Source organism: Engraulis encrasicolus, chromosome 14, assembly GCF_034702125.1.
Source record: "Engraulis encrasicolus isolate BLACKSEA-1 chromosome 14, IST_EnEncr_1.0, whole genome shotgun sequence".
Taxonomy (NCBI): Eukaryota; Metazoa; Chordata; class Actinopteri; order Clupeiformes; family Engraulidae; genus Engraulis; species Engraulis encrasicolus.
Window position 1 is genome coordinate 25568294 of NC_085870.1, and position 63306 is coordinate 25631599.

Genomic DNA, 63306 nt, shown 5'->3' on the forward strand with positions numbered 1-63306 from the left:
AAAATCCAATCCAAGTCAGAAGCCATATTCAATTCCCATTCGCCCAGCTCTTAGTTCCCAGTGCTATGCATTATATATGTAAAACAAGTACAGAGTGATGTTTTAATAGCATGAAATAATCATAAGAGCTCGGAAATCAAGAGATCCCGTGCAGCCCTGTTGCGTGCCTCGCGGGCAATTTTCGACAACGGCCTTGCGGGTTCTCTGCCCAGTGCATGTAAACTTTGTGAGCAGAACTAGTTGGCTGAATGATTGCATGGTCTGTTTTTTGTTTTTGTTTTTTTTTAAACGAAGCTCTGATTTGAGTGCCGTCCAAAATTAAAAAGTAAAAGGAGAGGAAGAGACAATAGCCTTGGCAAAGAAGAGCCAGGTGCATTAGCAAGTGATTGCCAAGATCTTGCATGGCTGATTTCACAGTGCGTGCCTCTGACCTTACTTAATGATGTTGCTTACAGCTGCAGGTGGTGTTGGCTCAATTACACCCAAATGAACCCTCAAAGGACTGAAGCACATACTGTATACCTCAATGAGCTGATGCTGTCAGCAGTTCAAGATGATGGTTTCAGTTGGTAGTTTTCAGGGCTGGAGAAATAGGCGCAGGGCACTTTTGGCTTAAAGGGGCCCCTCATAATTAGCGGTGCAGAACTGATTGCCGATGGGCTCCGCACCTTTTTTTTTACATTTCTTAAAATAGGGACCCAAGAGGGTGCAGGGTCCACCAGGAAATGCCCGCTATGCCAGATGGTCAGTCCAGCCCTGGTAGTTTTTACCCCCCCCAGTGGTGATATCGCTGTCTTTGGGTCAATTGCAGTTTTATTGAGTTAGCTCATGCCAACTGAAGATATCTGCACTTTTGTTATCGCTGTATTTTGTACAGTCTGTGTGATAACAGTTGTAAACTCATGAGGCAACAGCATAGGAATGTTGAAATGTGTTCAGAAGCAAAAAAAAAAAAAAAAGAAATATAAGGAACAGGGTGGGATAAAATCAAAGTTCTGGACCATATTTCTCTGGAAAGTGTTCTCAAAACAAATTATTCCCATGCCTTCCCCAGCAACCTTATATCACCCGTGCGGAAGAAGATAGAGTTTGAACGTCTTTCCTTCTCTGGAGGAGAAAAGGGGGTGGGGGGAGGGGGGGGGGGGGGGGGATTAATTATTTTGTTGAATTTCCCAGCGCTCAAGACCTCCGCCTGCTGTGGAGCCCTCTGCATTCCGCCTGCCTTTTGTGAGTAGCCATTGGAGCATTGCAAAGCAGCGTTTTACCATAAGCCGTTGGAGGATCCTCTCTAGTCTTCTTCTCTCCGCCGGAGCCTCTATAGATTGTGCACAGCCACTTGAACTTGCTTTTGTGTGTTCATCCGCCTCATACATTTCTTTCTTCACAAAAAGAAAAAGTTGGAGAAGAAGCAGAAGAAGAAAAACGATTCCCAAGCGTCAGATGCAGAGAGGACATGTGTCCCTGTGCAGAGAAACTCAGTGAAATGAAGACATGCTGACGCCTTTGACACAATGTGAGAATCTTCTATTAGAGTCAGGGAGATTACAACAACCTCCCCAAAAATCTCTTATTTTTTAATCGACTAAGCTTTTCTGAAGTGCTGAAATCTGACAAGGGTACTTGTCTTAGTGTCTGTGCGTGTGCGCGCATAAATGGTTTGTTCTTGAGATCTCACAGCTCCTACACTCATTAGAGAGGGAGAGCTGGTGCAGCAGACACGTGTATGGGCCGCTTCCCTAGCCTATTTAGTCAGTGTTGTCTCGTCTCACTTCACTCGTCCCTGCAGCAGTGCTCTCCGCCATTCATGTTTAGCACTTTCTCTTGTGATTTTTTTTTCACTGTGACTGGCTGTCTGCACCATTGTTACAACAACCACTTCCACTGTGTGTAGTACCATTGTAACGGCGACCGTTTCCACTGTGGTTACAGTTGCTACTACAACCCTTCTTCATTGACAGACTGTTGAAATGGTTCCTGTTTCTTTGTTCGCTTTTTAGTGTTGCGACACTTCTGACCTGACTGTCAGGCACTCACCCGTTCATTCACCCTGTCTGTCTGTGGCCCTTGGTCAGCCGCACAGCAGACGAGTGCCCCACCGTTTGGCCATGGCAGGGCCAATCTTCACTTTCATCGTCAGGGCTGTAGTGGAGGGTAAACGCACGTAAACGCCGTTTACGCACCTCTGGAATTTAGGAAATAGCGTTTACCCACCTCTAAATAGCGTTTACCCACCTCTAAATAGCGTTTACGCAGCTCTTAATGGCAATTACGCATGTCAAAGTTCCCTGCGCCTTGTGATCTGCCGTTGGAATAATCCAAAATAAATTTGGTGTCATTTAAAAAATATTGTTGAACATACACGCTTTAGTAGGAATCATTTTCATCTGCTCTGTATTCGTGTATGTGACCTTCCAATCAGTGTCTTTCGGCTGCGGCGGAGAGAACCAATCAGGATTCAGGGGATATGTAAACACATTCACGTTGTGTAGTTGCATGCCTGCCTACCTGTTCAAAGTTAATCATCATGGATATTAGTATTATAGGAGATATTTGAAGAGACCATCCAGTGCTTCCACTTCCGCAGATGCCAGCAAAAGGCCTCAAGTACAAAGTAAGACTGACAGAGATCAATTTACATGAGTCGTTAAATGTGCTTTATAAATAAGTTTGACTTGACGAATTATGGCAATGACAGAACGAGCTTTCACATTAGCTAATGCGTAGTCATGCTATCCTTGTATTGTACTCGTCACCCACCGCAACAGTAGGCTAGCAAGTTGCTGGTACTGTATTGGTTATATAATTAGTCACAGGGTAACACAGAATGAGGGGAAAGTATTAGGCAGTGACTGTGGGGGTATTGCCGTTGGTTCATGTGTGCAAACATGTAACATCGGGTGAGTAACAGAACATGTGCGTAACGATGCGTTATGACGCGGCGAGATGCGAGGATCTTCGTCCAAATCGCTAATCGCATGCATCATCGCTAACTGCGTTTACATCGCGTGCGGGGTGTAAGGGAAATGTTAGTAGTTGACATATGGAATTCACTTCAATTTGTGCTGTTTCTTGCTCCAGTTGTGGAAAAAACGATTGGCCAAACTCACAATAGAAAGCCTTTGCTGTGCTACACTGTCCCAGAGAGCTGGAAAAAAAAAACCTCACTCTAAACAGGGGTGTTAACCAATCCAATGAGCTCTCTCTCTCTCTCTCTCTCTCTCTCTCTCTCTCTCTCTCTCTCTCTCTCTCTCTCTCTCAGTAGATTGAACTTAACTAACCTATTTACTATTTACCCATAACAAATGGTGAATTTCTGAGCCCTTTTTAATTTGTACCAGTGAAGGCATTTGATAATGCTTCATCATATTTTAGAAATAGGACCTATGTGCCTACATATTCCTTTTATATACCAAATGTTGTTGATCATTTTGAAATTGTTTCAGTTGTTTGGGAAGTGTGTAGGACTGAAATTATGTCTGCATACTATCAGTGCTGCAAACATAGGCTATTCAACACACTTTAAAAACACACTGAAAAGATACGGCCATAGTAGCCTACTAAAAACATTTTGTTCATAATAATGCTGATTAATAAATGGTGATCTTAAATTTTCATACTGACATCCTTAGATTTGACTTGGTAGATCACGGCTGACCATCAACTTCAAAAGTAGATCTCGGTTAAAAAAAAGGTTGGGCACCCCTGAAATAGGAGATGAAGAAACAGGTAGTGCGAGAGGAGACACCATATCTACTGTAGATAGTTCTTACTCTACACATACTTTTCTTTACTGTTGAAACACTACTAACTACAAACACATTTGTTGACTGTCATTGATTTAATATGACTTTAACTGATAACGTCATGGAATATGGCCAGGACAGCAATACAGATTCGCGACACTGTGCGTTGCTTTGTGCTGCGTCGCGTCGCGTCGCGTCGCGTCGCGGTCTGTCTGATCAAAATATTCATAGTTTACCCACCTCTAATTTGACCACTACAGCCCTGATCGTCTCCTATACTTCTGTTTGTGCCCCGGTCTTTGTGGCGCCTACCCTTTCTCTCCTAACCGCTTCTGCTTTCTTGCAGTCTTCTTGCGCCTCATCTTTTCCCCTTTCTCTCCCTTAATCCCCTCCATGCCCATGTTTCACTCATGGCGCCCACCTGATGTCACGTTAATGTAACAGGACGAAAGTCTCTCTCTCTCTCTCTCTCTCTCTCTCTCTCTCTCTCTCTCTCTCTCTCTCTCTCTCTCTCTCTCTCTCTCTCTCTAACGCCTTAATAATGGAGCCTAAGGGGTGTCTGCAATGGGGCGTGAAGAAAGCTGCATCGTCAAGGTCCTTCCTCTCCTCTCCTCCCCTCTGCAGCTCTTTAGTGGTGATGAGTGCCCAGGCCCATCACCCAGCTCAGCCATCCCTGTCAGATGAGGCATATCACATAACCTCCCGTGTGTGTGTGTGTGTGGGTGGATGGGTGTTAGCCTCAGTCTATTTATCTCTGTGATCCACTGTCTATTTATCTCTCCCAGTGTGTGTGTGTGTGTGTGTGTGTGTGTGTGTGTGTGTGTGTGTGTGTGTGTGTGTGTGTGTGTGTGTGTGTGTGTGTGTGAGAGACAGACACAGAGAGAGAGAGAGAGAGAAAGGGAGAGAGTGAGAGAGAGAGAGAGAGAGAGAGAGAGAGAGAGAGAGAGAGAGAGAGAGAGAGAGAGAGAGAGAGAGAGAGAGAGAGAGAGAGACTGCTTCCGTACTTTGTGACTATGTGGCTGGGGAAGCATCTTTCAGGCAGCCTGCTGAGTCACTGAGGAAAGACCATCCACCTAACGGGAGAGGAGAGGAGAGGAGGGGAGGGGAGGGGAGAGGAGAGGAGAGGAGGGGGATTGCAGTGGATGAGAGGAGAGGAGAGGAGAGGAGAGGAGAGGAGAGGAGAGCAGAGCAGAGCAGAGCAGAGCTGAGAGGAGAGGAGAGGAGAGGAGAGGAGAGGAGAGCAGAGGAGGGGATAGGAAAGGAGAGGAGAGGAGAGGAGAGGAGAGGAGAGGAGAGGAGAGGAGAGGAGAGGAGAGGAGAGGAGAGGAGAGGAGGGGGAGTGCAGTGGAGGAGAGGAGAGGAGAGCTGAGCAGAGCACAGGAGAGGAGAGGAGAGAAGAGGAGAGGAGAGGAGAGGAGAGGAGAGAAGAGGAGAAGAGAGGAGGGGGAGTGCAGTGGAGGAGGAGAGGGCAGGAGAGCTAAGCTGCTGGGGGTTGGGCAGCAGAGGTAGCAGAGCAAAATAGTCTCCGAGGGATGAGATAAATATGCTGCTACCAGCAGGAATGCACATACACACACACACACACACACACACACACACACACACACACACACACACACACACACACACAAATACACATACACACACACTAGTCCAAACTGGCCCATCAGGGTGATTTTCACGGCTCTAGCCTCTATAAACATTTGTTTTGATCAGTGGACTTGTTATGCCCACTTCATTATTGATGGCCTAATCTGCAAAATTGACTGGAGCTGGGCAGCTTTTTTGTGTGCACTGCTCTGAAACAGCTGTGGCCTGTCTAAAGCCATCATAAACATTATCCATACTTGGCTGAAAGCTCCCTGTGGAAAAAGAGAGAGCAGAAAAAAAACGAGGCCTGATTTATGATGCAGTGGATTGTCCGTATACGCACGGGGAGGAATTACTATATAAGAGCATTGCAACGCTACGAAAGGCCCCCCGAGCCACTGCCAAGCCCATGCGCTTCAGTCAGCGAATGCACGAAGAATGGGTAAAGTGTAGAATGATGAAGCCTGGCTAGTACTACTACTACTACTGCTTCTCTCTCTCTCTCTCTCTCTCTCTCTCTCTCTCTATCTCTATCTCGCTCTCTCTCTCGCTCTCCCCTCTCTCAGCAGAAAGAACAGGATGACCGGTAATGCAGATTGTAGTGTAGCCAATGTGGTTTCGGGCCTGGTTAAGTCTAGGATTCGCATTGATTTCTTTTTTTTCAGCACATGTCTGATATTGACACTTTTGTTGATAAATGGTGTTATGGAGAAGCACTTTGCTCGGTCAGGGGTGGGGAGTTGACCTCTTCAGGGTTTTTTTAGCCTAAGATTTAGTTTTATTTTTTCTTTGATTTGATTGTGTAGTATGGTTTTGTAAAGGGTTTTTTTCTGATTGTTAAAATAAAGCGCTTAAAAAAAAACTCTCTCTCTCTCTTTCCCTCTCTCTCTCTCTCTCTCTCTCTCTATCTCGCTCTCTCTCTCTCTCTCTCTCTCTCTCACTCTCACTCTCTCTTGCGCTCTCATTCATTATGAACGATTTGTTTTCACTGCAGCTGTGGGTGCCCACTGCTGTTGGGTTTTGAAGTATTTGTCTTCGTTATATACTCGAACACAGGCCCTTATAGGCCTACCATGGGGTTTGTGAGGTGAACAGGTTATTCTGGGGTTTTGAATGCACAAGCTGAAGTCTGCCTGCAGTCTGACTGGTAGGTAGTGAGGTAGCCTGCATATGGGGGAACACACCACTGGATCTGTGTCCTTAAGTAGGGGACGCTATTGAATTGCACGGCTTTGTCTGGGGACCTTTTGTAGCGTCTGTGCTGAATTCACTAAAGCAGCCTACTGCAGAGTCTCTCTCTTGATCTCCTCCCCCCCCCCCTCTCTCTCTCTCTCTCTCTCCTTCCCTCTCCCCCTTCATCTCTCTTTTTCACCACTCTCAGACCATCCTTAAATCGGTCCCTCTCTCAGCTTCTGTCTCTTCCTCTCTATTTTTCACTGTCAGACTGTCCTTAAATCTCTCTCTGTCCTTAAATTGTCTGTCTCTCTCTCTCTCTCTCTCTCTCTCTCTCTCTCTCTCTCTCTCTCTCTCTCTCTCTCTCTCTCTCCCCTCTCTTTCTTTCTTTCTTTCTTTCTCTCTTTCTCTCTTCTCTCTCTTTCATCCCCATCTCCCTCTCTGCCGTCTGCTGTCTGACTTTCTTTACCCCGCTGCCATTTCATAGATTCTGAAATAACGCCAGCAGTTTTTTTTGTGGGATAATCTACCGTCCTGAAGATTTGGCCGAGCCTCCCTCTGCTCCTCCTTATCGGCGCGCCTCCATCAGAGCGTAAGCAGCACTTGGCTCCCCGCCATGCAGCCCAGCCCAGCCCAGCCCAGCTCAGTCCGGTCCAGCCTAGTGTGCTGTTTTGCTCTACTCTGCTATGCTCTGCTCTGCACTGGACCGCAGGCTCCAGGCTTCTACAGGACTGGACTGGGGAGGAAGTAGGGCCCGGGCACTTTTGGATGAAAGGGCCCCCCCCAACCCATAATTAGCACCGCAAAACTGACTCACCGGTGGGCCCTGCACCCTTGTGGGCCATTTTACATTTATGAAAATAGGGGCCCATAAGGGTACATGGCCCACTGGGAATGCCCGCTATGCCAGATGGCCAATCCAGTCCAGACAGCTTCCCTACTCGGGCTGCCTCTCCAAACAGGAACGAGAGCGGAGACATGCAGACATTCCTCAGCTCGGCTGGAAGAGGAAACTGTGTCCTTTCTCTTCCTCCTCCCCTCTCCATTCCATCCCTCCCATCCCATCCCCCATCTTCCCTTTCTTGTTACTTGCTGGACGGGGACACAAACACACACACACACGCACGCACGCACACAGACACACACACGCATGCACACACACACACGCACGCACGCACACACACACATACACAAACAAGCAGGAACACACACACACACACACACACACACACACACACACACACACACACACACACACACACACACACACACACACACAAGCTTATATACACAAACACATGCGTGCACTCTCACAACATTCAACTCCTCGGGGTCCTGACCACATCACAATCCCTCCACACCCATGTTCCCAAGCCATTCAAAAGACCAAGCGCAGAGTGCAGCGCAGGCTTCAGAGATGCAAATAGAAAAAAGGAGACTGCGTGCGACTTTGAGGAAAGGGGAACAGAATGGGAAGGACAGCGAAAGAGTGTGTGTGTGTGTATGTGTGTGTGTGTGTGTGTGTGTGTGTGTGTGTGTGTGTGTGTGTGTGTATGTGCGTGTGCGTGTGTGCCCGTGTGCGTGTGCGTATGTTTGATCAGCGGGCAGCCATTCAACAGCGGTTCAGTTTGTTGTGGTGACAGCTCAGGGCCCTCCTTTAGTGGAGCTCGATTTGTATCCACATCAATCAATGCAGCTCTCAAAACAGACACACAGACACACAGACACACACACACACACACACGCACGCACACACAATCTCCAACTACCAAAAAACCCCACCATCGCCCCTCAAAAGCTCCGGTTGCTGGGCTGGTGAGAGGACCTGCCAAGTGTCTAAGTAAGCAGGGCAATGCACTCTGTTTACTGATCAATGAAAACATCTGTTTAAGTCAAACCTTTACACAAGCCAGTGGCTGCCAACAGGAGAGAGGGCGAAAAACCCTTGCAGGCAGACAGGCAGGCAGACAGGCAGGCAGGCAGGCTGGTAGGCAGGTAGGCAGACAGGCAGGTAGGGAGGGAGAGAGGCAGACAGACAGGCAGGCAGACAGGCAGGCAAGCAGGCAGGCAGACAGACAGACAGACAGGCAGTGAAGCGGCCGACAGAAGCCTTATCTGTTTGAGGAGAGAGGTCAAGATGAACACATCACACAGCCCTTACAAGATGCAAAAAGCACTCATAACACAAGGATCAGAAGGTACAAGAAATATGAAGTGGTTTCATTCCCATCAAAGTCGAGGTGAAGGGATCACACAGGGAGAGCGAATGCTTTGGACCGTGAGGATCAAGATGAATCTGCTACTACTTCAAGGACACAGCTGCGTGGATGAGTTGGATTGCACCTGAAGAGCTATACTAATGGGATTTAAAAAAAAGAATGAAACATCCTTGTATTAAATTATTGACCTACTAATCTTTGCTTGTCTTTGTGTCTTTAGCAGGCTTAGAGTGAGTAAAAGAAGGGCTTTAGTCTTCATTGGTGGGCTGCCAGTCAATATTCTCATTTTGCTGCCTTGACAAGCTTTCACGCAGAGACTTATAACAAGCTGTCAAAGCCTCATCCAGCCTGCGGACTTAAAGGCAATTATTAAGCAAGTGTTTGCACAAGAAATTAGAGTGATATTAAATCTGGGCAAACAATTCACTACATGTTTTAACACGTACCACGTGGGACACAGTTCTTTTAAAAAAAAAAAGTAATACTATATTTTGGCATACTACTGCGTGATCACCAGGGAAGCTCTTGTGTTTAAAGCATTAGAGGAGATTTGTTTTAAAATGAATAAATAACAACTTCAAGCTGTGGTGTTATGTGATCAAGGCGAGAGTGCGCGTTTCAACCTCCGAGGGGGATTTGTGATGGCATACTGTATCTTATCCCATAAGTCTTCCCTTAAATGCGATATCATATGATATCATATGAAAATACTTATCGGAATTCATTGGAGATTAAATATTTATCCCGAGTCCCATTCAATATCAATTTATATCTTAACAGATCTATCATCTTGAAGTGGGTGTAACAATTCAATTGGAGTCTGACAGCTTGGCAAGATGCCATGCTGTGGAGCGGCCCTATTTTCCTCAGTTGCTCTCAAATCCAGGAAGGTAATTATAAATATTTGCTTCAGACGGACAGGATGGATGATAATGTTGTCTGTTCAAAGCTTGACTTTGTCTGTTCCAGCACCTTTATGTTTCTTGTTATAGATGTGTAATAGATAGGTTGGCTTGTGCAGAATTTCATATTACTCAAGGCAAAACAATTAATCAAACGGCATCACCTGTCTGGCCTTCATTTTGCATCATAACCAACCAACCACAGGTGTGCGTGTGTGTGCGTGTGTGCATACGTGTGTGCATGCGTGTGTGCGTGTGTTCGATCGTAAATGTATGTAAATGTGTGATATAATAATGCAATAATGTGTGTTATGTCTTGTGCGACCCAGAAGCCGCCGGACCCTCGCTACCCCCAGGCAAATCACCCGAGAGCAGCCTGCCCATTCAGAACCCCGGCGACCATCAACAGTCCTCATAGGATCTTCGATGGTTCGCCACGTAACCCTACGAAACGCCCAGACGTGGTGCCTACCTGGAGCTCTCGTAGCCGATGTCCAGTCGAATGTGCCGGACGCGCTGTCACAGTATCCTACTGCCACAACTCTCATCGTCCACGCAGGCTCCAATGACATCCGGCTGCAGCAGTCTAAAAAACTTGAGTCCGATTTCCTCTCCCTTATTAACACCCTTAGCAGCACTGGAAAAAAATACGCTATCTCAGGCCCCATCCCCTCTGTTTGTTTCTCTGCCTTCCAGTTCTCCCGAATCCGCCAAACTGCACGTCTGGCTGATGAGACACTGCCGCCAAGAAGCCATTCCCTACGTTGACAACTTCTCCGCTTTCTGGAACCGCCGTAACCTCTTCGCACGAGATGGAAGGCCACTTAAACTGATCTGGCGCTCGTCTCCTCGCGACCAAACCTAGAGCTGACCCTCGAAGCCCACCGGTCCTTGGATTGACTAAACAGGTGTTTCAAAATCCAAAGCACCACACCAATTTAGACACTGCGTGCCCAACAGAGGAGTTCCCCTCTAGCTATCCACGCCTGTCACTACCCGTAGGAAAGCTCGCAGATATAGACCCTCTGGTTGTGTACACAACAACCTAATTACGATTGCACCTGAACGCATAAACAATAGCTCTACTACTTTGAATGTTAATGCTGCATTACTTAACGTGCAGTCCTTGACCAACAAAAAGCTTCATAGTAAACCAGCTGGTCTCGGACAAAAAACATAAGCTTTATGTTCCTTACCGAAACATGGCTTAAAGACGACGGGTCTGCTACTTTTATTGAGGGCTTGCCCTTCCGATTACAAATTCCTTCACGCCCCGAGACCAAAGAAACGAGGCGGAGGCGTAGCCATACTTTTCTCCAACAAATTTAATTGTACTAAGATGAATCTGGGCTCTTTCTCTTCATTTGAATACTTGGCAATGAGGGTCCAAGCAAACCCCCAAACTGATCATTATTGTTCTGTACCGTCCACCGAAATTCTCTTCGTCATTTCTATCTGATTTCTCCACCTTCATGTCGGACGTACTTACTAACTATGACAAAGCAATAATTGCTGGCGACTTTAATATCCACGTAAATAAATCAGATGACGCAATAGCAAAGTCTTTCTTAGACACATTAAATGGATTCGGTGTCGTCCAGAATGTTACAGAACAGCCTACCCATCGAAAAGGCAACACACTTGACCTTGTTATTTCACATGCACTTGACATCAAACAATATATCGGTCACGGGACGTCGGCCTCCCGACCACCACTGTGTGTTTTTTGATTTTGACATTTCAACAACAAATTAGCACACCCAACAATGTCATTCACAGACGACGCATTAATGCCTCTGCTGAGCTTAAGATTCAGAACCTCATCAAATCAGGTGACCTACACTAAATGGTCACTGCACACCTGATGAAATGGTTGATAGCTTCAACAACAACTTAAGAGGAATTCTAGATAACATAGCTCCAATTAGAACGACGACAAGAACCAGAGCTAGGTATTCACCTTGGATGAATGACTCACTTAGAGCCTTAAAAAGAAAATTGCAGAGTAACCGAGCGTCTTTTGGAGGAAAACTAAATTAGAAGTCCACAGACAATCCCTTAGGGATGAGGATCTCCTCCTACAATAATGCGGTACGTCAGAGAGAAAAGCACATATTTTTCCAAAATCATAACAGACAACAGCATAATGCGAAAGTTCTTTTTTCCACTATTGACCACCTGCTTAATCCAACACATAGCAATAACAACCTAAATGCAGCATCCACATGCCAAGTGCGAGAATTTGCTAGATTTTTTAATAAAAAGATTGCCGACATTAGAGAAGGCATCCAGGTTGGAAACCGCAGCAACCTCTGTCGCCCACTCAGGCGATACACCGAGGGGAGGGTTAAACCCCCCTAGGAGACCTGAGAGCTTCCAAAAGTTTTGTCCAATTACAGAGGACGACCTCTGTAAAATAGTCAGGGAAAGTAAGCAGTCTACCTGCAGCCTTGACGCGATCCCCACATATCTGCTAAAAAAACGTACTTGGTTGCTTAGCAGCACCTTTACTGCAAATTGTTAACACCTCTATGCTTACAGGCATTTTTTCCAAGCTCATTCAAAAACAGCCATGGTAAAGCCACTCCTAAAAAAGACAAATTTAGATCAGAATTCTTTAAACAACTACCGACCTATATCAAACCTCACCTTTATAAGCAAGGTACTAGAAAAAGTTGTATTTAAACAGCTTAATCAACATCTGGCTGGGAATGATATCTTGAAAAAAAAATCCAATCAGGCTTTAGAGCCAACCATAGCACCGAAACAGCACTAACCAAAATAATAAGTGATCTTAGGCTCAGCACTGCCGCAAACACAAGTTTCAGCACTTATCCTCCTCGACCTCAGTGCCGCCTTTGACACGATAGACCACAACATACTAATTGACCGCCTTGAATCTTGGGTAGGCTTGTCCGGTCACGTCTTAGAGTGGTTCAAAACATATATTACAGGAAGACAGTTTTTTGTCACCATCGGAGAATACGTCTCCAACAAGTATGATGTGCCTTTTGGAGTTGCTCAGGGTAGTTGCTTGGGCCCTCTCCTCTTCTCTCTCTATATGTTGCCCCTGGGCTCCATCATCAGAGAGCACAATGTTGATTTTCATAGCTATGCCGATGACACTCAACTATATATCTCTGTCGAGCCTAGCCAAACCACTGCCATTCATGCCTTGACTAAATGCATGTCTGCCATTACAGATTGGATGAACAGTAACTTCCTAAAATTAAATGAAGATAAAACTGAAGTGTTTGCTCATTGGGCCTAAGAAGAAAAAACGTGCAAAACTCCACTCAAGCCTAGGTGACCTAAGCATACACATTAAAGAAAAGGTTACTAGCCTAGGTGTGGTCATAGACTCGGATTTGAGCTTTGAGCCTCACATCAACAAGATAACAAAATCTGCTTTTTTCCATCTTAGAAATGTCAACAAAGTGCGCGGCTTGGCCCCCCGACAAGACGCTGAGAAACGTATTCATGCCTTTGTCACCAGTAGGATAGACTACTGCAATGCTCTCTTCTCTGGTCTCCCAAAAAAATTAATTGACAAATTGCAACTCATTCAAAATTCTGCGGCAAGAATTCTAACAAGAACCAGAATGAGAGAGCACATCTCTCCTGTCTTGGCAGACCTGCACTGGTTACCTGTCTCATACAGAATCGACTTTAAGATTCTGCTCACAGTATTTAAAGCATTAAATGGACTTGCCCCTAGCTATATCTCAGACATGCTCTCTTTTTATGCCCCTGCTCGAGCTCTCAGGTCCACTGATGCCAAGCTGCTAAGGACCCCCACCCCCCCGCAGAAGAAGATCGGCGACGCCGCGTTTGCCTGCTATGCGCCCAAGAGATGGAACACCCTCCCCATCGAGATCCGATCAGCCACCTCCGTCGACTCCTTTAAGAAGCGCTGAAGACCCACCTCTTTCATCCTTGCCAACTCCTAGCTGCCAAGGACGTCATAGTGTCCCAGCCGCCGCAGCGCCCTTACTACTCGCAAATCCAGCCCTGGCAGGGGCTCCCCTAGGTGGCCGCTGGTCTCTGCCTGAGGTTTCTTCCTGACTACAGGGGGTCTTTTTTCTCATACCTCACTGAGCTTTTTTTTTTCCCCCCTACAAACTATGAATCAAGCGAAAGGGAGTTTTTCCTCACCCCTGATGCCACCAGGGGCCGCACCTGAGCGCCCAATCTCTGTGTGACTATCTATGACTTATGATAGGCCCAGCCACTATGGACCTTACACATCTAAGAATCCTGGCCTAACCTACGTTGACCTTATGACTCTACATTCTCTGTCTATCTCTTCTTCCTCTGCCTTCCTGCTTTTTCTGCCTCTCCTCTATACCTCTCCTTTTAAATCTATCTCTCCTCTCCTTTTAATTCTATCTCTAACAATGTTTTTTCCCATTTGTTAAGCACTTTGAGTTACATGCCTTGTATGACACAGTGCTATACAAATACAATTATTATTATTATTATTGTGTATTTATGTACGCTACTCGACACCTTCATTTACTCCGTGATTAATAAATGCCACCCTACTCTTCTCTGCTTCATGGCCAGTTGCATGAATGACAAACATTCAGTGCCTTACATTCTTATGCACAGCTCCATGACATTGACATAGCCCACACTTGTAAAGCAGAGGAGGCATGGGGCTGCTGCACAGGGGGGACTCTGATGAGATGTGTCACAATGACAGAAGGCACAATCCCATCAGGCCGATAAACCATAAAGGAGGTAATCACTCGGACAAGAAGAGAGGTGAAGAAGAGTCTGTGTGTGTGTGTGTGTGTGTGTGTGTGTGTGTGTGTGTGTGTGTGTGTGTGTGTGTGTGTGTGTGTGCGCGCGCGTGCGCGCGCGTGTGTTTGACAGGTCGGCTGGCTGCATGGGCAGACAAGACCACTGCCGACAAGTGAGTGAAAGAAGGACCATGGGCCGGCCGGCGCACAATGGGGCCCAGGAGCCGTGGAGAGGGACTAATGAGCCTCCATGATTCACGCTCCATCTCTCCCACTGAGCTAGTCTTGTCTCCAGCAGAGCTGGGGGCACCAGGGGGTTCAGCCTTTGGCCCCCGACACTCCACAGCAAATAAGAGCCGCTGATTGAGGCCTGATCGACTCGCACACGCTGAATAAAAATGCAAGAAAATGTGTGTGTGTGATGGGGGGGCAAGCAGTAGTCAAAAACTTCACAAATGGCCCAGAATCTAATGAGTCAGTGGCCCGTTTTCACAACAAAATTAACACCCAAATAATGTTTGAGTTTTGGTAGGCTATTTTTAATCTCTTTTCAATTTGAACAACTGCTGGATTAAACATAGGTTTAGGCCTACAGCTGAATTACAATCTCTGAAATGCACTACCACGCCACCAACAACAACAGCGACAACATTGATGTAGCCTCTGCCTAATTGTAGGCCTAGAGTAAACTTGATGGGAGAAACTAATTAAGCAGGTGAAATGTTAAGTGCTTTGTTATTAAACAGGGAGGAAAGTGGATGTGTGATTACCCCTTTGCTTAACAGCCTATTTTGACAGCCCTTATCTGAAACTCATTACTGCAAGGCTGTGTGCTTATTACAACTGGCAGTCATGCCTATTTCAGCTGACATTCTCAAGTGTCTTCTAAAAAAGCCTGCAACAATGACAGGGCGATTAATTAGCCTACAAGAGAATAGCAACCAAACAAAAGTATCTTCCGTCTCACTCACTGACTGGAAACCAGATGTTTTCTGCTCCAAATAAGTAGGCCTAAGCTAAACACAGACTGCCAAATGGCACGCTTTGGTTAGACCATTGACTGTCAATGGGTTAGAGTCTAGACCCTTTTCTCAGCTTTCATCAAAATCTATCAAATGAAGGGAGGATAAGCCACCTCGAGCTGACGAATATTGAGAAGACACATTGTAAAACGGTGAACATTTTCAGCTAATTGAATTCAAAGCTTGCGCGAGATGCTATATGCCATGTGTGAAGCGAACTTGTTGGCACTGTCAAAAGGAGCTGTGTCCCAGGATGAACTTGTTTGATCTTCGCGGAGCCTCCCCAAACCCTGCGCGTGAACACAGATGAATTCGTCTCATCCGTAGTGTCAATGCTGGGTTTTCACTGACGTCACTTCTAAGTTGCCGTTCCATTTATGATAAATGTTTGAAGACACGTTAATTGCTGTCTCAGACACGGTACACACTACCTATTTCTAATATTTCTAGCGAGACTTTTAAACCCAGACCAGCGGTGATTGGGCGGTCTTGAGTCACGGGGTGCTCAGTCGTTTTGCCCTGCCTCAGTCGGTCGCTGAATGTGAGCTTGCCTGCCAGCGTTAGCAGCGCGTCTATCTGGATCTTCTACACTCAACCCACAACAATTACTGTTAATTGCTGAAACCTTTTCTCTCTTTTGGAAAACATATTCTCAACATGGGCGACAAGAAAAGCCCGTCGAGGTAAGAGTATGAAATTGTGATGTTGATGTTTGTCGAGTCTGCTGTGCCTTTGTACATTTCGATGCCGTTCGGGCTTGATATTCGGATGCTTTCTCAAGGAGTGTTTCTCCCTTTTCAGTTTGTGTGCCAGTGCTAGAATAGTGCAGCTATGGCGGCTTCGCTCTCCCTACTCTGACTCTACCAGCTAGTCACTTTCAGACAAAGGGGGATTTACAGCGGACACGCCTGTTCTCGATTAAATTTATTTAACTGACACAGTTCATTCGAAGTTAAGTGTCGAAAGACCACATTTGACATTTGGATCTGGTTAGGTTAGCGCTTTGCTAATACGTTTAGCTTGTTGGCTAGCCAGTAAAGGTCTGTACAATCGGACGATGTGTCTGTGGGTCGCTGGCTAAGCCGAGGGTTACTGTGAAAACCTGGCTAGTAAGCTAGCCAAAGCCCGTTTAGACAACATCAGAGAGATTCTAGAATGAGAGGGGACATATGGCGGCCATCTTGGTGACGCCTCCGGGGTGCTATTTCGCGATTAAGTAGACCAGATCTGAGAGTCAATGGGAAAAATGAATGGGGAAACTGAGTATAGGACGGAGGGGAACCCAGCGGTTGTGAAAACCATATGGTTGAAACGACCGTGAAAAACTGATCAATCTAGACTACTTGGTTGTGTCATACGAGTCAAAATAAAGCTTTTTGAGCCACTTTTCTCACGGTTTTTTTGACAGAGCGCAGGCGCAGTAGTTCCATAACGGCACGAGAGCAACGGCTTTTCAAAACTGAGCATGTGCATAATTTCGCGTGCGCCGATGCAGCCAGATGATTGGATCACTGGCAACGCAGCTCAGCAGGCACATTGGCTCTTGTTACCAGAAAGGCGGGAGATGTGCGGGTAGACGCCATATTTGCGTTACGAATCTTCACCGTTAATTTCTATGTACCTGTTCTATCTCCTCTTACTAGAATATTTCTGACAACATCTATGGTGAGGTTACTTTTAGTCAAATTTAGTGCTTGCGTATTACCATGAGTCCTTTAAACGCAGCGACTAGGTAAGAGGTATTTAACAGGGGGCATTATGTAGGTTGTCAAAATGTTTCCTGACGGACTAGAACTTGACCGCAATTTATTTTTTTGTTTAATTTCTCAAGGCCAAAAAGACAAGCCAAGCCGACGGCAGACGACGGCTTTTGGGATTGTAGCGTCTGCACCTTCAAGAACAGCGCTGAAGCTTTCAAATGCAGCATCTGCGACGTGAGGAAGGGCACATCGACAAGGTATGGCTCTATAGATTTCGAGGTTGCGAACGGCTTTCTGCGAGCTGCCTATCCTACCCCCATGTCGCCTGTCTCTCTCCTGCAGCAAACCTCCCTGGCTGCAAACGCTATTGGAAATTCAGCCGACCAGCCTCCAATGAAACGCTGAGCGGATTGAGAGATTTTACTTGTTGATTTAGCCACGGCATTAGAAGGACCCCCCTTAACCAACTCTGAATATATGGTTACCAAGTTCAGCGGCTGTGTGCACTGCATCGGGTGATATAGAACGGTTTCGTCGGTTTTAATGCTTGCGCGAGGTAACTCAAATGGTCGAGGTGCCACTCGAGGGAAAGGAAGAGGGAGAGACAGCCTCGACAGTGCAGGAAAGCTGATCTGCGCTTGCGAGAGTATGTCTGTCCCGAGTTTCTTTGTGTTGTGCTGTAGCAGCATTGTTATATGCACCAACTGCCCTGCTTGTTCGCTGGATAAGGTGGAATGTGCTAGAAGAGCTGGCGCTGGAGCGCTGTCGCAGGCACAGACATTTGGTTTGGGTGCTCGCTTGTCATGATTAGAAGGCTGCCGAGTCTAGCTGTCATGATTCCCAAAGCCACGCTGAACTGAATGGCTGTCACGTAAGGTTTTCGCGATGCATTAATAAACAACAACATTTTTTTTCAAGGATGTTTTTAATCTATTGGAGTAATCTTTTGGCGTCATCTTTGTTGGATGACCCTTAAGCAGATGTTGCAGCTATACCTAAAATATCTGGGAGCATGTCTGCATTCCATTGCTCCCAGCCCCCTCCAAGAAGGGAAGGGAAGGGGTGGGGGTGTTGTGGTGTAGGATGTAGGAATAGAATGCTTAAACGTGTGGATGAGGCTCCACTTGAAACTGCTTCCATCCACCCTGTTGCTTTATCACATTTGACATTGAACCAGTTTAGTTTTTAATCGTGATGATGGTTGGTATTTGGAGTCATCATTCAGCCCAGGGCAGTGTAGATGTCTTTAGACATGCCTTGACTTTGACGTTATGCAAATGCAGTTTCACCAGGAACTTGTCATGAAATATGTGAATGGCATCAACTGTATGCTGGTGTGTTTTTGCATGTCCATGGCGGCATCTGTGATGAATTGATAAACTATTCGTAGTCGGTCAGTCATACATAGAAAGTTCATAATGAGGATGTTTGATGCATCTTATGTGAAATGGGGGGGGGAAGAGTAGTATCCCGTAATATCCCGTAATATGCTGACCACGCGGCAGCTTCTGTTCGGTTTGTCAGTCAGTACACTCATCCGTGACATCACTGTGGGGAACCTCACTCCCAATTCATGAAAGCCTTGGCTGCTTTCGATTTCATGTTAACCATTTCACCCCCCCCCCCTCCCCCTTGCTATAATCATCTCCCCTCCTCCCTCCTTTCGCTGTCTCATTCCTGTTTTGTGCTCGCTGCTCGGGAGTCGAGTCGGCACGGCTGTGCAAAGTAAGCGCCGGTGTGAACTGTGAAGTAAACATGCCGATGCTTCTCAGCAGCCTGCCGACTCATGCTGGCCGTCTTGCCTCCAGAGATGACTCAACGGCATGCCATAACCCCGGCACAGGAATCCCCACGACTTCGGAGCAGATGGTTGTCCGAGATCAGTGTTTATACGCACTGTACGTATACGTACGTGTAGGTGTATGTTTGAGACGTATGATGACGATGAACATCCTCTCTTCTGAGATGGGAAGAAGGGGAAACACAGTGACTGGTTGGTGACACAGGGTACAGAAATGGACTAATATCAGTATCCTGTCTGACGCTGACGTGACGGGAGGTGTAAACAAAAGGGGTAGCAGCAGCAGCAGACTGCAGGCAAGCGGCTCGAGCAGACAGAGGAAGTTTTTTTTTTTTGAAGCTGTACAGTGACAGGAAATGATGGCAAGTATATTGGGAGCCCCTAACCGCCGGGCTTTGGCAGCCTCCCAACTTTGAGTCGGTTTTCTTTTTCTCTTTTCTTTTTTTTCTTTAAAAGTGAAGTCGCATGATGTCTGTCGGTGGAGCGGTTCACTTAGCTAACCCCCTCCACTCTGCACCCCCCCCCCCCCCAACATTCTGTACCCCCCATTCTGGTCTCCATGTTTGATCTTTGATCGGCGTTTTTGTCTGCTGATGTAAGAATCACTGCTGTTGTTGTAATAATGAATGCTAATTAGTCAGCGTGTCTCTCGTTGTTTGATGTGTGGCGCTGTTGGGGTGTGTGGGTGGTGGGGGCCGGGTGCTGTGCTGTGCCCCCGAGCCAAATAAGTGTTGCATTCTCTAAGCATGTGGATCGGTGTGCAAATGTGTGTGTGTGTGTGTGTGTGTGTGTGTGTGTGTGTGTGTGTGTGTGTGTGTGTGTGTGTGTGTGTGTGTGTGTGTGTGTGTGTGTTTGTGTTTCTGTATTCCTGGCCAGCTCTGTGGTTCACATTGAATGGGCTTTATGCTGCGAGTAACACATTCTTGATTCGTTAATGACTTTATCTAGGTGAATTTGGTGAACTTGAAAGAACCCAGCCTTGCCACGCGGATGCAGCTTCTGAAGTCAGAGCTCCCTGTTTGGAAATGTTAAACAAATAAACCGTTGCAAAGTGGCTGAGGTGGGCTTTTGATGTTAAAAGGGCGAGTGTCAGGTGGTGGGACTTGTTGCATCTTTTTTAATCTGTCTCTCTGTAGAGGAAGATCCAAAGAGCATGATCAAATACTTGTGTACTAGTAGGCTGCTGTTTTTATTATTTGTCATCCGGACCATTCCATTGTTTACTTTGCTCCATGTTGTGGTCTATTTTATCATAACAACCTCAGAGTCTCTTTCCGATAACGACCAAACGGTTCTGGAGAAGTAACAGGTTCCTGTGTGGAACTGTATTGTAGGGGATCTTTCCATTTGCGACACCCATCTGTTTTTCTAATCACAAGGTTGCGGAGCCTCATGAAATGGTTAGTTTTTCATATGAACTGTTTCGTAGGTGTGAGAGAGAATCAGTGACACGAAGTGACTCGTTCGTTGTGTATCCTTTTTTTGGTGTTTCGTTTCCTGTGCGTGTAGGTTGTTGCGTTGAATCCGATAACGAAAGTTTGTCGTCACAGGGGAACCTCAGTGAGTAATGGTTTCCCAGACACCTCACATGGTGAGCTCAGACGTGTCAGTCAGTCAGTCAGTCTGTCAGCTTGCCTGTGTGTTGTTGTGAGCATGTTGCGTTTTTACGCATGAGGAAGTGAAAGGGCTTTTAAACCAAACGGTCTTTGCTCTCCTGTGTTGGTCCGCTAATATAAGTGACCGTGTGAGTGATGGGTCTCGCAGGGCCAGTAATCCCTGTCACAGGTGCTGTCCTTCGGGCAGGAGCCTTTCCCTTGGGGGGCTGTTGCTCCTTATTCTACCACCTGTTGACTTCTTTTTCTCTTTTCTTTTTTTTGCTTTAAACATTTTTATGTACTATACATGGATTCACTGTGTTTATAAACAAGAGCCATTTGCAACATGAGCAATTTTTTTGACCGACAGCGATTCAGCGAATCAGAGGTTGAGTTGTGCACAGCCAGTGTGAAACAAAAATTCAGAACCCATGTATGGCGTGCAGCCTAAATTGCTGATGTTGTTTGTTGTTGGATCATGCAGTGTCAGTTAATTGAAGTGTCAACAGAGACAAAAAGCTTTCCCCCCCCATGCATAAATGAACCAAGAAGCAAAGGCCCTTATTCACCAAGAGGCCTACTGTTCACTAAGAAATCCTTATCTCTGTGTATTCAAATAGCTTGAGTCCACAATCTCGCGGTTGTGCAAATGCACACAGCACAGCGAATGTAAATGTACACCACCACCACCACCGCCACTGCTTTCTCTTGTCATCGTTGTAGCATCAGCGGCAGCAGCAATAGCAGCAGCAGCAATAGCAGCAGCAGCAATAGCAGCAGCAGCAGCAGCAGCAGCAGCAGCAGCAGCAGCGCTTTCCGGTAAATACTGGCGGAGTGGAGTGGAGTGGCGTGGCATAGAGAGGCGAAACCCCAGAGGTGGAGCAGCGTCAGGAGGAAAGTTGAGCTTGTCTGGACTAAAGTCTTGGAAGCACGACCCTGCAATTCTGCCGTACTCACTCTCATTGGCGGTGGTGTGAAGACGCAGGCGAGAGAGAGAAAGCTGCTCCTGCTGCTCCTGCTCCTGCTCCTGCCGCCTCCAACTCCACCGCCGCCGCTGCTGGTGAGAGCCGAGATGATGAGAGCTGCTGTGACATTTCCAGGCACAACTGGGTATCGGCGTCTCCAAACACATGCCATGCCTAATTAACGGCACAGTCAACATTCCCCAGACTTCATCCGCATCCCGTTTATTATCACACCCTTCCTGCCTCTCCGTAATGTTTACTAAACACTACCGGCGATTTTGGCCCTGGAATGGGTGGTTTTGGTGGTGGTGGTGGTCCCTGCTGCAAGAGTTGATTGAGCAGCAGTGTTTTTTTTTCATTACTTCGAAATCATACTGGAAGAGCTTACCACAGCTCTTAGGCTCCTGCTCATGGGGATATGAGTTAGGCATGTGGACACACACACACACACACACACACACACTTCATTCTGTCTTGTGTGTGCATACAAGTCGTGCACACTGGAACACTGTAGCACACGCACGCGCGCACACACACACAGACACGCACACACACACGTGCATACTTGCAGACTTGGTCTCGTGGGGCCAGTCTTGGCCGCTGTTGTGCGTGGGCCCACGGTGTGTGTGAGCGTGGGGGGATGAATGTGACACCGCTGTAGCATATCGCGTTCCAACCCCCCGTTGGCGACTTTTTCTCTGGCACGCCCCTGCGGTCAGTGATGGCAGGCGAGACTACACAGCTGAACCTGTAAAGGGTACGGCTCAGAGGTGATTGATCGTGTGTGTGTGTGTGTGTGTGTGTGTGTGTGTGTGTGTATATGTGCGTGGGGGTGGGGGTGCTGGTGTGAGCTGAGGAGGGTCTGACTCTGGGAAGGCGGAAGGGAAATGTAAGTCGGCCATTGTTGCTTGTCGCCTTGATCTCCGGCGGCGTGGTGTGTGTTACATCCTCCAGAGGTCAAACACGCTCATGTGCTTACATATACGGACAACCCCCTCCGCTCCTCTCAGGTTAAAGTGCTGTCTGGGACTCAGGCCTGAGAGAGAGAGAGGGATAGATGGATGGATAGAGAGAATGTGAGGTGGAGAGAGAGATGGAGAGAGAAAGAGATGGTGATAATGCGAGATGTTCTTTCTCTCTCTCTGCTGCTCTTCTTTCACTGACAACATGAAGAATTTCCTGGAGGCTTTGCCCAAGCACAATAATAATGTAGACTTTTTGTCATCAGTTCATCATCTCTCTCTCTCGCGCGCTCTCTCTCGGGCGCTCTCTCGCTCTCTCTCTCTCTCTCTCTCTCGCTCTCTCTCTCTCTCTCTCGCTCTCTCTCTCTCTCTCTCTCTCTCTCGCTCTCTCTCTCTCTCGCTCTCGCTCTCGCTCTCGCTCTCGCTCTCGCTCTCTCTCTCTCTCTCTGTAACTGCACAATTTCTGCATTTTCTTGATCCAACAGAGTGTTGGGTTTCTTCCATTAGCTGCCTCATCCTTAACTCAGAAGAATGAATTCTCTCAGGATTGTTGTTTCCAGCCTAACCCATGTGTTTTGAAAATGGGGCCCTTTATCATGCTGTTGCATCTGCTTGTTTAAATTGGCTATATAATAGTATGTACAGAGTTTAAATTAGCGTTATAATGGTATATGTGCAGAGTGCACTTGGTGCTGATGAAAGCGTAGCTAATGAAGGAGCCTATTATGATGTCCTTATGCGAATGAGCGCGTCTCTTTGGCGGTGGGTGCAGTGAATGAAAGACTGCTTAGTAGTGCTTTGACGCACCGGCTGAGCGGAGCGCCTTTGGATACTGTTGTTGTGGAGGCCCCAGTTTTTGTCCTCTTCAGCTTGTTCAAATGCTCGACACAATTGATCTGCAGTCTTGCAAAGCAATGTTCCATGCAAACTAAGCGCTTTTGTTAAAATCGGTTTGATTATGAAGTGTTTTTTCGGTGGTACATTGCTTATGTCATCACCAGACATTACATTTCTTTTTAAATTGTGCATATAACAAAAACATTTTTTTTCCTGGGATGCCACAGTAATTTTTGCTTGTTAACAAGAAGCGGGTTTTAGACAGTTTAAAGTGGTTGAAAAATGAGCCCTTGGCTAAGTGTGTGTAGTGAATGGTGGGAAACACTCACACACACACACACGCTATGCATCAATCATCTGAAATGATGGGGTGAAGTAATTGTAATCCTCGGATTTTCAGTCACATTAACTCAAATTGTGGAGGATAATGGAATGACAAGAGTGACATGCTGGCATTCATTCCATTTTCTATCTCCCTCTCTCTCTCTGTCTTTCTCTTTCTCTCTCCCTATCTCTCTGTCTTTCTCTCTCTCTCTCTCTTTCTTTCTCTTTCTCTTTCTCTTTCTCGCTCGCTCTCTCTCTCTCTCTCTCTCTCTCTCTCTCTCTCTCTCTCTCTCTCTCTCTCTCTCTCTCTCTCTCTCTCTCTCTCTCTCTCTCTCTCTCTCTCTCTCTCTCTCTCTCCACAGTCCCTTTCCCCTCCCCCACCCTTCCTGCCAGCGCTCTCTGCCACACACACACACACATACTCATACACGCGCGCACATGCAGGGAAAAATGCATCGGCTTATCCAATATTATCAGAAGCATCTATGCTAAACCTTAAGCGTGCTCGCTACTAATCCCAACTCACTGTGTTAATTGGATGATTATACAGCCCCCCCCTTAATTACTTACCCTGGGATTTGAGAGAGGAAGAGGGGGTGGGGGCAGTGTGTGGTGTGGTGTGGCTAGAACAAAAAAAGGGGGGCCTGAGGCCAAGAAAAGGTGAATTATGAGCTAGCAGTTGCTAATTCAGCACGTTGACGTACGAGGGAGACCAAGTGCTCTGCGGGGCTCGGCGGTCAGCTCAGCTCGCTTCTTAATCCAGTCTCTTAAGCCAGTCCAGTGTCTGCTCTCTCGCACTCTCTCGTTTACTTTCTCACCGCCTTGAGAGGTGGAGGAGGAGGAGGAGGAGGAGGTGGTGGAGGAGGTGGTGGTGGTGCTGGCAAGCGGTCAGGGTAGAGATATGACACCAGCAAAGAGGGAGCGAGGGAGGGAGTGAGGGAGAGGGAAAGAGTGAGTGAGTGAAGGAGATGTAGAGGGGTAGAGTGGGGTCAGGAAGAGCATGTGCACAGAGAAGGGGATCGGGCAGGAGAAGGAATGGGGAGTGGAGGAGGAATGTGGAGGTGGAGGAGAAATGGAGAGGTGGAGGAAGGAAGGGGGTATGGAGAGGAGGAGTTGGGTAGAGGAGAATGGGGAGGTGGAAGAGAAAGGGCGAGGAGGAGGGTAGAGAAGAGAAGAAGGGGATGAGGGAAGTGGAGGTGTTTAGAGTGTGCTGCTGAGGTTTTGACAGACGGTCACGGCAGTGCAGGGACGTGCTCACTGGAGCGGATGGCACACACACACACACACACACACACACACACACACACACACACACACTGGGCGACAGAACTGAGCACATCATTACCCAACACAGAGGACACACACACACACCACACTTCTATTCCTATCCCTCTCTTATACACATGCACACACCCGCACACTCCCACTCCTCTCCTACACTGCACTTCTGTCACTCAGCAGGAGAAGTTGCGGAGAGCAATTTTCTACAGAATGGATGGAAAGTGAGAAGTGGAGCAGAGGCAGAGAGATGAGGGCGAGGGAGAGAGAGCGAGGGGGAGAGAGGGCTTCGGAAGGAGATGAGGAGCCCTAGTTCTCACTCAAGGGATGTTTGACATCTCTCTTTCTCTACTCCAACTTTCATATTCAGACTTGTTTAAGGACAGAGAAGAGATGATGTGGCTGTACTGTTAGTGTATACTGGTCTGTAATCCCCCCCCTAACCCAACCCAACCAACCACAGTATTGCAAGAATGCTACCGTAGCCTTTTTTTTAAAAGCTCAAGCATTGCCAAACAGACTCCTGCGTGTAATTGTTGCCTCCAGCCAAACAGGTTGGGGAAAAAAATGTTTTCAGTAGTACCATGTGTTTGCAGGGCGGCTGGAAAACCCTTTTTATTTCCATGTTATTTGGCGGAAAGATGGAGCATGGTTTAAAAAAGATATATTTCAAAAAATGGGATCGCTCTGTCTGAACCAGAAAGCAGTTTTGCATTTACGAGATTTTTCCAATACAAGCATTGATGGATGAAAACAAAAAAAGTGTGTTTTTGACCGTGTGCAGATGCTGTATTCAAGGCCAAAAACTACATACAGTAGCCCCCACTCCCACTCCAAACGAGGTTAAAGGTATTATTTATGACCGTATGTTGCATTACATTTGGCAGATGCTTTTATCTAAAGTGACTTGCAATCGAGGACATAATCATAGCATACAGCACTTTCTGATAAAAAGTGCACAGGAGATATAGGTGCAAAATAAATACCAAGTGGGTACAGTTTTTATTTATTTATGTATTTATTTATTTATTTATTTTTAAGCACAGGATAGAGTAGACACACACACACATGCACTCCCACCCACATACCCATCGTACAACATGCCCTATAGTCTAGTCTACCCCAGGTCTGGGCCAGCTCAGGCATCAGTGCACTAAATCGTTGTGGTGGTTATGGGCCCAACTCTACTGCAGTGTACCTCCAAATGCCACAGTGCAACAGCCATGTGGTTAGTGTTGCATTGCTATGAGCCCAAGCCAAAGTATTTAGTTAGGCTTGTCTGCATTCGGCTGCAGACTTTGGCTGAGGGATTCCTCCGACAGGGCGAGGTTCGACAGCGAAGCCAAAAGTGGTTGTGTGGGGGTTAGTTGTTTTGGGCCCAGGGAGAGTGCAGGCCCAGAATTGGGTCTTCATTAGGGCTGGGTATTGCAGCTATGTTCCTGTATCGATTCGATTTCGATTCTGAGGGTTTTGAATCGATTAATCACGATTCGATTCGATTCAATTCGATTCACTCCGAATCGATTCAATCCGTTCCCTTTTTGGTGCAAGGATTTCCCCCAAAAGATGCTGTTGCCTATTTTTATATAAAAATGTCAAAGGGCTGTGGCTTGACAGTGTTAACAGATTACTAATTTGTAATAAGTAGGCCTAGGCCTAATTGACTAATACCTACTGGGTATTTTCCATAGACCTAAATGAAACAAAAAGAACAAAAAGAAAAATAGCAAAAAAATCGATTTTTTGCCCTGTGAATCGATTATGTGAATTTTAAATGATATCGATCGATTATCGATTGAATCGATTATTTTACCCAGCCCTAGTCTTCATTGCATATTCGGTGGTGGAGGGGCATTTCAGATCTTTGTCCCGGGCCCAGCCAAAGCTGTCAGCAGCCCTGTGTGTGAGGTAGGTTAGTCCATGCCAGGGTAACTTGTGTGTGCTGCACTGTGCTGTGCTGAAATCGTGATCGGAAGAGGCATTACAGGCATCTCTCAGCCACCTGTGGATCCAATATGAGTCACCTTCCTGTGTCCTCCCTCTCACATTTGAAAGATTTATTTTTTAGGCTATTCTCAATCTCAGTACAGAGCATTCACTTGCAAATCCCACCTGGTGGCAGATTTTATATTTTTGTTTATACACAGAAGGCTCACTAATGTCACTATGCATTCTAAGGAAATGTTTGTCAGAACATTACATTTGGAGAACGCAGAAATACAGTAACTTTCAGCCTAACATCGACGTAATGAAAACCGTGTGTTGCACTGGTACCTTCAGGCTTTCAAGCTGTAAAATAAAATCTTATGGTATGTTATACATGGTCTGACTATCACGCAGGCCTATTATTTTCACCAGCCCCTGAGGCTCCTGAAAAGCCACCACTGCAGTAGACTAAAGGAGGCGCTGTAAACAGAAATGGCCTATTGTTTTCAGATTTGTAATGATGACTCGATACTGTGCGTGTGTGTGTGTCTCAGGGAATCACACAGCACAGGGAGTAGCAGGGAGTTGCTTGTGGTGTTTGTCAAGCCTGACAGCGCTTTTCTAATATCTCACATACGCCAGCTGGCCAAGAGAAGTCAATGAGATGAGCTGAGAAAAAAAATCGTCTGCTAGCTGCAGACGGCATTGCTTTGCCTACTGAACTGGGGAAATATGCATTATGCTAATTCACTTCTTCACTGTTTGGCTTGACCAACTTAACAGTTGCTCATTTACACTCTCTCTCACTCTCTCACACTCTCACACTCTCAAACAGTTTTTCCCAGAATGATTGATGTGCGTTGGTGATGGCTGCAGTATGTCCTCCGTTTATCATCCAGACGGAGCGATGTGCTTATGCTCTGTTGGAGAAGATAAGCAGAACACAAGCAGACTCTTAACAGTTGGCTTCTGGCGGACACTTTATTTGTTGATGTTTTGTTTTTTTGTGTGTGTCTGTGTTTTAAAAAAAAAAAAAGAAATATTAATGTGAGTGAGCCCCGAGAGAGGGGGGGCAAGCTTGCTGTGTGCAGAGATCCTCTCCACAGCACAATACAGCGCAGGACTGTATAGCGTAGCGTAGCACAGTGCCGTACAGCGGCTGACTGACTGTCTGACTTTATTGGTGAGCTCGAGAGGCCGGTCGAGATGTTAAGCCCACTGTGGAAATGTTGTCTCTCCTAAGCCGCGTGTTGTGCCAGCCGAAGCCTGATCAGACTTAATTTGAAACAGAGTGTGTTTACAACGGAGAGAGAGCGCAGCGCAGCGCAGCGCAGCGTAGCGCAGCACTGCCGGGGTTATCCAGGGCAGCTACCGCTAGCGCTGCAAGGAGAGGGAGAGGAGGAAGAGGAGGGAGGAGAGGGGAAGGGAGGAAGACACAGAGAGAGACGCACAGAGATAGAGACACACACTCGCACTCACAGACACAGAGCAAAATCAGGGTGGGCAGACTGCGAAAGGGAGAGAGGAAGGCAGGGATGACACGGACTGGGAGAGGGGCGAGTGGATGTATGGGTTGAGGAAGAAAGAGGGGGGTGGGGGGGGAGCTGGAGCAGGATGGAAAGAGTGGGGGCATGAGTGAAAAAGGAATGTGGCAAGCTGCTGTTGATGGAAGATGTCTAGCTGCACGCGTAGCGCAGACAGACAGCGCATGTCAATTCTCCCCCTCGGCTGTCTGCTCAAGGTCAGACATTGAAGAGGAGGATTGTGGAGAGAGGAGGGTAGAAGAAGAGGAGAGACTGCGGAGCCGTGTCAGTAAGTCTGTCTTGCTCTGTGTTTCTTCCTCTCTCTCTCTCTCTCTCTCTCTCTCTCTCTCTCTCTCTCTCTCTCTCTCTCTCTCTCTCTCTCTCTCTCTCTCTCTCTCTCTCTCTCTCTCTCTCTCTCTCTCTCTCTCTCTCTCAGGCTTGCTCTCTATCTCTCTGTGAGCGAAAGTGAGAGAGACACACAAACACACATTCTCTCTCTCTCTCTCTCTCTCTCTCTCTCTCAGGCTTGCTCTCTATCTCTCTGTGAGCGAAAGTGAGAGAGACACACAAACACACATATTCTCTCTCTCTCTCTCTCTCTCTCTCTCTCTCTCTCTCTCTCTCTCTCTCTCTCTCTCCTGTCAATGGACAGGGCCTCTGTCAATTCAGCCAGATAAAACAAACACCTGACACAACACTGCCTGAGGAAGCGGTAGAGCTGACAGGTGTGTTGTGTTGTGTTGTCTTGTGTTCATGTTTGTGTCCATGCGCTTGCTTGCCTCCTCTAATGGCTGGTGAAAGAGCATGCATGTGTGGAGCTGTGGCATTATGCATCAGGATGTGATTAGGTTATGATGTGTGACAACGCGCGGTCTGTTTTAGTATGCAGAGCGGGTGAGGGGGACCCGTCTCTCAAAGTATGGGGGTCGAGAGGGAGGGAGGAGGTTTAAGTGTGGGAAGTGGAGTGGTGGGTGGATGTTTTTTTTTTTTGCTCCAGTTTGCCCGTTTCCTCTGGAGTACTTTTCAACGTTCATCCCCTTCTTAAGAGTGACAACACCCTTTAGGCCTTTAGGCTCATGATCTTGCGCTCATTTGGACATGTCTGTGGTCTGAACAGTTATTTTTTTCTATTAGTTTATATAAATATTTGCTTTTATCCAGAGATGCAATGCCTTATGAGAGAGTAGTTTCCCCACACAATTAATTCTTGCTGCAAAATAGCGAAAGGGAAGGGGAGACACAGGAGCTCTGGTGAATCTTGCTGGAGTGCTGTTTTGGGATTGTTTCCACCCCTGTCTGCTCAGGCATGGTGAGTTTGTATGGGTGCATGGAAAGCATATTACGGGCCTTAGACTAGAGTTGACTGACAGGGATGTGTTTCTGCAAAGTCATGCAGTTGGATGAAACAAAAAACATGGCCTGTTGGGCTGCTGTGTGTGTGTGTGTGTGCACATGTGTGTCCTTACATTGCTACAATGCCCTCAGGCTAGTGTGGCTGCGGCAGCCCCACGCTGTGGGAGAGTGTGTTTCTGTATTCTGTGACCGAGAGAGACTCGGGTCTTGTTTTAAAGCTCTTGGGCTTGGCCGCATAAGTTTGGCGAGTTAACACAGCGAGGGGTGAGACTCCTAACAGAAGAGGCCTGTTGGGCTGTTTTGGTTAGAGATTTAAGCCATGTGGCTTGTCCATTAGCAGTTTTACCATGGACTCTATAGACTTAACTCAAAACAGGTGTGTGTGTGTGTGTGTGTGTGTGTGCGTGTGTGTGTGTGTGTGTGTGTGTGTGCGTGTGTGCGTGTGTGTGTGCGTGCGTGCGTGCGTGCGTGCGTGCGTGCGTGCGTGCGTGCGTGCGTGCGTGCGTGCGTGCGTGCGTGCGTGCGTGTGTGCGCGCGTGCGTGCTTTTTTACCACTGCATGTGATAACAGGGCTGTGAAGGTGAGATCCCTCGTCAGCCTTGCCTCTTTCCGACCAGGACTGAGACGGAGCCGGTGCCGAAATCAGGAGACCTTATTTCTAGAAGTAGAAGAAATATGGAATGAATGTACTGAATGCTGAAGAACTCACTTTCATAATATATTTTTGGTCTTTTATTAGTTTATTTATGATAGGACAGCGAGAGATTGGACAGGAAACGAGTGGGGAGGGAGAGATGGGGAAGGTTTGGCAAAGGACCTGAGCCGGAATCGAACCCAAGTTGCAGGTGAAGCAGCCCAGTGCCCTATCGTTACCGGCACGGTACAGGCAACACCTCACATTTAATGTTTTTTTTGTTTGTTTGTTTTAGTTAAGAGAGAATCAAATCCATCATATTCAATTTCATAGTTGCATTGTACCATATTCCACTACAGTTTTCATTCTTGAGCAGTTGAATTTGAGTCACAAGCTTACAGTGCTATTAGCATGTGTCCACCTACTGCATTGATTAATGTACAGAATGTTGATTGCTTCCCCCATAGGCATGACTGGCTTTGCATTCATAAGACCATGCAGTCACAACCAGCAGCCTCAATATGTGCTTAGAATATGATGGGTTTTTCCATCATCGTGCATCTCATGTCATGACCTTGCATAGGTATGCCGTTATCCGTGCCATGACGATGACGATGATGATGATGATGATGATGATGATGATGATGATGATGATGATGATGACGACGTTGGAATCTAATCATCTGACGGCAGGTCATTGCTCTGAGCGTATGGTGCCAGCTGCAGATTTGCATGGGATTCAGGAGTCTCCACATAGCCTGAGGATTACAGAGCTGGGCTGGCAGTACTCAAAGCCCTTTTCCATATTGTGCATGTCACACATACGTGTTCACTGCCCTGGTAGGCACAGTGTAATTTGCATCCATCGTCAACGTTTTATAGCCGGGAAAGCTGAGGAGCAGGAGGAGGAGGAGGATTAGATGTGGTTCGCTAGAAGGACCAAATCATGTAAATGTGTAGGAAATAACGGAATAGAACTACTGTAAAGAGCCACAGAATTTTGCTCGCATTTGCAGTGATTTATCTATTCCATATTATCAGAAATGACAGTAATTTTATCATCGGTCACCTGTTGAATGGTTGCATGATGGCAAAAATTACAGCTCTTGGAGCATGGCTGTGACCAGCGAACTGAAACCCAAATCCATCAGTCAGTCAAGCAAGGCAAAGGTTTTTGCAATAAAAACTGCTGCCGATATTTAAACGTAAAATTGTCTTTGATGGAAGCTTAGCAAGAAGGTTTTAATCAGCTGTTGAAATGATGCAGCTGAGCATGGGCAGAAAAGGCTGTCGTGATGCTGCTCAGCACATCGCACACTACTAAAATCAAGGCCTATTTTCTTCTGTGCATTGTGATTAGAGAGATTCATTTTGGGGTCATTAATTGAAATGGATCTGCTTTCTGTATACGGTTAGATTATTGTGCTCCTCTCTGCCATTGCATCCTGGTCTAATAAAGCATTTACTTTTGCGCTTACATTGCACCGAGTTGTATTGACTGCAGATTGTATGAAATTAAGTGGTTTTTTTCTGCTTGTGATGCATCCACTGTCTGAAATTCACCTGCCTCACCAAGTGGGTACTGGATGAGATGGAAATTAGCTACAGACACAGCAGTTTTTTTGTGCCACATGTAATGAAAGTGTTTTGTATTTGTAGACGGTTTACCCTGATGATGTACCATATTTCAAAATTCTTTATGTGGCCTCTAACGTATGTCATGTCTGGATTCATGCCTGATTACTCAAGTGCTCATGCAAGTTAAAAATAAGTGGTAAACCTTCCAAATGGAAGCAGCATATGGCCTCCTATCAAAGCAAGCCAGTAATGCTGTAGGGCACGTTTATTAGAAGGCTTACCGCATGCATACCCTGAATGAACTCAACCAGGTGTATCGCTAAATGTCCTCTGGGTGCACTTGTCTGTTGGTATTCAGCCAGCGCTGTGTGCGTGTATATGTACGCTCTCAGGCAGAGCAGTTTTGTGAAAAAAAAAGAGAAAAATGTAAATGTAAAAAAACATAAAATAAAAGCAGGTCACAATTTGTTTTTCCACATGTGCTCTGGGAGTTGCCTTGTCTGGGTGGTGAAGCACAGGAAGACAAAAACCAAGTGAAATCTAAAAGCCCAAGTGTGCATGCTCAGTAGCCTGTGCTGCGCTGTGGTGGAGTGGAGCGTATCGCAGTGGTGGTGTGAGGCTCCGGGTGCGTGTGTGTGTTGTGAGCGCTGCGGGGCGATGATTGAGTTTTCACAGTGTGGCGGAGTGTGAGTTGATGTGTGACAGGTGGGAGTCCCTACGGCGGCTTTGCTGCTGGCCAGGCCCACCACCATCCTCCTGCTGCTGCTGTGCCTCCCTCTGGCTATGCTTAGCCCCTGGCCTACACACACATGCACGCACACAGACACACGCCTCAAGTTCTTGGCCATGAGACATCCCGATGCCCCTGGCTCTCTCACACACACACGCACACATATGCACACGCCCATGCACACACGTCTGCACACACACACAAGCCTGAAGCTCCATGTCATAAGACGGCCTAAAGCCCCTGGCGCTCTCTCTCTCTCTCTCTCTCTCGCTCTCTCTCTCGCTCTCTCTCTCGCTCTCTCTCTCTCTCTCTCGCTCTCTCTCTCGCTCTCTCTCTCGCTCTCTCTCTCTCTCTCTCTCTCTCTCTCACATACACACAAAGATGCAAGCTTCAAGCTCCTGGCCATAATGGACGCATAGCCCAGGAAGCCCTCACAGCGCTTCCAACAGCCCCTGGCCATCTCATACACATGCGTGTAAACACACAATCTGGCATGCTCCCTGCCCAACACTGCAGGCTTACTCGGACCTCAAAGCCTTCACCCCATCTCACAAACACACACCACAACAAGACGCTCAAACCAACACCGCACGCACACACACACACACACACAATTAGACACACCCCAAAGCCCCTGACCATCTCACCCTCTCACCGTCTCACCCTCTCTCTCTCACCCTCCCTCTCTCTCTCTCTCTCTCTCTCTCTCTCTCTCTCTCTATCTCTCTCTCTCAGTCCCTGGCCATCACCCCCCAACTCTGGAGTCCAGAGTACAGGCCCACCAGGCCCACTCCATATCTCTCTCTCTCTCTCGCTCTCTCGCTCTCTCTCTCTCTCTCTCTCTCTCTCTCTCTCTCTCTCTCTCTCTCTCTCTCTCTCTCTCTCTCTCTCTCTCTCTCTCTCGCTCTCGCTCTCCTGCAGCCACCCACCGTCCACACTCCATTCCTCTCATTGTCTCTCGTAGTCTCCCTGAGCCTCTCTCCACTCAAGTGCTCTTCAGCGCGCTAACTTCACTCAGGGTTGGGAGGGATGGAGAGAGGGAGTGAGGAGAGGGAGGGAGGGAGCGAGGAGAGAGGGAGCAAGTGAGGAGAGGGATGGAGGGAGGGAGCGAGCGAGTGAGTGAGGGAGGGAGGGAGGGAGCGAATGAGGAGAGGGAGAGAGGAGAAGGAGCGAGCGAGGGAGGAGAGGGGAGGAGAGAGGGAGCAAGTGAGGAGAGGGAAGGAGAGAGTGAGGGAGGGAGGGTGTTGTGGGCTTGGATAAAGAATAGCGTTGTCTCGGAGGGGATTTATTTGCCGCTTGGTCCCCTTTATTTGGATTAAACGGCCCCCGGTCCCCCCTCCAGCTGATTTACACGCTTTCCCCCGCACTCAGCGCTCCGTCTTCCGCCCACCCGTCTATCCTGACCTGCCTTCCAGCCTCCCTACCTCATTCTGCCCTCCTGCCCCTTCTCCTCATTCTGCCCCCCTGCTCTTCTCCTCCTCCTCTCCTCTTCCTCTTCTCCTCCTACTCTTCTCCTCCTACTCTTCTCCTCCTCTTCTCCTCCTCCTCTCCTCCCAGAGTCCTGCCAGCTGCCTCCCCCTCTCCATGCTACCTCCTTCTGCCCCTCCTCCCAGCCTCCACTTCTCCCCATGCTTCCTCCCGCTCTCCTCCCTACCACCTCCCATGCTGCCCCCCTCCCCATGCTACCTCCTCCTCCTCCTCCTCCTCTTCATCTCCATGCTGCCCCTTCCCCTCCTCTTCTCCTCCTCCTCTCCTCCCTGCGTCCTCCCAGCTGCCCCCCTCTCCACGCTACCTTCTCCTGCCCCTTCTCCCCATGCTACCCCCTCCTCCTCTCCATGCTGCCCCTTTCCCTGTGGTTATCGCTCAGCGCTGATGACAGTTATTTCCTTGCTTCCTGCCATGCCTCTCTCTACCCTCTCTCTTTCTTGCTCGCTCTCTCGCTCTCGCTCTCTCGCTCTCGCTCTCTCTCGCTCTCTCTCTCGCTCCTCTCGCTCTCGCTCTCTCTCGCTCTCTCTCTTGCTCTCTCTCTCTCTCTTTCACACACACGCATCTCACACAGTGAGGTGGCACGAGGGGAGAGTGCCTAATAGGCCAGAATGAGCTGGGCCTTGCAGGGAGCCTTACTGAGCGAGGAGGCAGGAGGGCTGTGTGTCGTGTGTGTGTGCCTTGCTTAGCGAGGAGGTAGGATGTGTGTGTGTGTGTGTGTGTGTGTGTGTGTGTGTGTGTGTGTGTGTGTGTGTGTGTGTGTGTGTGTGTGCGTGTGCGTGTGTGTGCGTGCGCGTGCGTGTGTGTGTGTGCCTTGCTTAGCGAGGAGGCAGGAGGGCTGTGTGTCGTGTGTGTGTGTGTGCGCCTTGCTTAGCGAGGAGCCAGGAGGGCTGTGGTGTGCGTACGTGTGTGTGTGTGTCTTGCTTAGCGAGGAGGCAGGAAGGCTGTGTGTGTGTGTGTGTGTGTGTCTTGCTTAGCGAGGAGGCAGGACGGCTGTGTGTCGTGTGTGTGTTAGGGGGATTGGAGGGTGATTACAGGTCATGACACTGATTGCCCATGACTCAGCCTCCAGAGCCCTTTGAGTCTGCAATCCCCCAGCCCAGCACAGGCATGATCCAGCCCTTCTACTGCACTGTCATGCGGATCTCCCCCTCCTTTGCAGCCCAGCGCCTTTGGAATCCTTCCACCTATCAAGTCATATTCCTGTATTTTAATGTAAATGGATGTTTCGTTCGCGATAGAAGCGATATAGAAACAGATTAATATAATCTAGACTGCAGTGTCATGCGTATCTCCCCCTCCTTTGCAGCCCAGCAGGCTATGTGGAGCTTCCAACAGTGACAAAGCGTGTGGCAGCCCTCAGCTACCCCATGCACACCATGCAACAACGTAACCAGCAAAACATCCAACAAGAGATGACATGCAGACCTATTATTGTGTGTGTGTGTGTGTGTGTGTGTGTGTGTGTGTGTGTGTGTGTGTGTGTGTGTGTGTGTGTGTGTGTGTGTGTGTGTGTGTGTGTGTGTGTGTGTGTGTGTGTGTGTGTGTGTGTGTGTTCGTGCGCGTTTGCGTGCGTCTGTGTGTATGTCTGTTTTTTCGTCTGTGTGCGCGTCTGTGTCTGTGTGCATGTCTGTTTTTTCGTCTGTGTGCATGTCTGTTTTTTCGTCTGTGTGCGCGTCTGTGTCTGTGTGCATGTCTGTTTTTTCGTCTGTGTGCGCGTCTGTGTCTGTGTGCATGTCTGTTTTTTCGTCTGTGTGCGCGTCTGTGTCTGTGTGCATGTCTGTTTTTTCGTCTGTGTGCGCGTCTGTGTCTGTGTGCATGTCTGTTTTTTCGTCTGTGTGCGCGTCTGTGTGTGTATCTGTGTGTGATTGCGCGTCTGCGTGTGCATCTGCACTCTGGACTCCATAGCGGCACCAGTTGCCTTGGTGTTAATGTGGCTGGTAACGGGGCATTGCTTCCTGGTGTGCCACAGCTGGCATGGTGTGGCACACTGCCTCGCCTCTGCTCTGCTCTGTCCTGCTCTGCCCATTCCTGCCCAGCTTAGCTGCAGCAGCTCACACAAATCTCCTGTGTGTTTGTGTGAAACCACAGCACGCACAGCAGCCTACATGTCAGTGCTTGTAGTATGTGCAAGTGTGTGTGCGCCAATGTGTGCGTGGCTTTTTTTGTACAGGAGGGGATGAGAGAATAAAGGGATGGGGGCAGTGGAAGTGTATCAAATCAATCAGTCCTCTGTCCTCCCCTGCGGGCATGGCAGTGCTTCAGCTTAACCCCAGGCTGTGTGTAGGCTAGGCTAGAGGATTTGGCCCTCCTGCTGCAGCAAGTGGCCTTTAACTGGAGTACCTGGCTGCTCACAAGTGGCTTAGCGCCCTGCTGGCAGGCTGCTGCCCCGATGGCAAACAACCACCATCACCACCACCACCATCAGCATCACCACCCGTCCCAGGCAGCGCCTGTGGGGTTAAAACGGGTGGAAACGATGGGGGCGGAAAGATAAGCTCTTTGGGGGGGAAATGGAGGTCACTAGAGTAACTGTTTGCATACACTGAGGGATGTGAATTTGCCGGTTCTAAACGCTATCCTATCTAGATTGTGCGTGTGTGTGTGTGTGTGCGCGTGCGCGCGCGCATGTGTGGACAAGGCTGTAAGCTTACAGTGTGTGTGCATGCGGCAGCATGTGTGCGCGGCTCTGCCGGTTGGAACTGCACACTGACTGAAACACTGATGTGGAAGTGGAAGTGGAGGTGGAGGTGAGTGTGACTCTGGTTTAAGCCAACTAGAGACACACTTCCACTCTAAAGCCTCCACACTCGGTTTGGCTGCATGTCAGCTCTCGGCTGGGTCGGTATTAACACAACCCTCAGCTTTGCACTTTGGCATTAAGGGATTATGTGAAGAATGCGTTGGCATTTTAGGAAATTGTGAAAGGGGAAGAGAAGTTGTCGGTTCTTAACCTTTTCAATTGTCTTGATCCATTGACCTTTTTGTTTTACTGTGCTTTATGCCGTAGTAGGCCCTCATGATGAAAACCTACATCAATACCTGAATGTTTGTTTGTTTTTGCACTGCATTTTAACCCCTTACGACACACACTACCCCTGTTATAAATCAGCTGTAACCAGAATGGCAATGACCAAGTTGCAATAAAGGCCCTGTGCACTGTCATAGTTCTGTAGTACTATGGTAGTTAAGTTCTTTCAGTGACTATTAAGCTTACAATGTCCCAGCAGTGGCACAGTGTGGTAAGGGTCTACACTGCATTGGGGTCATTTCACGTGAAATCAGACACTTTGGGACCCGACCGACCCGGATTTCAATCATACTTGGTGTGCCTTTTTAGTAGCAAGGTAGCACCCCAGAACTGCATTGGTTTGAATCTGACACTAATATTAAGGGAGAAACAGACTAGGAAAGGTTCACATGTGAGGGTAGGACACTATACATTCAGCCTTGAATATAACAGTCAGTGTTAGTCACAAAAAGATGCCTGTGGTGTTATTTGAAAGCTCTTTTCTGGCTCTACATATTACACAATCAGCTTGGAATACAACAACTCTCAGAATATTAATTATGATAAATTGAAAAATTAAAAATTGAATATCTAAAAAAACTATATTTTAAAATGGCCAGTTCCTTGTCCAAACGTAGCCGGCAATGTCATTAGCAACACCTCAAATGCTGGTGTTCGGTTTTTTATTCATTTCAGAGAGAATTTGGCTCACAAATATGGCATCATACAGACCACTTACTAATAATATGGTAATACCATAGTAGCATCACATGACAAAACAAAAACAACACAAAAATGGTCAGTTTCCATGGTCCCAGGTTTCAGATGTCCATTTATACACACCAAATGATGATATGTGAATGTTTGAACATTCCTTCTCTGTGTACCTGTGTGATCTTCCCTTTACCGTACTTTAAAGAGATAATCAATGGCTACACTCTTATTTTGTACTCTACCAGTGCATTTGAAGCAGCAGCTGTGTCTTTTGTAGATAATGTATAAGTACGTCCCGTTGCAGTTACAGGTTCCACTACCAGAAGCACATCCTGATGATCCATGACAAGTCTATCTGGTCTGAAGGGAAAAAGTGAAGGATGGAGATGGTCCATGAGGATGCAGGAAGTTCAGTTTCACCTCTCCAGTGCTCGGCATACATTCCTCAACACATGCTAGCCACCAGTTGCCATCATATACAGCTACAACATACCCTTTGATGCTTGAAAATGTAACGCATTCCTTTACTGAGCTCACTCTTTCAACTCTGCCTTCTCTGAATGCTGAAAATGGCCTAACTTCCACTGTGTCCATTGACAATGGGCAGAAGCTGTGTAGTTTTTGAGTACCTGGAATAGTTCTTGCAGATTCCAACCTTTTCAACAGGTTCTCAGCTTCATGATGGTACATCTCTGTTGTGGCAAACTGGCAATGGATGTTCTTGAGAGAGATGCACCATCATGAAGCTGAGAACCTGTTGAAGAGGTTTGAATCTGCAAGAACTATTCCAGGTACTCAAAAACTACATTGATCAATGGACATTAGGCCATTTTCCGCATTCAGAGAAGGAGTTGAAAGAGTGAGCTCAGTAAAGGAATGTGTTACATTTTCAAGCATCAAAGGGTATGTTGTAGCTGTATATGATGGCAACTGGTGGCTAGCATGTGTTGAGGAATGTATGCTGAGCACTGGAGAGGTGAAACTGAACTTCCTGCATCCTCATGGACCATCTCCATCCTTCACTTTTCCCTTCAGACCAGATAGACTTGTCATGGATCATCAGGATGTGCTTCTGGTAGTGGAACCTAACTGCAACGGGACGTACTTATACATTATCTATAAAAGACACAGCTGCTGCTTCAAATGCACTGGTAGAGTACAAAATGAGAGTGTAGCCATTGATTATCTCTTTAAAGTACGGTAAAGGGAAGATGACACAGGTACACAGAGAAGGAATGTTCAAACATTCACATATCATCATTTGGTGTGTATAAATGGACATCTGCCTTAGTTTCTGAAACCTGGGACCATGGAAACTGACCATTTTTGTGTTGTTTTTGTTTTGTCATGTGATGCTACTATGGTATTACCATATTATTAGTAAGTGGTCTGTATGATGCCATATTTGTGAGTCAAATTCTCTCTGAAATGAATAAAAAACCAAACACCAGCATTTGAGGTGTTGCTAATGACATTGCCGGCTACGTTTGGACAAGGAACTGGCCATTTTAAAATATAGTTTTTTTAGATATTCAATTTTTAATTTTTCAATTTATCATAATTCATATTCTGAGAGTTGTTGCATTCCAAGCTGATTGTGTAATATGTAGAGCCAGAAAAGAGCTTTCAAACAATACCACAGGCATCTTTTTGTGCCTAACACTGACTGATATATTCAAGGCTGAATGTATAGTGTCCTACCCTAAAATGTGAACCTTTCCTAGTCTGTTTCTCCCTTAATATTAGTGTCAGATTCAAACCAATGCAGTTCTGGGGTGCTACCTTGCTACTAAAAAGGCACACCAAGTATGATTGAAATCCGGATCGGTCGGGTCCCAAAGCGTCTGATTTCACGTGAAATGACCCATTGAGCATTCACTTGGGAAAATCGAAATGGAATCACTGCGGGAGCGACTGATGCCAATATTCATACTCTTTTGAAAACCTCAAGAGAATAAATGGTACACGATAACAGGGGCCCTCTTCTGTCCTGTCTTTGCACCACATTCATGACTGTGTCTGTAGGTAGGGCCCTCAGCCTGATTCATCCTAGGGCTGCTCGATTATGAGAAATCAATCAATCACGATTATTGCAGTCAATATTGATATCACGATATCAATTCAATATATTGCACAGCCCTAATTCATCCCACTTGACCTTAAACAATCCCCTCCTAACGGCTACTGAGGAAAGGTCGCGTCCCTATTCTCACCCCTCCTGCAGACCTATAACATGGAAGGAAAGGAGTGTGGTATTTGGTTTACTCTTATCCTACTGCAGTGATGGGCAACCTGGATCCAGTTTGAGTAGGTTACAGTAGGTTTGCTCCCACTTCAAAAAAAAAGTCTGTGGTGTTTTGACATCTGAAGAAGGGTTTTCACCCAAAACGTCAGGGGAAAAAAAAAGTTGGAGCAACAAAATCCTGGTTGACGCAGACTTTTATCTTCTTTACCTCAACCTGTATCCAGTGCCATGTATTCCAAATGACTCCAGTTAGGGTTTTACCCAGTTAGTAGGTCAGGGGGACAGGTAAAGCCAGGTCATTTGGAATATATGGCACCAGGGTTATCAGCTTCTGTGTCCAGGTTGTCCATGACATGGAAGGAAAGAGTGAGGTGTTTGGTTTTCTCGATCCTCACAGCCCTCTCTTGTCACATCTCACTAGCTTTCCAAAACGGCAGCCGCATTGATTAGTGCTGCCCTTCTCTGCCTCCAACGCGCCCCCACCTCACCCAACCCAGCCCAGCCTCAGCCCAGCCCAGCCCACCCTCACCTCACCCCACCTCAGCCCAGCCCATCCCTGGTGTGACATGATCCCCGTTATGAGGCAAGCGATTGCCCTTTGATTGCCAGGGCTCCGTAGGGATGTGCCTGACATTGCAGGGTCATCCGTCAGCAGGACCAGGAGAGACATCTCTGAGAAGAGCCCCCCTGAGATGACGAGCGTCATCACTGTAGTGGGATTCCTATGGTTGTTTTCCCCCTCGAGGATGCCCTCGCTATACCAGTGTTTCCCAACCTTTTTTCTCTTGCAGTGTTCCCTAAGCCCTTTTGTCGTACCATGAGTACCTCCTAACTCAGTGGTTCTTAACCTTTTTTTTTCTTCAAGCACCCCTTGCCTGTGACCAAGACAAGCCGTGCACTCCAAACTCATCCTTCAACATGTGTATACACACAAAAAATGATTCTTGCTTGATACAGTAATCAATAACTTAATGACTTTAAATGGGGACCAAAACATGTTTTAATTTCCTTTTGTCTAATTATAATGTTCGCAACACAGAATTTTGGTCGCAACTTCAACACAAACAAAATTCTGTGCACCCCCCTGCAATCTCTGTCGTACATCCACGGGGTGCCCACACCCCAGGTTAAGAGCCACGGCCTTAACTCATGATCTCCTCCTTTATCCCAATGTGACTACATCACATACATTTGTTACCTGTTACATTTTTCCATGTACCCCTGCAGTGTGCTTGCGTATCCCTAGTGGTACACGTACCCCTGGTTGGGAATCACTGCTCCAGCCCATACCCTTACTACCTAATATACCTGTTTTTTGTCTTAGCACTGCTCTTTCCCCAGTGTGGTTTTTGTAGTACTTTACACAAAGCTGCTTTGGTTAGAGTAAGCACTTGTTGGACGCGGGGGAGGCTGTCCCTTGTCTCTTTGTCTTTTCTCTTAAAGAAACTTGTCACGCTCATTACATCTTTGATTCCCCTGCCTGCCATCCTGTGTGTTGCCAACAGCGCAAGACTGATAGACAAACAAACAAGACCAAATAAACCCCTGCTCCTCTCTCCGCTGTTGTGTGTGTGTGTGTGTCTGTGTGTCTGTGTGTGTGCGTCTGTGTCTGTGTGCGTGTATGCGCCTGTGTGTGTGTGTGTGTGTGCCTGTGTGTGTGTTGCTTGCGTGCGTCGTGAGATTTTTTTCCCCTCCGCTGTTCTGGCTCACTTGTGATGTGTAAACACTCGCTGAGGTGCTCCAGGGAGGAGTTCAGGAGTGGAGAGGAGGGATGGAGGGATGTGCGCTCGAGTGGGAAGAGACAGAGCGAGAGACAGAGAGGAGAGTGAGCGAGGGAGAGCGAGAACACCTCTTGGAAAGACACACAGGCTCTCAAAACGACAACAGCGGTTGCAGCATCGACAGGCAGGCAGACAGGGACCGAGACAGATAGACAGACAAACAAACAGACACAGACATGGCTCAGCTGTTGAGGCAGCAGGAAAATCCCCTCATCGCTCCTCCAGTCAGGTCTGAACTGAGTAGACGCGCTCGCTGCAAGGCAGGCGGCACTTCTGTTTGAGGGAGGCGTATTGGGAGAGTACAGGAATGTTTCTTTGCCATCCACCCATCCATACGAACTCCCTTCAACAGCTGCTGAGGGGCCAGTTAGCTACTTCTCTTCTCTCGAGGAATCCTACGCAGAATTCCATTCGGATTAGTGAATTTAAACATCTGTGCTATTTTGTGTGTGTGTGTGTTTTTCTGTGCATACGGGTTGTGGGTAGTTGAATGAAGCTATACGCTATAATATTAGTACTTCTGGGACTCTTTTGACTGTGGACCAGTACTACCTGCTGCTTCTGTCTTTATGTTCCACCTTCACCTCATCCATATCACTATCCCAAAAGCCTCAGTCGCTATTCTTGTTGTTTGCTTCATCTCTTTCATTTCTCTTGTCTGCCTTCCTCTCCGCCAGCCTTTCTGTTTCCCCCCCTTTTTAGCCTTCTTCCTCGGATGCCTTTGTCCTCTTCTAGTCTCTTAACCCTTTCTTTTCCTTCTCTTCCTTTCTCCCGTTCTGTCTCTTTCTCTACCCTTCCTCAGCTCTCATCCACTACCTCTGCTCTCTAGCTCTCATCTCTTCTCATTTAATCTCTCTTCTGTCTTTCCTTTCCCCCTGATATTTCCCTCCCTGCTTTATTCATCCCCTCTCTTCATGGTCCTCTTCTCAACTACCTGCTGTGCTCCCTTGTGTGTCGACTGTTCTGGTTCCACCCCTCATCTGCACTGATCTGCACTCCTCCTCCTCCTCTGCACTGCTCTCCTCCTCAATCTCCATCATCATGAGCTCAGTTCCTCTCCTGCCCCTCTGTCCTCTTCTCTCACTCCTCCCATTCTCCCCTCTCCCCCTCCTTTACTCGTCTCCCCCCTCTCGTTCCTCCTTTCCTTGCCTCTCTTCCCTCTCCTTGCCATCTTCTTGCCATCTCCTCTCCTCTCCTCTCCTCTCCTCTCCTCTCCTCTCCTCTCCTCTCCTCTCCTCTCCTCTCCTCTCCTCTCCTCTACTCTCCTCTCCTCTCCTCTCCTCTCCTCTCCTCTCTCATTTCTCCTCCCCTCTCATGTTCTGCGCTCTTCCCCTCTTCTCTTCTCTCGTCTTCTCTTCTCTTCATGGAGTGCTGCTCCTTCATCTCCAGCTGCTGCCAGATGTAGGCTATTATGCAGACGATCTGTTTCAGGCTCAGGAGTGTGTGCTCTCTGTCTCGCTCTCTTGCTCTTACACTCTCACTCTCTCTCGCTCTCGCTCTCGCTCTCTCTCTTGCTCTCGCTCTCATACACAAGAGCACTCTCTTTCGTCCTCCTTCATTTCCCTCTCTACCACTCTGTCCTTTTCAGTCTCCTGCTCTGTTGCTCATTTTCTTTCCTAGCGCTGTCTGCTTCTCTCTCTCTCTCTCTCTGGGCACCTCAGATCTTTGCACCGCTCTGGTTACTTTTTAATCAACTGTACTCGGAGCCCTCAGTGCTGCATGTTTTAGCACTTGGCCCGTTCCCTAGGTGTGTGTATTTGTGTGTGTGTGTGTGCCTGCGTGTGCGTGCGCCTGCGTGTGCGTGCGTGTTGAGTGTGTATGTGCCGAGTGTCTGCAAGCTTGTGCGCTCCGCATCCAAATCTCCATATTTGTCCCCATATGACTGGTAGGCTACATGGTCCGGCTGTGCAGAGCGGCCCTTAACACACAGGGCCGTGTTTGTCCAGGCAGCCGCAGCCCTGGCCATGTGAACGAAGGGGAATGCTGCGTGAAGTGAAGCACTTGTCTACACTTGTCCTCCTCACTAACGGTGCCCAGGTCATGAGGTCAGCCAATTAACATGGTGTGTGTGCGTGCATGTGAATGTGCATATTATACGCGTGAAATGAAATCAAGCTGCTCCTTTTCATAAATTCTAGACCAGGGATGCCTGTACCACTTTACTTTTTTGCTTTATTTTATTTTGTTTTGTTATTTCCAGCGTTATGACTTAAAACTGTGCAGTATTAATATGGTGTGATGTGTTGTCTTCAGCGTCAAACCCAACTTGATTTTAAATCATGTACCATCCTGGACCGTCATCACCAAGAGGGTTTTTGCACAAGTGACATCCCCTTTTCCTGCATGTATTGGTGTGTGTGTGTGTCTGCATACTGACATTCTCGCATGCTGTGGTTTAGAGACCGACCGACATGAGTTTTTCTAAGGCCGATACCGATATTTAGCGGTCAGCCGATGGCAGATGTGACGTGCCGATTTTATGGGCCGATTTTTAGGGCCGATATGTTATCGTATTATACTTAATTGGCATGCTAAAAATGCTTTGTTAATGAAAAAATATTAATTGTATCCTCTTTTTGTAAAAAATTCACTTAGATTGTCAGTTACTCTATTTTAGAGCTAAATATCATGCTGTGGTCACCAGTATTGATCATTCCAAGTAGATAGCTGCCCAAAGATGTGCCTGACTTAAAATCGGCACGGCCAAATAAGAAAATCGCCCGATGCCGATGTATTAAAAAATAGCAAAAATCGGCCGATATAATCAGTCGGTCTCTACTGTGACTTAAGGTCTAAGTAACTTGTTGTACCCATGAAGGTTTGTGGTTTGAAACGCACACTCTTCTTGTTGGGAATGGACTATGCTTCGTTCCATACTGCAGTTGGTTTTAAAAGCGTCTTGAGTGTGATGAATGCATGCTTGTGGTGTGACTGTGTACAATGACAAAGTTTCATTCATTCATTCATTCATACCGCACACGTGTGGCTCTGCGCTTGCCCTGATGTTCTCGTAAGCAGCTCTCTCCTCATAAAGTCTTCGGCCTTGGAGAGCACTTCTGCTGTGGCGGAGCACATTTGCCAGTCAGAGAATGAAAGGAAGGAATAGGCTTAGTTCCGCGCAGCACTGCAGTTGGGTTTAAAAGTCTGAGTGTGATGAATGCCTGCACTTGACTCGGATTCCTCTGATGACTTTGTCTTGGAGGTGGGTGGGGTGCAGTTGTCGCTGCTTCCCGGAAATGAGACTGTCAGTCAAATGTGCGTAGTATAGGTGATGCGTCGGGGTGTTAAAACTAATGGATTTTCTTTTTGGAGTTAGCTGCTGAGAGAGATGTGTTTGCCTCTGGCCTATCTCTATCAGTGCCCATATGTGTTGCTTTTGCAAATGCAAGCTTTCTCCCTGAAGTGTGTCTGGGAGAGAGACGAAAGATTGTGTTGTTGTTTTTTTACGGCCAACCAAGGATTGCAAAAGCTCTTCCATCAGCACCATAGCAATATATTTGCCAGTAACTCATACTGTTGGTGTAAGCCCATCATTCCTAATGCAAAGCCAGGTGGATCTATTTGTACAGTACATTACATGCACAGAGGTTCTGATGTGATTAGCTGCACAAAATGAATGCAAAAACATGCTGGATTAGAAATGGATAATAGGAGTCAAATTAACCCCCCTAACCCTCCCTTTACCAGTTAGTGGTGTGATGAGATCCTCTTGCCTGATTAGTGTTTACAGCACTGGGTCAGATTTGAACAGGATCATATCTCGCACATTAAACATGGATGATTCTCTCCATTGAGCACTCACACGCACACATGAAATCTGGCAAGTGCATCAGCACGTCGGTTCGGCTGTAACCTTCTGGTTGACTGGGCGTTAATTGCTGTGAAAATGAGATGTGTAAATATCCGCTTTCCATAACATGCCTGTGGATTTGACATGCAGCCCAACATGCTGGTTAGTCAGGGGGGTTGCACATAAGCACCTGGTTTTATATGGCTGGATCGTCTGCCCGAAGAGGGGAGAATAAGAAGGGAGAAGAAAAGATGAAGCTAGAGTATGGGTTGGGGAACCTTTGGCGGGGGGGGATTTATGGCCCTTGTGAGGCAGTATTATTTGGATCCTGATATAATTTAATGTTGTGCAGTTTCACATGAAATATTATATGTTGTGTAAAGCAATATTAGAAATTACATTTGCAGTACAATTAATTATATTTTCAGGGGACCTAGTGAAGGTGGGGTTTGTTGCAAAGGTGGCCGCCTTCAACTCACGCCGCCTAAAGTGCGGGGGGGAAATCCTGGTTTTTGCCCATGGTACGGCCCTTGGAGGACTTAATAAAATTTGTAGTGGCCTTTTGAATGAAAATGCCCCTGAGCTTGAGGAAGGGAGAAAAAGAAAATCTGGAACAGGGAACGAGGAGGGGAGAGGAGCAGGAGAGGAGCAGGAGAGGAGCAGGAGAGGAGCAGGGGAGGAGAGGAGCAGGGGAGGAGAGGAGCAGGGGAGGGGAGTCGTTATGGGCAGGAAGTGAAAATAATGGAGAGCACATGTCTGACCGTAAAGAGAAGCATAAAGTTTAATGATATAAAGTTCATGCGGGGTCTGAACTCAGGGCTGTGATGGTCATCAAAGTATTGACGATGCTCCTAAGATTTTACATCTCCAGTAGTACCCCAAGGGAGATAGTTCCATCACCAGAGATTTGTTCTGCTGATGTTTCTATTGTTGGCAGTTTTTTTGTTTGCTTGTGTTGCTGAATCCTGGCCATTTTTGGCCAAGCCTGGCTGATATTTGGATCCTTTCTGCCTCAAGCTCTCCTACATTAACATGACAGTATTGCATTCTGGAGCTGTGTTCATATTCCATCATAGGTCACAGGAATCTGTCTACAGCTTTGTTTTTAAGTCGTTTGTAAGTTATCATACTGCAACTTGTGTTTGGACAAGATTTTAGGTGCTTGTAGTAATCAATCATTGATTATGCATGGACACGGCACAGGAATAAGTCCTCCACGAGTCAAGTTGTAGCCTAGTATGTTGTTTAAACTGTTTCATTGACAACTTCTGACCTGTATTCTGAAGTATAATGCCTACAATTGTCTTTTTTGCCTATTTGACACCTTAATTTCCCCCCAGCATCAATAAAGTTACTCTACTTTACTATTTAAGGCTGAGCAGACACTGTGGGCCCTGTACTAGAAAACAAGGATGTGCTGCTGTTATCCTAATGCTCTGTGATATGGCTACTAGAGGTCGACAATTTCCGTCTCTACCTCGAAAGACATAATACTGTAATGGCTTATGTACATTTTCCCATTTGCATAGATATTGGCACGCATGTATTTTCAAAGGGAAGGCAATTTTGTATGCTTATCGCTCATTTTCCGATCAGTGAAAGATTTGAACATCAGCACTTTTCACAACTCTTGGAGCTGTTATTTCCATGCTATGTACATCATTACTTTAATGTGAGCTTACTAAAACTGTAAAAGTGTGAGCTTGTATGAACTTTAAAAAAAACTCATTCCTTTTAACAATGTTCCCCGCCTATTTTGTCTTGCGTAACCTCTAAGACTTTTTTGTTGTACCATAAGTACCCCCTCATTCATGCTCTTTATCCCTTCCTTCCTCTATCCCAGAGTGACTTTTCTCCACACTTTTCTTTGCCATTTTGTCTACCCGGTACAGTCTACGCACCCTTTTCAGGGTGTGCATGTAAGTTACCCCTAGTGGTACTCATTCCCTTGGATGGAAATTGGGAAACACTGTAGTTAAAGCATTACCTGTAATCTTCATGTAATGTCCCCATCAGGAAGCAGAGAGGGACATTGTGACTGATAAACTAAAAACCCTCAGCAAGGTCATGTCATGTTGTGGTGATGTGTGTCCCACTCCACAGTGTTGGGATGTGCAGGACTCTGAGTCAGAACTCTGAACAACAACAAAAATGACACCCCTGTCTCCTCCTACTGTTGTGAAATAATTCAGGCCATTAGCTGGGCTGCTTTGGCGTACAGCCCTCATTGCATGCTGACAGACAGGCAAATGAGCTGCACTCAAAACATAACCGCTCTGGCTGAGGAGGTAATTATTACTAAACACAGACGGGGAGGCGAGGAGAGGGTGTGTGTGTGTGGGATTGTATGTGTTTGTGTGGGTGGGCGTGTGTGTGTGTGTGTGTGGTGGTGAGGGTTGCTTGATTGCTTGTGTTTTTTGCGGCAGAATGCGTTGTTGAGAAATTCAATGAATACCTTCCATGCTGTGAGGCTGTGAGCACATTTCTTTAGCCTGGCTGTGGCTGTGCTGTGTGGCCCGAGGCCAGATCTCTCTCTCACTGGAATCAGATTAGCTGAGGTGAGTGACGCGCTGCAAATGCCTCACCGGCTCACACACTGACCCCCTTTCCTCCACCTCCACCACCACCACCACCTCCTCCACCACCACCACCACTACCTCCTCCACCACCTCCTCCACCACCATCTCCACCTCCTCCACCACCACCTCCATTACCACCTCCACTACCTCCACTACCTCCACCACCTCTACCACCACCTCCACCGCCACTATCTCCGCCACCACCACCACTACCACCACCCCCACTATCTCCTCCACCACCACCTTTACCACCTCCACCACTACCACCACCTCCACCGAGCACCCCTCCCCCTCCCGCTCTGCTTGACATGCTGCAAATGCCTCACCCACTGACCTCCTTTCCACCACCTCCACCCAGCACCAGCGACCACCCCTCCCCCACCCACCCCGCTGCCCAGGGCCGCTGACAGCTTTGGCCTGGCCCAGGACAAAGTCAGCTGAAAGGGCCCCCGTGCCAATAGATCCAATGTAATGAGGAACTGATTGTGGGCCCCATCTCTCCCTGGGCCCGGGACCACTGTCCCCTTTGTCCCCATGCTCCCTCACTCACCCCGCTGCCAATGCTACACCTGATCCCCTTCCCTCCACCACCGACACTACTACCCCTCCCCTCCCCTCCCCTCCCCTCCCCTCCCGCTCTGTTTAACATGCCGCAAATGCCTCACCCACTGACCCGCTTCCCACCACCACTACCACCACCACTACCAGCCCTCCCAGCCCTCCCCTCCTCCTCCCCTTCCACCACCACTACCAGCCCTCCCCTCTCCTCCCCCTCCACCACCACTACCAGCCCTCCCCTCTCCTCCCCTTCCACCACCACTACCAGCCCTCCCCTCTCCTCCCCTTCCACCACCACTACCAGCCCTCCCCTCTCCTGCCCCTCCACTACCACTCCCCTCCCCTCCCCCTCTCCTCCTTCTCCAACACCACCTCTGCTCTCCTTCAGCTGCAGGAGTCAAGTAATGGGATTAGTCTGTAAACCAGCCTCTGACCTGATGCACCGCAACAGACATGGCCGGGGGCTTGCCAATATACACCATTGTTTCTCTCACACTTATTCTCTCTCTTCCTCTTTCTTTGTCTCTCTCTCTCTCTCTCTCTCTCTCTCTCTCTCTCTCTCTCTCTCTCTCTCTCTCTCTCTCTCTCTCTCTCTCTCTCTCTCTCTCTTGTTTCCCCTTGTGCGCACTCCTGCACGCTTGCTCACACACTCTGTCACTCACACGCACTCTCTCTCTCTCACACACACGCACATGCACTTGCTAAGCTATGTGCCGTTCTTGTGCCCGCCTGTCTCTTGTCATGTAATTACAAGCATCGTCGTCACTCCCCTCCTCTCCTCGTCTCTCTCCTCTCCTCTCCTCTCCTCTCCTCGTCTCTCTCTCCTCTCCTCTCCACTCCTCTCCTCGTCTCTCTCTTCCCTCCTCTCCTCGTCTCTCTCTTCCCTCCTCTCCTTGTCCCTCTCCTCTCCTCTCCTCTCCTCTCCTCTCCTCTCCTCTCCTCTCCTCTCCTCTCCTCTCCTCTCCTCTCCTCTCCCTCTTCTGCGCTATTCTGCACTGCTGCTGCCTCCTGTCACCCATTTTTGGGGATCTTGGCAAGAAATATGAACAGCGCAGTGCTCTCGTGTCTTTGAAGTGCGGGAGTTGCCACCATATCCACTGCACATCATAAGAGGCGGTGGATGAGAGGAAAAGGCTTAAGCTGTATTAAGCATCTGTTCACTAAGTGGTGTGCTGGGCTGATGTGAGAGAGAGTGGTTCGCTCAACAGCATGCCGGTCGTGCACGGCTTGAGCTCACAGCATGACGCTGCACATGATTTCTTTTTTTAATTTAAGTCTGTTTTGTCTGCCTTTTTAGATGTGGTAAAGGGCTCTCATCTGACTGGCATGTGCGTTTCTCTTAGTTGAATACATTTACTGCGAAGGGACTGTCTGTAAAAGTTCACAATTTCCCTTGCTCACTTGCTGTTGTAAAAAAAAAAGTGTCATGTCTGTCTTTTCTCTTGTAGTTAACAGTTAGAATTTAGATGAGTAACTCAAAGCCAATGGGTAAATTAAAGCCATTGCTTAATTTTGCTTAGAGTAATAAGTGATTATTAACAGTGTGAAACACAGCCCTCACTCTAAAGCTGAAAAAACGCCTTGAGTGATGATGGGCGTTTTGGGCGACATGAGCAAGTGTTTTGGAGTTGAATATCAGCCAACATGAGGTATGATGCAGTTTGGAGTATGGAATCAGAATGTTGGAATGCTTTATTTGCTGCTCTTGTCGTTGCTGCTCTGAAATAATGTAACGGAGCTCTCCGAGTTCCATGTAGCTGTTGCCACTTTTGGTGTGTTGGTGCGACGTACAATGAGAGGGGAAAATAGATTGTGAGCTGCCAGGGGAATCCGCTGCGGGCCTGGCTTTCCCTATTGATATCTGGCAACCTCGGCTGTTTGGATTGGACTGCCGCCGTGCCACATCCAACAGTTTGTTGATCTTTAGCCTGTGATTGATTTGTTTGGTTGTCGCGAGATGTGACTGACTCCTACCATTGCCAGAGAGGCAAAAATGACAGAAATATGTTGGGTACTGTGACTGCTGTCAGTTCAAATGACTGGCCTGCCATTACAGTGGCCTTAAGTTATAATAATCCCGCTTGCACAGAGCTCCGTAGAGGAAATGCTCTGGCTTGTTGAGGACCTTGTCAGGCAGTGGTTGGCAAGATTTCACCCCTCTGTATTATTCACCACTGACTGAAATTGTTTTTTTTTACTGTTTGTTTGTTGTGCGAACTGTGCAAATGCTGACCTCCAATAGGAGTATTTATGACCAAGCACGCCGCCATCATCTGAATGAAGTAGGAGCCTGGAAAATATGGAAGGATCTGCTTGAAGAGATGGCCCAAAGTACCACCCGATATTCCTTCTGCCCGTACTCTTAACATTTGCTACGACATTCAATTCATCATTCATTAAATCAAAGTAAAATATGCAGAACTATTCAATCAGAGTTATTAGTTCGGAATTAAAAACGTCATGTAAACGTAGCCATTGAGATCTCACAAATTAGCCCATCTGTCTGGATGAAGGTTGTGTCAGTTGCGGCAGTTAGGATCTACTGATTTCTGTGAATAGGCCGGAGCAAACATGTGGCAGGGTTGTTTTTTTTCCCTTTCTGAACCCAGGATGTTTGTCCCAAAACAACTCCTCGCTCAAACCCCTGGATCTCCTCACATTTACAGTGTTGACTCCAGTCCTAACAGTGCAGAGCAAGGTGTGTAATGCTTTTCCCTGTAGAGGCGGCCTGGTCTGACTATAATGGCTGCGGTAATGAATGCTGTAGGAATGAAGTGCTGGATAATTGGTGGTGGACCTCACCGGGCTGTGGTGTGGAGCTGCTGATGCACTGAGAGGGAGTGTGAGGAGGAATCATTAGCAGTCTATTGTATTGAGTGGAGGGGATGTAGATGTTTTAAGGCTTAGCTGCTTCATCCACATCCCCCTCCATTTTTTTCAAGAGGGATAGCTAGCTCTGCTACAACAGTAGTCTTGTCAAAGAACAGAGAATTAACAATGACTCTTGGCTGATTGTGGTGCCGATTGCTTTTGCCCTCCCCTCCCCTCCTGTGCTCCTTCTTTCCTCACCCACACTCACCCTCCCCGTTTCTCCCGTCTTCTCTCTCTCCTCCACTCCCCATGTGTCCCTCGCTCAACTGTGGAATTTCCTCCTAGTAATGGTTTTGATAAAGACATTTTAAACCTTTTTCTCATCTTTCTCACAAATGTTTTGCCTAGTAATGGTCAAAGTGGTACAAGCTGAATATATTTTTAATGTCCAGTCTCTCCCTCTCCATCCCTCCACCAGAAAACTCTCTCAGTTCTCTCTCAGTGGTCTCTCTCTCTAGTAATGGTGAACTTAACACGTAAGATGTTATGTCATATCTCTCTCTCTTTCTCTCTTTCTCTCTTTCTCTTTCTCTCTCTCTCTCTCTCTCTCTCTCTCTCTCTCTCTCTCTCTCTCTCTCTCTCTCTCTCTCTCCATCAGGAAACCGCGTATAAACTCCCAGCTGGTGGCACAGCAGGTGGCTCAGCAGTTTGCCCTCCCCCCTCCGGCCAAGAAGGAGCGGCGCGAGCGGCCCGAGCGAGGCGACAAGGAGCGGGGCGAGGGGGACCATCCCGAGGAGCATGAGCAGCAGGAGCGCGACGGAGACCAAGAGGAGGAGAGGGACAGGGAGAGAGATGCAGATGGAGAACGGCCTGACATAACCCCTCCTCGCTCCACACAGCAGCCCGACGCAGAGCCCCTGGAGAAGGAGCACAAGGAGCCTGTCCACAAGGAGCCTGTCCACAAGGAGCCGATCCACAAGGAGCCCGTCCACAAGGAGCCAATCCACAAGGAGAAGAAAGACCGTGAGAAGGAGAAGGACGTCTCCATCAGCCCCGTTATCCCCGTCACCAAGAAGCCCAACAGCAAAAAGACCAGGTCTGAAATAGACCAGCTTTTTAAAAAATATTCCAAAGATTAATTCTGTATTTTTGAGGACCTCATTATAAATACCAGTAAGTAATAATATACCGGAGTTTGCTCTTAGAGTATTTTGTGACGCCACTCTTTTTTTCCTCTCCTCTCCTCTCCTCTCCTCTCCTCTCCTCTCCTCTCCTCTCCTCTCCTAGACCCAAGTCAGACAGCCAAAAGAGTCCACCATGTGATCGCAGCAGCATACAGTCCGGAAAGTCCAAGACCAAGAGCGCCCACATTATTTCAAGGTAGGCTTTAGTGTGTGTGTGCGTCTGAACACTGTAGTTTGTATGCTTTAGTGTGTGTGCGTGCGCGTGCGCGCGTGTGTCGTCTCTTTGCCATCTGTCCATGTCTGATGCACTGTGTCCTGCTTGCTCTCCACATCCAGGGCTGTACATTAAGACCAATTGGTCGCATTTTGAGCCTAAATTTTGGACTGTGCGAGGAAGAAAAATGAAACGGGCACACGTGTGCGAGTATGCTTTTCAACCCTTTTATTCACGTTTTACTCCTGCTCGAGTGCATGATTGCGAGAGCTGCGCTTTTTTCCCTCGATTCCCTAATACTAAATGCGGTATGCCCTCCTCGCATGTATGCACTGCCTGTCTGACAGACAGCGTCAATCTCCCAGTGGGAATGCGCTTCAAAAAAGACGGTCAATGTTGCTTGAATTCCGCGTTGGCTAAGATTGAACCATCTATGCTCCCGTAGCCCTCAGAAAAAAAACAGAATCGCACAGAGCCATGGGCATATAACGCGCGCACGCTCATCTCCCAGTCGAATGTTCTGTGCCAAAACTTCTTACAGCTTTTCGAAATGGGCTGCTGTTTAAAACGTTCAAATGCAGGAGCTTGCATTGCTAACAGGAAACCTTTTGAATCCGGTAGTGAAATAGCCTCTCGGTTTGCTAACTCATGTGATTTAAAAGACGTCGCTGTTTTGGCGTTTTCCTTAACCGCTGTCTTCCCAATTACTTCGCAAACAATGCATCGCAAACAAAGTAGTATTAGTCAAGATAATAGTTTGAGGAGCATTCAGAACAGGTACCGGTAGTGTTCACTGCGCGCAAGGGCCAGTCTAGTTGGCCCAGCAGCTAACGGTGCTGTAGGGCATGGCTATCAAAAAGAGCAGCCAACACAGTGAGATAATTTTGCGCCTCCCAGTTTCATTACACACCGTGCCAACCCACGCGTTTGAGGAATAAACTATTTTTAAAAAGCCCGTTGGATTAGCGTGTGGCCTTACCTACTATGTTTAAGACTAAATAAACTACTCAATCTAGTTCAGTAATCATGTGATTACATGTTTCAATCACGAAGCCATAGTAATAATAGGCTAATAATAATAATAATAATAATAATAATAATAATAATAATAATAATAATAATAAGTAGGCTAATGGGAACTGTGGTTTCCTCCCTGTTTTTGTTGCACTGGGTAATGGCATAGGCTATTGTGCATGAAGATGAAGAAAAAGCCCTTCAATTTCTCCCTATCACTTAGTTAGGTCACATAGGCTACCACCTTGGCTGGAGGGGGGGGTCCCACATCACTTGTTATGAAACTGCACAACACAGACCTTTTTCATGAACATCTGTGGTTACAGGTCTTATTCTGGTTAACCCACCACCAACCTTGGTTAATATGTTTTCTGTGGAAAACACAACCAGACTCTCTCTGTGCATTATTGCTGCGTGATCAATGGTACAATATTAAGCACAGTAGGCCTATTTTACATAAAAAAACACAATAATGTTTTGTAAGTGTCGCGAAATTTTGCTCCTAAATTTTTGTCTGTGCTCCTAAATTTTTGTCTGTGCTCCTAAACTTTTTCATTTAGGAGCACCAGTGCTCCTAGTGAAAAAGCTTAACGTACAGCCCTGACATCATCCACTCAACACAGCCTCCATCACTCTCTGTTTTCTTTCCTTTTTCGAAAACAAAACCATTTTATTATTTGACATGCAAACTCTGTCCTGAGGCTGTTCAATTGACCAAAAACGCTGGTGCTGCTGGACCCATTTTCTGAATACCAGTGCCTCCAGAGATGGCGAACCGTTTTCAACACTGTAGAAAGACAAAATGCACACGCACACGCGCGCACACACACACACACTGTCTATGTGTGCATGTCTCTGTCTATCTCTCTCTCTGACAAACACTCACACTCTTGGAAAAGATGAGCCGTGTGCGCCTGTGTCAATCACACAAGTGACTGCCACAGTGACTGTTGCACGGGAGTGGAGCCGTCAGACAGCCGCTGTCTTGGTAATGAACAAGACGTGCACAAGGCTCGCCTTTGAAAAATGAATGGAGGGGCATGCCGATTCATAAATGCTCTTCGCCCACTCTCGGCTTTCTTTCTTTCTCTCCCTCTCACGCTCTCTTTTCTTCTTGCTCTTGCTCAAGTCCATTCCAATCCAATCTCGCTGCCAAAGACACTCTCTTGCCTTCTCCATCTGCCTGTCTGGTTTTAAAAGCTTCCTCTCCTTTCTTTGTCTTTTTGTCTCTCACTGTATGTCTCTCTGTCTCTTTCTTATTTTTTCTCTCTCTCTCTCTCTCTCTCTCTCTCTCTCTCTCTCTCTCTCTCTCTCTCTCTCTCCCTCTCTCTCTCTACCCCCTCTCCCTCCCCCTCCTCCTCCTCTCTGAGCCAGTCTGTCTGAAAGACTGTAGCGTGGCCCAGGCTGAAAGTGAGCAGTGCCGTCTGTCTCCCTCTCCCACGCATGCAGCCACGAGCTGGGCTGGCGGCCCTCCTGCCGTGACGTCGCTGAGCTGAGCACTGCACAACACAAAAGCTCACTGTGTCATAGTCTGCAAGAGAGCAGTTGTTTTTGTTTCTAAAGAACCCCTTGCCTCTGTTCTCTCCCCTTCTCCTGTGTGCGTGTGTGCGTGCGTGCGTGCGTGCGTGCGTGCGTGCGCGTGTGTGTGTGTGTGTGCGCGTGTGTGTGTGTGTGTGTGCGCTCGTGTGGGTCTCCTGTGCCCCCCCACCTCCAGGCCCAAGCTGAAGAACATCGACCGCAGCACGGCGCAGCAGCTGGCCATCACCGTGGGCAACGTGACGGTGATCATCACAGACTTCAAGGAGAAGACGCGCTCCTGCTCCACCTCCTCCTCCACCGTCACCTCCAGTGCCGGCTCAGAGCAGCAGCACCAGAGCTCCGGCTCCGAAAGCATGGACAAGGGCTCCTCGCGCGCCTCCACCCCGAAAGGAGAGCTCTCGGTGGGCCACGACGAGTCGTTTTGAGCCCCCCCCCCCCCCCACCCTGGAAGTTTGCCCCATTTTTTGCCCCCAAATTTGACCCCATTCCTCGTTCTCCTCCTCCTCCTCCACCACCTTGCCCCCCCATCCTTCCTCCTCTCTCCATCCCTCCCTGCACTCCCCTCCTCTTTTTTGTCCCCCCTCACTCCTCCTCACGCCAGCAGCCTCCACAGACTACAGAGGTTGGTCACCTGCATCAGAACCCCATTCTTTTTGTCCGATACTCTTTGCAGTACATGCACTCACACACACACTCAGAAGAACGTTCATCTCCACAATGTCCCAAAGGTGACCAGCCTCCTCCTGTACTGCTTTGAAGACATTGAGGCATTGTTGCCCCCCCAATCCCCCCCCCCCTTTGCCTCAAGCTTACTTCAGATGGAGAATACACCTTTGCCTCCTCCTCTCACCGCTTCCCTCCTCCCGCCCTCCCTCCCCCTGCACCCTACTTCTTGCCCTAGACCCCCAAAGCTCATCATGTACTGGTTCACTTTATATCCCACCACCACCACCACCACCCCCTTCCCTTCCACTCTGCAGACTCAGAGGAAGTCATCGGGTGCACTGAGCAGAGCTGTTAGCTGAAGCTGAGGAGAACGCTCTTTCCAGTGTTCATGGATTACCAGGATACCATCCTGCTCCTGTCCTCTTTTACCCCCACTATCAAAATATGCACGTGCACACAAACGCGCGCGCACACACACACACACACACACACACACACACACACACACACACACACACACACACACACACACACACACACACACACACACACACTGTCTACTCTCTCCTCTCCACATTCAAGATCACGGAAGGATGGATGGAAGGCTCGGCGATGCCAGTGAATCTGATGGCTTCTTTCAAAAAAAACTTGTATGTATTGTTTTATAATATTGTAAGTGGATGTTTGGCTGAATCAAGACTCTTACATTTTTATTTGTTTGTTTGTTTGATTGATTTTTTCCCCCTCTTTTTTTGTAAAAGTAATTGTATCTGCTGTGCACAATAACCACCGACCGACATTTTAATAACTAAGACTGCTCCCAATTGTGTAATCCTATTTATTAGCCCTCGCCACTTTGTGTTCTGGTATTCCTATTTTTGTTTTTTGTCTTATTGCCTGTTTTTGCTTTTGAGAGCTTTGCTGTGTAGTGCAGCCGACTAGCCATGTTACCCCCTCTCATGTGTCTTGAGGACAAAAAAGGAAGAAAGAAAAAAAGAGCAAGAAGTCCCTGATTATTATATTTTATTCTTGTCCCCACCGACACTGGTGCTAGATAACACTGTGAAACAGTTTCAGCCTTGGGACTGCCTCTCACACACTCGATAACGGGGAATTGAACAGGGAGGAGGTTGAAAAGAAAAGAAACGAAAATTGAGATGTAATTTTCCACCTCCACCATTTTACAGATTCTTCCTCTTCAGCTGTCTTTTTCCAGGTTATTCCCTAAAGTGTTTTTCAATCTAAAGATGTCGTTGGCGGTGTGGAAACAACCAGATGTAGCAGGCCCACAGACACACAAAAGCTGATCTCAAAGCTGAGGTGTTTGTGGTGGGTGCTTGTGGTGGTCACGTCTTTACGGTGCTGGGTTGTTTGCCAGACTATCCCATGTGATGCCCTCCAGGGTCTTTTGTTTGTTTGTTTGTTTGTTTGATTGGTTGTTTGTTTGTTTGTAAAACTGGAGGTTCAAGGCAGAGGCTTACAACCAGAAACACTAAAGTGGGACTTGTTTAGATTTGCACAGCTGGTCATGTATCTCTGCTTACAGTACAGTACCGTACGTCACATAGGAGTGGTTGTGAAGCTTTCACATGTGACTCTTGAGTCTGGCAACACCCTTACGCAAGCATATCTCCATTTCGACGTTAGTAAACACAACATGGAGTTGAAGATTCTGTTGAATGGGTTTCTCAGTGTTGTCTGGTCTTAGTGCAAAGGGGTCTTTGTTGCACTCTGCGAGATTAGCTGCAGTTTTTTGTTTTAAAATGAAAATGAAGAATTTTATTTGGTTTTGACTGAACAACATTGAAGATGTCTCTGAAGGCAATGCGGCTAGTAATTCCACTGTAAATAGGCAGTTCATCATGTTTTTTTACTTACATGGCAGTATCTGGAACTGATATGGTTCTACAGTTCACGTCTCATGAAGGACTTCATGTTTCAACAGCTGACTGCTGTTACAAGAGTAATGTGTAGTCAGGCAAACCAAACGAAGCCAGCGTAAGAGACAAAACGAGCAGACTCCCTTTCGACTTGTATTAAAACTGTACAAAGTATAAATGTGTATATGATATCTGAGTTTTATTTATTGAAGGACCAAAGCAATTTGATGATATGACTTGTTAGGTGAATAACAATTTGAAAAGGAAAGAAAATAAGTGTAATTATCATATTAAATACGATTTTAAATAAAGACGGTAATATAATCCATTTAAAAAAATAGTGTAATTCTTATTGAACTTATATTGTGGGCTATGTGTTGAAAATGGTTAAAAAAATAACCTCGCACACTAAAGACAGCAAAAAAAGATCAGTGTAACACAGAATGAACATGGCCGTATGCGTTGAGCTGCGGTTCCTAGCGATGCGCACAGTAGGCGTTCGTTCTTCTCTGACACCCCACTACTCCCTTGCTTTGTGTCTGAGGACGTTCAGTGGTGCTAGTGACCCAGTGAGTTGGCAATGCGCTGGGCAGATTCTGAGCCCCTTTGACCCAATATCACCCCAACCTTCAAGTATCTTTTCTTTGTTTTTTGTTCGATTGAGCAAGTAAACTCATCCCGAGATAACAATGTGTGGTCCTCTGACCTGAAAGGGAGACACCATGGGCCCCGTTTCAAGGAGTCTTTTCCCTCCAATCTCTTGCTTACTCTTTTGCATTTATTTTATAACCCAGTTGTGTTCTGCTCACGTTTGTGCAGAGAGCAGTCGGGCAGACAGGAGAGGCACATTTTTTGGCAGTAGCGCCAGCAGACGTGGTGAATACCAATTTGTGTCTTGGTGTGAGGGCAGGGCAGTCACCCAGACAGAGTTGAACAGCTTGAGCCAGTCACATCTTCAGCTTCTGTTCTGTGAGGCTATTTGTGTTTTTGACCGGAGTGAGGGAACACCCAAAATGTTGAGAGTGAGAAAAATGTTTTGATTTTTGTTTTGTTCACTTTTGAAATGATAATTTATTTTCTTCACAGAATCCCTAAACTAGTCCTCCTCCGAGATGATGTAGCTTAAAAATCAAACTCATTGACGAAGTAATGTTTCCGATATGAGAGGGGGTCGTTAAGAAAGGTATCCATGGAAACAAATGAGCCCCGCCCCCCACTCAAATGCCACCAAAACAAAGAGAATATGCAATATGAGCAAGGATAGGATGGGACTCTTGAGGAAAACATCGACTTGTGTTCAGAAGGGGCGGGGTTGAACACGGATCTGAAAGACTGCGTTGGCTGGGAGAATTGTTTTTAAACTCCCTCCTTTCTTGACTCTAACAATTTATTCCATGTACATTTTCTATGACTTCTATATATAGACTTCTTTTCACCTGCCTTACCCTGCTAACACCCAGCTTTTTCTCCTTTTTATTTTGTAAAATTGTAAAGAAAAATGAAAACAAAAAAAATAAAGTAATTGTATTTAATTTATTTGAAAAATGGACAATTTGCTGGATGTGTAAACATAGCTTGTATGTGTAACTGAAAGAAATGGTGCAGAAAGCCAGCATACAGAATGGCAACGGAGCTGAGCTTTTTTTTTTGTCCCTCCCCTCTTGTAACGCGCAAGCAGTTCTGTTCTTGTGTGCGACCAGTAACCTTATTTTACTGTGTAAAGATGGTTACAATTTTTTAGCTTCATTTTCTTTTCTTTTGTCCCGACCCAAATATAGAATGCTTGTTTACTTAATGGTATAACATTAATCTTGTGGACTTCTCTGATGTAAGTGTAATATACAGGCTTTTTAATGTTCTCCTAATACGAGGTCTTGTCGTGCAGTACGTTTAATGTTTATGTGGTAACACTTTACAATAACGTCCTATTCACAGCTTTATAAACACTTTATAACGATTAACATTTAACAAAGCATTTACAAATGTTTGTAAATTAGTAATAACCAAACAATGACTGCACAGTGGAGTGGGAATCAACTTCTACTCTGTGAGTTTTATGTGGTTTCATGCCTTCTGGTCTTTGGAGGAGAAACTTCCAGGACCGCTGCGACTGTGCTGTGTCTTCTGTGTCCGCATAGTATTTCTTGCCCATTTATAAACATTTGTAAACATTTTGTTGATAATTAGTTAATTATTTATGAAGTGTTTATAAAGCTGTGAATAGGACATTATTGTAAAGTGTTACCTTTTATGTTAAATGAAATGTGTAGGGTCCGGTAGCATATTAATCAATACTTTATTTTACGAGTTACAAGTCATTTTACAAGGTTTTTTTTTTTTTTAATGTTTTTTGTTGTTTCACTTTTTTGTTTTGTTTTTTCCCCTCGCAGAGTGTTCTTGGTAATTTAGTGAAATGGTCCCATTCATTTCTTGACTGTGTAAATGTATTTGGGGAATATTAATGGTCAACGGCGCTCTTTTGTCCTAGCTTATCCAATGTTGAGGTAATACATGTTTCCTGGCATGTGCACGACTTTGCTCTTAGACGCTACCTTTTATCATTTTCTTTTCTCCGCTTCAAATAGAAATGTCTATTTATGAATTTTGCTTGTAGTTTTTCACAAATAAAAAATGTTAAATTTATGTAACTCATTTGGTATGCAGTTTTCTTTCTTTCGTTCATTTTATCCAAAGATGATGGCTGAAGAGTCATTGAAGTAATGGTAAACAAAAACCATTCCATCAGATAGGAAAATAGAAATATTGAATGTCTGTCTTTTTCCAGTGCATGGGTGACATTATTGAGTGACGTCTTTAATCAAGAGGATTGGCTTATTTGTGTTTTAGCGTTGGAAAGCCAAATCATTAACTTGAAGGAAGCTAATTAAGGAGTTTGACAAGTAGCCAGGAACATGATCTCTTAAATGGAGGCTTGGAGCAGTGCAGAGGACTATAAAAATATCCCCCTCAGCCCTTGCCATCAAAATGTTTACTTTACTGACACTCAACCACACTTTAAAGGCTCCTCTCACTTTATCCTATCCCCCCTCTATCTCTGTCTGTGTTTCTCTCTCGCTCTGTCTCTCTTTTGTTCTCTATCTCTTTCACTCTTTTCTCTCTCCCTTTCCCTCTCGCTCCCTCTTGCTCTCTAAAACCCCCAGTCTCTCTCTCTCTTTCTAGCCGTCTGTCTCTGTCTCTCATCTGTAATCTCCACGGTGCTTGTGAGATCCTTAGATTGAGAGATCTGAAGCGCTGCTCTCCTGTCTGACCCTCTTAGACAGATGGAGCTGTTCCTCCATACTCCGTCCAGGCCCACCCACCCGCAACATCAACACTGCAAGCCAGCACACAACACTCTGTGACCTCCTCCTGGCCTCAATTGTATTTCAGTAGTCATCATTTGACTATTTTTAAATGTTTACAGCTCAAATAAATACTTTTGAAAAGATTTTACATACACATATTCTAGTGTCACTAGAATACACATGCACATATTCTAGTGTTTCTGGAAACATCAGATTGGCTTTGTTAATTTTGTATGTATGTAGCCTACGGGTATAGAAGTTGCCGATGCAAACCCTCACAACAACAGCGATAAAATAAAAGTTCACCCCTGAGGACTGAGTAATGATGCTTTCTCTCTGATGTCGTCATGAAAAGGATGGGTTGTGATGGTAGTGTGGAGTTTCACATGTCCTCCTGGGAGAGACAGGAACAGCGCTGGACTGGGGGAGAAATGGGGCCTGGGCACTTTTGGCTTAAAGGGGCCCCTTATAATTAGCAGCACAGAACTGACTCACCGGTGGGCCCCGCACCCTTGCGGGCCCCTATTTTCAGAAATGTAAAAAAGAATTTCAGAAAATAGGGGCCCACGAGGGTGCGGGGCCCACCGAGAAACGCTCATGATTGCCAGACGTTATGCCAGATGGCCAGTCCAGCCTTGGACAGGAACTACAGTAAGGTGGCATGATGCCTGTCCTGTCCTTAAATCTCCCCCCCACACACACCCCTTTTTTCACTGCAGTGACTCCAGTGTCTGGCAGTCAGTTTCGCCACTCACTGTCTCCTTTTGGGCAGATTGTTCTGTATTTTTTTTCTTCTTTCTTCTTTTTCCTCCATTGATCTCTGTCTCCAATGACAGGGTTTGGCACTCCCTGCTGTTTTGGGCCCTCTGATTCCCGTCCAAATGCTCCCGGGGGCCCAAGTGCCCTGTCTGTCGCATATACCCCTACCTCCCCCCTCCCCCCTTCCTCAGCCCCCACAGACGGCGAGACGGTCTCCTGAACTATCCCCTCTTCTCGTCCTCGTCCCTGTTCCTGTTCCTCTCAGCTTCTCTTCCAGACAGGACGCTTCCACTGTGGTCTTTCCCTTTCCTCGCAATCCAACTCTTCCTCTCCTCTCTTCTTTTTCTCTCAGATCCTGTCCATTCTCCTCTCTCACCCAACACACTATCTATACTATGTACTAACCAGACTCTGCTGTGTGAATAAATCCATATGGAAGATGGAGGAGGGCAACATCTGCAGATAAGAGAGCTACTCTTTCCTTTTTTTCTTTTTTCTTTTTTAACAGCGGAGGAGGAAATCAAGCGGACGGGTGCCAAACACACATCAGACAATGTGTTTAACAGGCGAGACGAGACGGGACCTTCACACCAGCAGCAGCAGCAGCAGCAGCACGAGGCCAGTGTTGCCAGATTGGGCGGTTACCTGCTTGGGATGGCCGTCTGCGGGTAAAAACGGGAAAAATCGGCCATTTGGCGGGCTTTTCTGCAGTTTTATGCCGATAGAAATCAATGCAATTTGCTGAAATTGGGCGGAATTTAGCGGCTCCAGGCGGTTTTTGAGCACCTTTTGGGCGGGATTTGATCACACACATCTGGCAACACAGCGCTAGGCCACAGCGCAGCCCTGCTCTGCTCTGCTCTGCTCTGCTCTGCTCTGTTCCTCATTCTGCAAAGGGGGAAGTGGGGAATATAAAGGGCCAGACATCAGCCTCTTCCTTTCACCCCCCCAAATCCCTGTCACCACAACCGCTCACACACACACAGTTAGCTGTTTATTTACACTACTGCTCTCGTAGATGTTGTACCTCTTCCGCCATGCTTCCTCCCTTTCTCTCTCTCTCTTTGCTGTCTCTCTCTTTCTCCTGGTGTCTGTCTTTCTCCCGGTCTTCTCTCTCTCTCTCTCTCTCTCTCTCTCTCTCTCTCTCTCTCTCTCTCTCTCTCTCCCCCCCT

General features: G+C 47.1%; 1 protein-coding gene across 1 annotated transcript; it reads left to right on the plus strand.

The window, feature by feature from the left end:
- The first annotated feature begins 15860 nt into the window (after nucleotides 1–15860).
- Nucleotides 15861–60722, plus strand: rybpb (RING1 and YY1 binding protein b). Its single transcript, XM_063215276.1, has 5 exons — nucleotides 15861–16077; nucleotides 17226–17351; nucleotides 52232–52669; nucleotides 52861–52953; nucleotides 55700–60722. Exons 1-5 carry the CDS (start codon nucleotides 16052–16054, stop codon nucleotides 55947–55949), a joined length of 933 nt encoding a protein of 310 aa, XP_063071346.1. The 5' UTR covers nucleotides 15861–16051; the 3' UTR covers nucleotides 55950–60722.
- Nucleotides 60723–63306: the final 2584 nt, after the last annotated feature.

Coding starts and splice junctions, on each gene's coding strand:
- rybpb (XM_063215276.1), top strand. CDS start 16,052: ATGGGCGACAAGAAAAGCCCGTCGAG. Junction 16,078..17,225: donor GACAAGAAAAGCCCGTCGAG/GTAAGAGTATGA, acceptor TAATTTCTCAAG/GCCAAAAAGACAAGCCAAGC. Junction 52,954..55,699: donor AGCGCCCACATTATTTCAAG/GTAGGCTTTAGT, acceptor CCCCACCTCCAG/GCCCAAGCTGAAGAACATCG.